The 71,878-nt window shown below is 41.3% G+C and overlaps 2 protein-coding genes across 4 annotated transcripts; both read left to right on the forward strand.

Moving 5' to 3' along the window:
• The first annotated feature begins 17,108 nt into the window (after positions 1–17,108).
• OBI1 (ORC ubiquitin ligase 1) lies at positions 17,109–55,643 on the forward strand. 3 transcript variants are annotated; one of them, XM_057707942.1, is made up of 7 exons: positions 17,109–17,234; positions 27,741–27,876; positions 30,045–30,136; positions 32,642–32,890; positions 35,002–35,076; positions 36,189–36,277; positions 52,897–55,643. In XM_057707942.1, the coding sequence occupies exons 1-7, from the start codon at positions 17,163–17,165 to the stop codon at positions 54,410–54,412; spliced, it is 2,229 nt and encodes a 742-aa protein (XP_057563925.1). In that variant the 5' UTR covers positions 17,109–17,162; the 3' UTR covers positions 54,413–55,643. The 3 variants fall into 3 exon arrangements, with proteins under 3 accessions (XP_057563925.1, XP_057563926.1, XP_057563927.1); XM_057707944.1 differs by lacking the exon at positions 17,109–17,234 and adding an exon at positions 29,306–29,373 and having other exon boundaries at positions 27,745–27,876; XM_057707943.1 differs by lacking the exon at positions 35,002–35,076.
• A 9,540-nt stretch (positions 55,644–65,183) lies between these two features.
• Positions 65,184–67,343, forward strand: POU4F1 (POU class 4 homeobox 1). The gene is made up of 2 exons (XM_057707720.1): positions 65,184–65,549; positions 66,207–67,343. Exons 1-2 carry the CDS (start codon positions 65,427–65,429, stop codon positions 67,341–67,343), a joined length of 1,260 nt encoding a protein of 419 aa, XP_057563703.1. The 5' UTR covers positions 65,184–65,426.
• The last annotated feature ends 4,535 nt before the right edge of the window (positions 67,344–71,878 follow it).

Here is a 71,878-nt window from a genome sequence, read left to right on the forward strand (position 1 = left end):
TTCCATTTATCTTTGCTTATAGTGTCTTGAGTATAGCAAGAGGTTAATAAACAATTCTTTCCAAGACAAGCTCAATCTTGTCCTCCAGACAGAGATAGCTGGGCCAGAGTTTGCGAAAAGAGAGGAATTTGAGTGTTTCTCCCCATATTTGCTAGTTATGTGTCCTAGGGTAAGCCGCTTAGCCTCAGTTTCCACAAAGGTAAAACTGAAATAATAGCATCTTTCCAATCTGCTCACTGGGCCATTATGATGAGCTAATCAGATGATGCATTTGAAAACTGCAAAATCTTACACAAGGCTTACAGTCCCCATAGTCAGCATCTGGCATATGCTTTCGGAATGCATACATTTTTATACACTGCAGCAAAAAGTTTTAGACACATAGAACCATTAAAAATTAGAGTAATTCAGTGACATCTCATCTAGTACCTGTAAGGCTCAAGAAGCTTAGGACTTTGCCCCTAAATAGTGTCAGAGGCACAACTGAATCTTGTGCTGTTTCCATGAAGCCATGTATAGCAGGCACTCAGAAATACTTGCTGAACCAAGCAGATTCTATGACATTTTTATTTAAAGTTCAAAAGTCACCATTGATTGAGGTTCCCTGTGGAACTTACATGGCTGAGGAAACAACATTGAAGCAGTGGTTAGAGCACATGCGCTATGTCCCACCCCACAGTTACTGTCCTACTTTAAGCAAGGTCTCCAAACCTCTCTGAGCCTCCCCCAGAGTGTAAAGCTAGCAGGGTGAGGACTTTTTGTCTATTTTATTCATTGCTGTGGACCTAAACCTAGATGAGCACCTGGCACAGAGTATGAGTTCAGTGTGGGTCTGTTAAACGAATGAAGGCACCTCAGTTTTCTCAGAAGTGAAATGGTAACAATCTCATAGGGTTGTCCTGAGAATTAAAACGAACAGAAGCAATTAGACCTCTGGACAGTGACTGGAACCCAGTAAGTGGAATCCAGTAAGCTGGCCATTATTACCATCCTGAAAACAACTCTCTCATCATCCCTACTGTTTGAGGTTGGGGTCAAGGAGAGGGCTCCAAAAGGATGGGTGCCCTAACCTGAACACCTGATCTCAGTTACTATGGATTGCAAATCTAGAACAAATTAGGCAGCGCATTCTGGTGAGTGTTGATTGTCCAGAGATGCCTCTGTCAAACCAAGCATCCTCACTGGAGATCAGAACTTGAGCAACTACAGACAGAGCTATAGAACCACACACTTGAGAACTAAGCCCTAAACTAGAGAACAAAAAGGGCTCGTTGATGCCAAACAATAACATGTCAAAATTTTCATAAACAAAAAAAACCATTTTTCCAACCAAATGCCTCAAAAAATTAATGTAGAAGCAATCATATAAATAAGGCAGTAGTAGGGCATGTAGGTTATATTCTTTTTTACATTCAAGGGATGTTTTATTAAATGCCACATTTGCAGCCCTCATTGAAGACCAGTTATGAAATTAAATGTGCATCTGAACACACTTTTTCACAAATATTCACACATAAGCAAATTAAAAAAGTTAATTAACTATTTAGGTCAAATGAGAGCAACAATGTATAACCAATATTTAAATAAAATAATAAAATTTAATTAACAAGAATATTGACCTTGACATAATTTAATATATCCTTGAGGATCCCAGAGGCATCTCAGGATTCTTCAGAGTCACAGAATCATCATTAAGAATTTCAATTATAACTGTGTAGTATTGATGCTGATTATCAATCTGAGCTTTCTGCTTGTTTGAATTCAGTATGAGTGACGTTAGCTATGTAGGTGTATGAAAGGAAGTGTGTATGGGGGGGTGTATATACACACAGCATACACACGATGTGAATACAGAATGTGTGCATTTCTCTCCTGCCTTGATTTCCTCTTCTAGAACATTGCCTCCATGTTCCCCTAAAAAGCACAGAATATTCTAATAAAACATTTTCACCAGTTTAAAAAAGGGCTTCAGGCAGTAATTTAAAAGTTTTCCACTTAGCACTTGCTTTGACTCCTAAAGACTTGTGCTTTTGTACTTTTAAAAGTTTATTTTAAAAGTTTTTTTTTAAACAATGATGTTTCATCCCTTGCAGATCTTCCCAATAATGATTAAAATGGCAAAATAATGACAGATCTATTCAAACATCAATGAATTTAAATTTTATATTTAACTGTATCCTGTTATCATTCAACAAGACTGAATCTTCTGGTGATTACCTATCCACCGACTGCACTGGTCACTCGTATCTATATAAACGTTCTAAAACTGACTTTTCCTAGTTCATTAATCTTTACATACAGGTTTTAAATCAAGAGACAAGAGTCCTTCATGGAGAGGTTTGTATATTGAAGTGTACCAAGACATATTCTGCTTTTCCAAAATAAACACCTGCAACAACAACAATTTTTTAAAAACCTGATTTTAATTACATCAGCTTTTCCCACAACTAATTTATGACAAATATAAACATAATAGTTTGGAAAGTGTTCATTCTTCCAGTCAGAGAGTATCCATGTTAAGACCACAGTGCTGAATTTTGAGCAAAATTATAAAATTCAGTAATTGGCTCATGTGCCACTCCTTACCTTGTTTTCCAAGGTAGAAATCCTGATACAACCCTGGTTACTGAAGACAAGTTCCTGGGTCCAATTGTTGCAATGCAAATAGAAGCGATTGTTCTTTTTCCTCTTGAGAGCAAGGAAAACAAAGGGAACTTCAAACAGGCTAGAGGAGAAAGATAACCTGCCCTGAAAGAGTTAAACAATCTTGGTTGTTCTTTAGCTGTTACTACTAACAAACACGTGTAGCTAGACTTGTCCTTCACAAAGCTGATTACTCTCTGACTCCATACAAATTACACCTTGCACCTGGCATTCATCCACCCCCCCCACCCCCCGCCCCAAGACACACACACACACACACACACACACACACACACACACACCCCTTTTTAGCACTCTTCATTTCAGAAAGAAGGTCAGGGCCCGATAACTTCAGGGACACTAGACCCTGTTGCTGCGCTGCCTGATGCCAGCTCTGGCCATGAATTTGCAGAAGAAGGAATGCAAGATCCTCACCACCTGGACTTTTATCATTTACCCGAACTGCAACCCCACATATAAAATCTTCCCCGGCTGCAGAGGAGCGGGGGACACAGTTCTTGAAGTGCTAGCCTGCTGTGTCTTCCTTTCTGCTTGGCAGAAAAATAAAGCCATCTCTCTCTTCCTCCAAAATCTCTGTCTCCGTATTTCCATTTGGCCTCGGTGCACAGAGCAGCCGTTATTACGGCAACACAATGCACGGTGACACCAAACTATCAGAGTTTGGAGCAGAGAAAGGTGTATCGTAGGGCCAAGCAAGGAGAACGAGAATGGGGGCTTATGTTCAGAAAACCCTGAAACTCCTGGAAGGGTTTCAGCAAAGTATCTTTAAAGGTCAGTTGAGAGGTGCGTCAGCAAGGTAGGTGATCCGCTTCTGCACAATTTTCTGATTGGTTGATGGTGAAGTAACAAGGCAGTCAACAGTGTATCAATCTTTAGGTGCCAGAAGGTCAGCAGTGGGGGGGTGGGGAGCTTCACGTAGTTAATTTCTTCCATTTGGTGGTGATTTTTAGCATCTGAAAAACTCAGGAGATAGGCATGAGATACTATTATCTGGGTACTTCAGAGTGGAGCTACAGCAGAGGATATGGGGGAGGAGTCTGCCCCAGGCAAGGCCCCTTAGGGTCCGGGTACACCCTGATGCCCCTTTCCCCACCCAATGGCCAAACTTTTGCACACATCTAGAAGGCTCTCTCTCACCCAGCCAGTTCCTCTGCACTCAGGGTTCCCACTGTCCCGAGGGGCCTTGCTGTCCCCTCTGACTGCTTGATATTCTAACTGTTCTTCCTGGGGATGGAAAAACTTCCCCGATCTCTATGATCAGTGAAGACTTTCTCCCCAAGGTCCCCACAGCACTGTGCAGACCTCACACCGGGCCCAGAATAAGGGCTCCACGAGTGGCCGTTATTATGGCTATATTATCCAACTCTATTCAATCAAGTTTTAAATGTGTCTATAACCCCAGAGCGATTCAGGCTCCTTGAGGGCAGACACCACGTCTCACTCAATTTAATATCTTCCAGGTATAATACACGTTTTCTGGGACACAATGCATCCTTGACAAGTGATTGTTAAGTGAACAGCCACCGAAGCACAAGACAGAAAATCTATTTACAGCATTTAATAGCTATGTAGTTTTGCTACCTCTCTGAACCTCAATTTTCTAACTGTAAAACAGGAAGAATGGCAGGCTGTCTATCAGGGTTGTTGTACAGAACACACAGAATGCGTTCCAGAAATGTCTGCTGGGCTGAGCCACTATTCTCACTGGGTTACCTTTTGCAGCTCTGCCAGAGTTATGTACGTGTCTGAGAAGGAAACTTTGGTGAAAGTCAGACCCTTTCCTTTTGCTTCTCCGCATTTTTTGCAAAGCTAGAGCAATGCAATTGAGGCTATTATTTATTTAGAGATTATTTCTTGAAGACATATAGTGTTTAATGATACTTTGGTGGGGGAGTAAGAAGAGGAGGGAATGGCAATGAACAGGGAGGGAAAGTGTCCATCAAAGCCCCTTTGAGCTGCTAAACTGCCTTCTTGCTTAGGGTGGGGGGGGGGGCAGCGGGGGGGGGGGATGAGAAGATTTATTTATCAGAGGACTTCAGTTTTGACTTTCAATGTTATCTCAAAAAGAATCTAAAGATTTCATCGTAGGCACACTGATGATATTTGAAGGAGACATCCATCATTCAGTCTAAGCTTGTATATCAAGATAATAGTTTTCAAAATTTTTAGTATAAACCATGGTTATAAATCTATTCTGTATCACAACCCAGCACAAATACCATTACCATATACAAAGCATTGAGTATTTGTGTTCTGTTCTCTTCTATTAGAAGTTTCTTAACGTGTTGGCTGCAACCAGGACAGATGGAGGTGAAAGTAACGGGATGGGAAAAGTGGAAAAAATCAGTATAAATTACAGAGGGCTTGCAGTGTAGAAGTAGGGCAAATGCAAATCCCAGGCAAAATTTTTCAGCCAATTCATCCTGGTTTGTGGGGGGAGAAAGGGTAAAGGAGACCTTGGTTTCCCTGCTTTTCACTCACTAAATGATTTCATGACCCACTTAAGAGGGTTGTGACCCATGGATTGAAAACAAAAACAAACAAAACTTTTACAAGCTAACACTGCCTTTAGTGCCAAGAATTAAGATTCTAGGATAAATCCTACAATTATTTTGGGCAATATGAAAGTAATTATATTTCATGGTATCTTGCCCTGAAGTATTTTGTGTATTTTGAACTAAAGGAATTAATTGGTTAAATATCAATATTCAAAATATACCACAGTATTTGTCATAACTATTTTGACTTTTTTTTCATTTTTTAATGTACTGAGTAAACTTAAAAGTAAATAAAAGACAAAAAGTTGAGCGCTCCAGCCTCTTGACCTCCTAAAGGTATTTCTTATACCTGTAGGTAATAAGGTATTTCCCTCCATGATTTTAAATAAAGTAGGTCACCCTCTGAAAGTTAGATGTGCACATCTGATGTGTCTGCTTGCAGTAGGTAGGCGGCCTGTAAAGCCCACGGGAGCAGAGGCGGACTGCAGCTAATCAGCAGTAATGGCAACATCAACAGAGCAAATAAGTCACCAAAGGAGGACAGTGGGGAGACACCAAGGCACAGAGACCCGTCGGCAGTATCTGTGTGTCCAGCTCTCTCTAGTAAGGAAAGGCTCTGACTCCAAAGATCAGAGAGAAGTTTTCTGGGTGATTACCTCCCCAAGATTCCATAGGTGGGAGCAATGCCCCTCCACCAGACTCTCCACCTTCCTTTGTTCCGAAGCAACGATCCCTAAATGAAAGATACAAGTCATCGGAAGGGGATGTGCCTCTTTGTCATTTCATGACTTTGCATTCTTCCTTATGTATTAGTGTCCGTGAATTTGATTAAGGTGAGTCTGATAAGTACTGACTGAACAGATGTAGCCCAGTTTCTGGAATTTCAAGGCTGAGACCAGAACCCTGAAGCAAGTTCAGTTTAGCAAAATCACGCCCCCGTGAAGCCTCGTGACAGACTGTTTACCGTGTTCTCCATGCATTCCACAAATCTCTCTGGTGTCCCACTGGCCCCTTGGGATTCCTTCGCCATTTAAATCCTCCCTAGAACCGTATAGAGGAATTTCTATATTTGATAGTTATTTTTATGGTATAATTGTATTAAATAAGTAGATCCAATATTTCAGACTTTTTTAGAGAACTGAAAGAGTCTTCAGAGATTATTTATCCCAATCGTTTTCAGATGCAGATGAGAAAACCAAGGCCCACAGGGGTGTTTGTCTTCCTCTGCATCACGCAAGCAGGGGAGGGCAGTGCCAGGGGGAGCATCCACACCCTTGATGCCAGGCATCTCTGAATTACTGTGAATCAAATGTGTAGGCAGTAATCTTCTGCTAAGACGTGTTTAAGTAGGTCCCAAGGTGGGGGCCAGAAAGAGAATATATCACGAGAGGTAGGATATTTCAATGAAAACAAGAAAAACGTAGGAGATAAAAGCCCCACATCTAACACAACCATATAGAACCTGGGACAGTGGGAGAGGAATAAACTTCAGGTTGGAAAACACCTGTCAGTTCTCTCTTAATCTCCCCCTTCTCTTTCTTTCCCCTCCTCTCCTGTCCCTCCCTCCTTCCTTCCTTTTGCTGTTACTTAAATCCAGTGGTTTCATCATAGAATAATTAGAAGTTTGTTCATGAAACCAGAAATAGATACACAGATAATGAAACAGATGTGTCCATTTATGCATACAAGCATGTGTGCGCGGGCACGCACACACCCCTCTCTTATTTTCTTTAAAGATAGACAGATTGGGTTCTGTGGGAAGAAGACACTAAGACACAGGTGAACGTGCTGGAGTTTTGTCAGGAAGCGCCCCTATCATCAACACCCCTGGAAGGAGGGGAAGGGGATAGGACGGGGCAAAGGAAGAAGTGAAGCTGGGATGCAGGCCCATGAACACCTCAGCACGTTCCACAGGAAGCTCCACAACACAACTGGCTTGACATGGTCAGGCTTTTATATCCCTACCTGCACTAGTTACCAGATGTGGGTGAGCCCAGGAAGGATACGACCTAGCTGAGGAAACCCTGAAGGGGCTGAGAGCCGAAGGATGTCTGCGGACACGACTCCCAAACAGCTGGGGCCACAAGCTCCCCCTGAGAGGGAGGACTGCGTGGTTTACCTCTGTGTCCAGCACGCATGTATTCCCAAGAAAGGGCCGCCTGCACTGTATGTACAGATACAGACACCACATGGAGTCTCACGTAGTGAGCACTTAGAAGGCTGGGCTGTTGTATTGGCGAGGATGGGCTAGGATCTGCACCTGTTAAAAAAAAAGTCTCCGTGGCTTTTAACAACAAAAAGTCATTTCTAGCTCATGTTTCAACTCTGTTGCATGTGGTCTAAGGCTGTGCTTTATGTTGTCTTCACGGCGGGACCCAGGCTGAGAGAGCAGCTGCCACCGAAAGACCCCCAGTCCCCACGGCAGAGGAGAGAGGCATGAGGTAGCGTGTATGAGCCCTTTTAGCTTCAGATTGCAAGTGAGCTATGCTGCTTCTGTTCATGTTTCCTTGACCAGCGAAAGCACCTGATCACACCCACCTTCAATGGGATTCTAAAATATAACCCTCCTCCAGGAAGGGGAGAGCAAGCCGATGTTGGGGAATGGTAATACGATTTACCACAGTTCCATTAATCTCAAGGAACACTCTAGCGAGACTGAGAACAATTCCACAAATCACCATTTAAGTTCAAGAAGTACAGAAACGGTGTGTGTTATCATTAAAAGTCTGTAACTGCAGAAAGGAAGGTAAGAGATTTGTGTGAGGCTCCTGAGGATGGCAGCCCTGAGAGCTGGATCTGGACACAGCAGGCTCTCGATACATTTCTATGAAATTGAATTGCATTTAGGTTTTCATGTGGGTTTCTTCTGAATTTAGTTCATCATAAAGATAACCTAGGTAGCATATCCATGAAAATTCATGGCATAATGATGCATGCTTTGAAGAATTTTTTAATGTTTAAATTTTTATGGTTATAAAAGTAATATTTTTTACAATTAAAAAAAGAAATAAATAAGAAAACAGTCTAAATAAGAATAAGTAAGAAAAACATATAAATAAGTATGAGTAAGAAAATAACTGCCTTAGTCAGTTAAGGTTGCCGTAACAAAATATTATACACAGGGTTGTTTAAACAACAGAAATTTATTTTCTCAGAGTTCTGAGACTGGAAGTTCCAGTTCAGGGTGCCACCCTAGTTGGGTTCTAGTGAGAGGTCTTTTCATGGCTCCACCTGGGGGCTGTGAGTGGTAAGAGAGAGTGGGGGAGTAGATTTCCCTGTTCTTACAAGGCAACCATCCTATTGGATTAGGGCCCCACCTTTATGACCTCATTTAATCTTTATTACCTCCTAAAAACCCTGTCTCCAGATACAGTCATATTAAGGATTAGGGTTTCAACATATACAATTCTGTCTGGAGTAAATATTATAAATAAAAATTATCTCCCAAGATTATTATATTAGGAGAAACTGGGTTAATGCTCTGGTAATACATCTTAGAGTCACTTATGATAATAAAGGTTTAGGTCTCTTTCGGGCTATTTGCCTGAAATTTGACTCTATCAAGAGTCAGACGGGACTATTTTCCTTGCTTCACTCTGGAACTGAAACTAATGGAGCAGAAACCATTTCAAATGTTCCTGGTTACTGTGGTAGAAAGAAAGAGAGCTCTCAACCACCTCAAATAGGCAATGAAAGGCTCCAGTCAAGAAGTAACTGAACTAATTGTACTTGCGTCCTATTTGCCAAACTAGACCCAGGGCCCCACCACAGACAGGCAGGCCAATCAGGGCAGCCCAACCACAACCTCAGGAGGCAGGGAATTGGACATCACTGTAAACAGTATTCATGGCTACCGTTATGGGTTGAATTGTCGTCCCCCCACCCCCCACAAATTCATATGCTGAAGTCCTAACCCTGTAAATTCAGGATGTGACCTTCTTCAGAGACAAGGTCATCATAGGTATAATTCATTGGCGTTAAGATGAGGTCATACTGAAGTAAGAAGGCCCCTGTTCCAGTATGACTGTTGCCCTTATGGGGAAACTTGGACAGACATGCACTCAGGGAGAAAGCCATGGGAAGATGAAGGCAGACATCGAAGGGATATATCGACAAGCCAAGGACCACCAAAGATTGCCAGAAAATCACTGGAAGCAAGGACAGATCATGAACAGATTCTTCCTCACAACCCTCAGGAAAACCCAACCCTGTCAACACCTTGGTCTCCAACTTCTGTCCTCCAAACTGTGAGACGATACATTTGTATTGTTAAGCCACCCAGTTTGTGGTACTTTGTTATGGCAGCCTTTGCAAACAAAGACAGCTATTATAGTAATACTTGCTCATTGCACACACACACACACAAATACAGTTACATCATTAATTTATGGTGAATCAGAGTGCCTATTGGCTCATACCCTTGTCCCTCCTGGAGATTCTTTTCTTCGGTCACAAAAACTAAATTCTAATCAAACAGCCGAGCCTTCGTTGTTAAGCCACGCTGAGGACTCTGGATAAGATATCCCAGAGAATTGTGATTTCATCGCTAATTACCACAACTGCAGAACCGTTTTGTGTATGTGACAGTTCTAAAGATATCATATTTCATACCTTCTTTGAATGGCAATCAAACTCAGCTACTTGGAAGGAGTCCACTGTCCTTGTGGAGGCCACTTCAAGCTTCTGGAAGTAGAAGGACAGCACTTTCTAAGGGAGGGTAATGAAGACAGTGGAAGCAGTTGGTGGAGTAAGGGTGAAAAAAAGACACGTTTATGCCATGACCCCCCACCTGTTTCTGAGAAAATATCATCTGTGACCTGTTCTGTGATGTGGCTGTACCTTTTCCTCTAAGTTGAATTTACATGCTGTGTAGCAGAAGAGGCCATTCCCCTAGCTTACTGCACAGGGATCCTGCCCGTGGACTTGCTCTTCTGGACAGATCATACTGTTTCATTTGTATGAGGGTTTGAAAACATCATTCTTGGGTAAAAATACACACACACACACACACACACACACACACACACACACACACGTTCTTTCTAAACCTGAGAACAACAGCTCAAATACATTAATACACATTTTAAAATGGTGATATAGAAATAGAAAGAGAAAGAGAGACTAAAGAGGGGATACAATTCTGCCTAATAGAGCTAAAAAGGGGATAGACTGCTGTTCAGTAAGCCATTGTTTGCTGAGACCCACTGTGTTTTGTGCCACCCGTGGATAACGCAGGATTCCTCAGGCTTGAGGACCTCCAGTTCAGTTAGGGAGAGATTTTTCCAAAAAGGTAGAGCCCAATAGAGGTGTATATGCCTCTGCACATGGCTCAGTTGGGTGCTTCCCTTCTCAACTCCCGCAGGAATTAACTCATTGTATAATTAATGGTTTATTAATATATTTGCCTTCCTGCATTTAGAATATAACTTTCACCAGGACTGGGCTGGTCTTGTCTTTCAACCTTTTTTTTTTTAATAAATTTTTACTTTATTTTATTTTTTAATTACTTTGATTTTTGGCTGCGTTGGGTCTTCATTGCTGCGTGTGTGTTTTCTCTAGTTGTGGCGAGCGGGGGCTACTCTTCATTGCAGGGTGCAGGTTTCTCATTGCAGTGGCTTCTCTTGTTGTGGAGCACAGGCTCTAAGCCTGTGGGCTTCAGTAATTGGGGTGTATGGGCTTAGTTGCTCCGCGGCATGTGGGATCTTCCCAGACCAGGGATGGAACCCGTGTCCCCTGCATTGGCAGGTGGATACTTAACCACTGCACCACCAGGGAAGCCCTCAGCTTTTTACCTCTGGCATTTGTCACTGTGCTTGACCCACTGTAGATATGAAATAAGAGCTCATAGAATAAATGCATGAGGTACAAAACTGGTGGATATAGACCATAAGTGATCAAGAATTTGAAGGGCCAGGGGATTATGAGGAAGCTGAAAAAGACAGAAGCATCACAAAAGAGATGAAACTTGAGAGTTGATCATAATGAATGGAGTGAGGGGGAAAGGAAAGAAAAGTCATAGATCAAAGAGTTGAGGACAGTGATGTAGGGAAACAAAGCCATGTTTTAAATAACACTTGTAATAAATGATTCAACTGCTAAAACAATGACTGGGAGTGTTGAGTGTATAAAGGAGGTGTTGATGTTTTACCTAAAAGAGGTAAAGCCTCTTGGCAAGACTCCAACCAGCTGCTGAGGACTCCATGGCCAAGTGCAGGATGTCTTTGTGAGAGAGGCGCACCGGAGGAGGAATGCAATTAATTATAGGGCTTCAGTAAATAGGATGAACAGGGGCCTGGCTTTGAGTTCCTAAGAGAGGGTCTCACCTTGACAGGACTGCTCACCCCTAAACTAAGGGCAAGAAGAAAAGGATTGGGCTTTGTCGAGCATCTTTCTCTTTCTTTAAGCAGGTGTTTTGTTCTGTTTTTTTTTTTTTAAGTATTATTAAAAGTTTTGGTTTTTTTTTTAAGTATTTATTTATTTTTTGGCCACACCACTTGGCATGCCAGATCTTAATTCCCCTACGAGGGACCAGGGATCAAACCAATACCCCCTGCAGTGGAAGCACAGAGTCTTAACCACTGGACTGCCAGGGAAGTCCCTGTCAGGCATCTTAAAGACAAAGAAGTCAGGATCTCGGAGCTTGGGTCCCTATTCTGCTACTCTGGCAAACTGTAGAACCTCTCTGTCTTTGTGATTCCTGTTATGATATTCCTGGAGGTAATATTTCCTACCTTCATTTTCTAGCATGCAACAAACATTTGTGAAGTACCTCTTAGCCTTAGGTGGAACTAAAATATTCTTTTTAAAATTACCTACTTTAAAACAATCACCCAGTTTGCAACATTTTAAATATTAAAAATTATAACTTCCCCCGGGCTAACCAACAATGAGAACATCAGAAAAGAAATCACCATCAAAATAGACATTTTACGGGGGAATAGAAGACTTGGATTCAATATTTCCATTCATAAAGTGACTCATTAATAGTACAGGGGCTGGCACATCACTGATAATCAATAAAATATTTGTTGAATGAATAAATGCAGGCAGGAACATTGTCTGATTTACAGCTGTCTACCCAGCTCTTAGACCAGTGCCTGGAACATTAAAAAAATTTAAATATTGGTGGAATAATAAATAACTAATTGTATTTATTTGTTTATTCTGCAATCACTCATTGTGATTACATACAAATTTGATGTGCAGATTCAGTATTAAAACCTCATCTGCTACTTAAGAGGCCAGTATCTGGCTCCAAGCCAATACTGTAACTTTTCTACTAGAATGTAAGCTCCATGAAATGAACTTTGTCTGAGTTAGTTTTCCTTAATGTTTCTAATATAAATATGTTAAATGAAAGAATGCTAACTTCCAACAATCTATTCTAAAAAGAAAAACAACAAAGAGACAACAACAAAAAACCACTGTACAAAAAAAAACCCAAGTTCTTCCCTCTGCTGTAGTAACAAGCATCTTTCATGATACCATCTTGAGACATTTTAGCTCAGAATTCCCAGCCTGTGAGAAGATGGTACCATGCCTGACATCCACACAACTGGGCCAGCACCTCTGATTAATTTTTAATCCAACTTCTATGAGTTTTCTCAGTGTTAACCACAGTCCAGGTGGGGATGTATGAATTTAAAACTAAAAAAAAAAAAAAAAAAAAGATTGTCTTTCAGGAATGAAAAATAAACGTAATCTGAAATCAATATTTATGAAGTTGTGATTAATTGACTGATGACCAAATGATTACAAAACGTCTGTCTGAAACATCTACTCAAATTTATTAGCTTTGACCAAAAAAATTAAAAAACAATCTGAACTGGGTCAATGAAAGAATAATGCATTCCTAATCAATTTTTAATAGCACTTAAGATTTTATATTTTTTTAAACTTGCTTTTAAATAATTTATCATAAAAATGAATCCGATTTAAACAAGGGGTAAAAGGTGTTCCATGGCTATTTGATGGTTTTCCTAGCAAAGAAATTCAATTATAACTGACTTTTTATTACTGAACTACTCTATTAATAATAATACATCTTGCACTTACACGAAGGCATTTAGCCAACAATCTCAAAGAGACTAAGTGAGATCTAGGATTTAGCGCCAATTCTACCATTCTCTGGTGGTTTATCTTATTTAGGCCTCAATTTCCTCATTCGTGAAAGGAAAGGCCTATATAAAACCCTCTAAGATCCTTCCTAGTTCTAAAAGTTTATAATTCTAAGGATTTAGGAGTCTTCAGCCCATCCCAGGTGCTGTATCTGATCAAACTCCTCAGGTCACAGGACTCCTCACGGGGCTATGGAAAAGCTGAGAAAGAAATGAAGCAGAAAGTCAACGAGCCATGTAATCTTTGTTTTCCTATTAAAGTAATGGCAGCATTATTTAATGATTTGGGCCAAATAATGTCTGTTTAGAATATGATTTGTCAAGATGCCATACCTTATTAAAATTAAAGCAAATGTGCATTAAAGCATTGCTTTAGTTATCTATTGCTGTGGGACAAATCACCCCAAAGCTTAGTGACTTGAAACAACGATAAATATTATCTCTGATAGTTTTTGTAGGTGAGAATTCAGAAGTGACTAAGCTGGGAAATTCTAGCTTGGGTTCTTTCAGGAGGTTGCAGTCAAGATGTTCACTGGGGCTGTAGTCGCCTGAAGGTGTGAATAGGGCCAGACGATCCACTTCCAAGGTGGCTTATTCACATGACTGGCAAGATTGTGTTGGCTGTTGGCAAAAGGTTTCAGATCCTCCCCAAATATGCATTTCCACAATGCTGTCTGAGTGCATTGTGGAAATGTGTACTGTGTCTGAGGCACTTCTACAGAGCAAGCAATCCAAGAGAGCAAAGCAGAAGCTACAGTGACTTTTATGATCTAGCCTTGGCAGTCATACATGTCACTTCCACCATATTCTATTGGTCGCACAGGGACAGCTTCATGTGCATGCAATCTGCGCAGTTACACAGGGCCCTACATTCAGAAGTGCCCTGCGCTTGGTTTAAATCTCTGATGTTGCCGTGTTGATATTCTGAATCATTTCATCTTTGGACAGTCGTAAGTGAAGTCAGTAGGAACCATGGAGTACGCATGTGAGCAGAGAAGATACATGCAGTATGTGTGTTCACTGCTATTCCTTGCCATCCCTTTGCATAGAGTGTTAGCAACGCACAGAATTCTGGTAGGAAGTCAGTGGGATTCACAGCTAGGAAAACTTCAGTGTGTTTTGGAAGACTTCAGCTTCCAGAGTGTCGGGAGAATGTGCCTGTATTAAGAAGTGAAATAACGAGTTAATTTTGTGCATCACTGAAAAAAAAATATGCTTTGTCAAAAAAGGGAAATGCTCTTCATAGGGCAGAGGAAAGAGAGGGTTCCTGGCCTTAAAGCATTTGCATTACTTCCAGCAGAGCCTGGAAATTGGCCTGGAATCAATCTGGACCTAGAGAAGAGTCCTAGTCAGCCTGTATTGCTAACGATACTACTCAGGAGTGTGTGTGTGTGTGTACATTTATTCACAAAGCATCAGTGAGCAGAGCAGGTATGTTATGGTATGATCCTATGTGTGCTTATGCAGATAGTCATACATGAATGAAAATGTTTGTAAGGATATGATCCAGATTGTTGATACTGATTACCAGACCGGAACGAGAGGTGAGGCGTAAGCCTAGAGGAACTTTTGCTTATTATTTTATATATTTATAAATGGCTTAATTTTCAAGATGACTCATTATTGATATTTTTATAATTAGCAAAATGCAATATAGTCTTCCATTTTGAAGTGAAAAACAAGTAAACACAATGCTTAAAGTGGTCTGGGTCTGTAATAAAGGTAGTTTGTGACTAAAGACAATGTTATGGTTTGTGGACTAGTCACTCAGTATCAGATACTAGATAAATCAAATACAATCCGGGACTTCAAGAAACAGTCTGTGGTGGGGGTAAACAGATAAACATCCAACTATAATAAAATGCGATCAGCTTAGTGCAGAAATAGCTATATGGACAGAGCACCAGAACGGCACTGAGAAGCTGTGACAGTGATAGCAAATGTGGGGAGGGATGTTCGAAACAGTCTAGAGTCAAACATTCTACTGAAAATGTAGGTTATGATTTTTACATATATTTTCGTGACTAAGTATCAACACCAATCATCAAGATGATTAACAAGAAATGAACTTTCCCTAGTAGCTTTGGAAAAGTCTTTTTTTAAAAAAACTGTCTTCAATATGTCTCTTATTGCACTGTCTCTGGGGGTCCGTGTGAGAGGCAGAACATTCTCAGTCCTACATCCCACTCAGAAGGTGAGAATGACAGGCCCTAAAACACCACATTAGGTATAAACAAGGTGAGAACAAGGTGAGAACAGGGAACAACACAGTAAGATAGGGAAAAGGCAAACCCTGAATGACAGTGGGTAATGACTTGGCGCTGCCTCATTCTTACAGCCAGGAATATGAAAGATGCATTAGCAAAATATGTGAAGCGGAGCCCCCACTTCACACGACTCCAAACAGCCAGGAAATAGTCAAACCAGATGACTTTTAGGCCAGTCATTCTGAAAAAAATGGCCATTAAACAGACAATCAATAAGACTATTCTGCCCAGACCTCCTATTCCAAGCACATGATGGTCTCCGATTCCTAGGAAATTAAGTTACTGAGCTGTTCGGAAGAATTCTCACTACCACCTGTGAGCCGATTTTGAGCTGGAATTGGGCTACTTCAAGCGAATTACTAGCTGCTCCAATCTCATTACTGTCCGTTCCTTTTATAGACAGAGATATAAACACACATCACTCAGTACACACACGCACTTTACCAATGAGGAAGCTAAGAAGCAGAGAGGTTAAACAAATAGTCTGAAGCCAGCAGAGCCAGGAATTTGTTCAGGCAGGGATTTCTCCCTGCAGTCCAGGTCCAGAACCCCTTTCTTTTAACCACGAGGCTGCTTCTTGTAATTATACTGCTCTCCCCCGCAAAAAAGATTAGTAAAAGTAGTTGCACGGGTTTTGTTTCTAAATCTGCCTACTCACAGATTGTATTTGTTTGCATAAATTGATCACATTGACTCGTCCTCCCTTAAAGTAAGTTACAGTTAAATTCCAAATCTGTTATACTCAAGATTCACTTAGGAACTTTGTTTTTCTTTTTCATTGGTAGGAAGTGCTAACTTATAACCTCACACCTTCTTCAGAGTTCGACAGCATAGCGGTATATTTCATATCCAAATGAAGGTTTCAAAGGCTTGTGCGAGTGCTGTCGGGGGAGTGTGGATGGTTCACACTACTTGCTGCTTTCTCACATGTGGTTGTAAATCAAGAGCCCACGGTTCCCATCCTTAAGTCTCTTTCAGATAGAAATCACCGAAGGACCAACAGTGAAAGCGTGTCTTCACGAAAAGCTGCAATTAATGAACTCAAAACGTCTCTGAAACAAATAAGACAATCACTTTGTCATTTTTAAATGACATTACCTCATTTAAGAATATAAAGAGAGCTGAGTCCGGCAGAAAGTTGTTTGGAAAAATTGAAATGTAGCGATAACGTCTTTACTCTTGCCGTTTTGACTGCGCCGTGTTTGCTGACTGTGTCGGGCTTAATCTTGAGGCGGAAAATTCTCCCCCACTCCCCACCCTCCGGGAAAGATCCTGGGATTTAAAATCGCCTTTTCGCATCTTCCTCTCCTCTCCCCACCATTACTCTTTCATTTAAACTTTCAAGATCCTCGATGCCAGTAGTAAACTGCCTTCCTTCCCATTCTCAGGAATCCTGCGGCTCGCGAGCCGGGGAAAGTTTTTTTCCAAACTGAAAAGGAAAGGAAGAAGGAAGGGAACAGCTTCCGCGGCCGCGCGTTGGGAAAGCGCATTTTCGTTTCCTCGATCGGCGCGCCGTGGCCCTGCCGGGCCACCGTAGCCGGCCTCACGCGGCCTCAGTCGCGGCCGGGAGCCGCGGTCGGCGGGACTTCCGTGTTGGCGGGATTCTGAACGCTGCCATGGCTCAGACCGTGCAGAACGTTACATTGTCGCTCACTCTGCCCATCACGTGCCACATTTGCCTGGGGAAGGTAATGGGTGATTCGCGGCACAGCTACAAATCGGGGTCGGGTGTGCAGTGTGGCCCGCCAGAGCCGAGGCCGGTCTCTGTGTGTGGCGCGGACGCGGAGCGAGGCGCCGGGCTGGGTGAGGACGCCGACCCCGCGTTCTCCTCCGGCCGGGGAGGCCGTCTCCAGGGGGCACGGAGGGAGCGCGCCGCGAGTCATGGGGTCACCTGTGTGCCTTTCTGAGGAAGGTGACAGCGGCCTGGGATGTGGAGGGAGGGCGGCCTCACCCGCACGACTCCGGCGCCGAAGGAGGCCTGGTCAGAAACGAATCCCAGCAATTTACGCCCCTGTGCAACCCCATCAAAGCATGTTTCTTGGGTGTCTCGATACGGTTCTTTCGCCCTTTGCACAAACGAGGGTGTTTTGTTCTTGGGCCTCCAGTGCTGGTTGGGGAGTCTTTTCATTTCCAAGATCATTTCTTTTCCTTAACCTGGCGTTGAGAGTGGCCTTCGCTCTGGGTTCCAAATTTGAAAAGTAGATAGTAAGTGACTCTGAATGACGTTTAGAATGAGAGACGTGGTCTTTAATTCCAAGAATAGATCAGTCAGGAGGTAGAATACCCTCTCTTTGTGATGCAAGAAGTGTCTAAGGCGTTTGTGAAACCAGGTGGAGAAAGTAGTTCTGAATTAGAAACGGAGTTTTGAAGGTTCTAATGCATTTGTCTCCTCTCTCATTTCCGTTTGTGCTTCCCGTTCGGGTTTTAAAAGAGCATTTTATTTTACTATGTAGGTCCAGAAGGGAGATTTTTGTTCCCAGCGCTGAATTGTTTTTACATTTGTGGGGATGTGTGTGTGTGTGTTTACCCCCCCCCCCCCCCCCCACTGAAACTGTAGCCACAGGCTTAGAATTGAGAAATACAGCTTCATAGAGCAAACATGTGAGTGCCAGCCAATATGATCGTCTGATCATCTGCTTTAAATCTCTGTGAATTTCCCGAGTTCAAGAAGTAGTAGGAAGTCAGGCTTGGAAGAAACTGATAACTCTTGATATCCATCAGAATGAAATGCCAAGGAAATAGCAAATGTGCTGTGAGAGGTTATAGAGATGGTTTGATCAATTCTGACTGGCAAGATCAGGGATGGCCTGTGGAGGGTGGTTATTTGAGCTGACACTTGCTACCTCTGCCTACATACATAGCTGGGAGGAGGAGAAGACGTTTCTATTTGCTACAGTCTGCATTTGGCTCCTGATTTGCAGTCCCCACAAGTTAAATTCTGAGTGAATTTACTCCCAACAGTAGCCTGGTGAAGGGCTGAAATATCCTTGAGAAATAGTTTTCACTTGGTTGTAGTTGCACACATTATATACAGTTTCCATTAGTTAATAGACTGTCTCTTGCAATTGTGTTGAAAACGTGTTCTGCTTGGTTGATTTTCCATACCTATGGTTTCTGTGTTTAACAAAACTGATAGCTAATAGAATATAATGACTTGCAGATTATAGAATGCTTTTGTATGCATTTAATTATTTCATTTACCACTCTCACCAGTGCTGTGAGATAGATAAGGCTGGTTTCCCCATTTTTCAAATAAGAAAACTAAGGCTTAGAGTCTCCAGCATTTGAACTTCTGCTGTTAGCATTTCTGTCTTCAGTAAGTTACTTCCTAAAAACTCACTTGAACTCATGCATAACAGCAGACACTCTTGGTGTCTTTTTTCCACCCTGTACTGGTTAACTGTATTCTAGAATTAAATCTGATAATAAAAGTTTAATGATTTGTAAATAGGTTTTTTTTTTTTTAATGTCTGCTATAGAGGCAGAAAGACATGGTGGTTGAGGACCCTGAATACTGTGTTTAGTCTAAGTTCTAATCCAGGTCTTCCACTTACTAGTTATATGACCTTATACAAGTTACTTAACCTCCCTCAGAGCAGTTTCCTTATCTGTACAATGGGAATGATAATAGTATTAACATTCATCCTTGTGTTTGGGGGAGGATTAAACGAAGTAATTCATATGCAGTGCTTAGCATGAAGTTTGGCACTTAATAAATGTTAACCTTTACTGTGGGCACTGAGGCAGACCCTCAAAATGAGGAAACCAGCTTTTCCAGTAACTGTTCTTCCCAGTTGCTTCATGAGGCCAGTACACTCACTTGATAAAGATTTACATTCCCAACAGAGTGGGACCTGTTTGTTCAGGAAATTTCTACAGTACATCCAGAGGTTTTAGCTGGCTCCACATTCCTGTTGCCTTCTGTCTAGTTAAAGCAAATCTGATTTGCTTGTGCTCCTCCCCCTCCCCCACACAGCCGTATTTGTGGGGTCCTGGAGATGGCATGGCCTGGAGTAGCAGTGCGTTCCTAATGTCACTTCCGTCTCCCTGACACACAGTATCTCCAGCCACCTCAGAGATCTGCTTTAAGGTCCTTCCTGGCTAGCCCTCTTCTGCATAATCATTCTTTTGCTTCCCTCGCCCTTTGTCCTATACAGAATTAGCAGTCTTCATTTTTGATTTTTCAACAGAATTAGGGGCCATTATCCCTGGAAGGCTACTGTTAAAAAAAAAAAAAAAAAAGGTGCATATTACTTAAAGAAGATGGTGTGGGAGAGACCTTAAATCTGAAGAGAAAAGATAGATGCTGATTGGAACATTTTCTTGCCTATTCCTCTTTAATTTTTCCCATGCCTTGAGCTAGTAGGCCAACAAGCCGAAATATAGAAATCATCTAGCCCAGGATATCTGTTAGATGACATTTTGGTACTGCCACCAGAATGCTACAGACCAGTTTACCTCTAGATAATTCCAGGCTTTTATCTCTTCAATTAGGATTCAAGCTGTGAGACGAAATTGTTGTACCTAAAACTTTTATTGACCGAGTCTGCATTTTTGCCATGAATGACAGCCAGATGTGGCCCACAGTTAGTTTTATCAAAAGACAAAGGAGGTTCTCAAGAGAAGTGCCAAGCAACTAGACTTCTAATGCTGTTTAACATTAATATGTCATATCCAGTTATTCCTCACTTGAGTATGAATCCAGTTTGGGGCACCACACTTTAAGATAAATATAAATAGAGTATTTGAACTCACTTGGAAAGGAGTTGAAATTGAGTTTGGAATATAGATGGAATGGAATAGTGTTGGTGTGAATGGACATGATAGTGAATCATTAAATAATTGAAGTATTTTCATTTGGAAGGGAATCAAGCTTAGTGTAGCTCCACAATATTAAGATTTGTACTTAATATAAACGCAAGCTTTCTGGCTGAAGTAATCAGAAATGAAATCAGCTTTCTTAGAATGTGGAGTGTCCGTCTCTTGAAGCGTCCAGTAATAGGATAGATTGTTTCCCACTAGGAACACTATAGAAGAAAACTCTTCTTTTAGGGATGACTTCTTGCTTTTCTTTCCACCCATGTTGTTAATTAAAAATGTTGCAAAGATAGGGCTAGAGACAAAGCCTTAGCGACTTAGCATCCTAACTCTAGGTTGACTAAATTCATTAATCAGTGTTCATCAGGGGCTGTTGATTGGCCAGCAAGCCAGTACATTGAGCCCAGGTTTGAGTCCTGATTGTCTCTCAGTTCCCAGGGGTGAATTTAAGAACTAGCCTTGTACATAATTGTCATAAGCAATGAAAAAAAAGCCATATGGAGTAGAAGTTTTGCATTTTCTCTCTTTTCTAGATTAAAATAAGTTTGGAGAATGCAGTCACTTTCAAAAAGGTATGACAATATTGTGTTCTTACATAGAGTATAATAAAAATTAACTCAAAAAAGTGTTGATATAACCTAATAATTTTCAAGGTTGGCATATAGTAGCCGACATATTTACTTCACAAATAAGATTCCAGTTTATCCAGGTGTTCTAGGTAGGGATAAAAGTGGGAGAAGAGAGATCTATTATCTCTCTTTTTACCTAGACAGAAGTGGGGACCCAGACCAATAGGCATCAAGTATAATAACTTAGTTCTCAGGATCATACAGTTCTAAAGTTCTAGGTCCAAAGATTTCTTGAAACATAGCAAGGGCAATCCAGGAATTTTATTTTTATAAGTTTCCAAATTTCTAAGGTTGAGTAGGCGGGCCCCGACTACAGTCATTTCTACCTTAGCTTTGTTTTTCAGTCTTTCTAGGTCTCCACTAGTGAAACCTATAAAGTTTTGACATAGGTGCAAGAAGGAATATTCTTTGGAGAAGAAGGATTAGCTCTAGTCTCTAGTAAAGGTGACAAAAGAGCAGAGAAGTTGATTTGATGTGAAATTGCCAGATCAGTTGGTAAAGTTTATCTACTGCCTTTTCTCTCCTGTCACCTCCGTCAGTACAGTACCCCTGCAGTCCCTACTGATCTCAGTGTCTTGATCTTTTCAGGCATGTGTCCTCTATTTCTTACTCCCAGATTGTTGTTTACTAAACCTGCTCTATGGAAGAAAGAACTATTTCTTAGTTGAAAGAGCACTCAGCTTGCACATGTAATGGTGGTTGAATGCTGGCTCTACCACTTGGAATCTGTATCATTATTTCCTTAAGTCTCAGTTTCCACAGCTGAAAATGAATTTGATACTGTCAACCCGATTAGGTTGTTAGGGAAATTCATGTGAGTATCCCAGACCAGTGGTTCTCAATGGAGTGGGAGTACATTTTGTTCCAGGAGGCCTTTAGCAATGTCCAGAGACATTTCTGATTGTCTTCAGGAGGGTGCTACTTATATCTAGTGGATAGAGGCCAGGGATGCTGTTAGCTAAATATGCTACAATATACAGGACAGCCTCGCACAACAAAAAGTTTTTTGTTCCAAAATGCCAGTAGTGCCAAAGTTGACAAACCTGGCCCTAGACCAATGTATAACTCCTATTAGGTAAGTCTAGGATGGGTATAATGGACAATACCTTTAGGCATGACTCTTCCCAGGTACATTTACTTTTTAAGAGAGGGATTTTGGTGGTAAAGTTTCTTAAAACTGACGCATCTTTAGATAAAAGAAAAGAAACTACATAGTGGAATTATATATTATAGGGTTAATATATAATTAATAATCCTAGGTTTTTGTACCTAGGATTGCTTCCTCAGGCCCATTCCAGTGAGAAGAGCCCACTTTTCATGCCTTGCTTTGTCTTCTCTTCCTCCTCCTCACCAGCTTCCCGGGGCCTCACCCTAGGATACCACTTGGATCTGCCTACTCCAGATGAGGTTGCAGTTGTGCATGCCACTTACCTTTGCAATTGTCTTCTTCCATTTTTATTTCATAAGAGTACTCACTGCGTTACTGCTGCAGATCTCATTTGAGAGTAAATTGGATATAAAGTTTGATAACATAGGCAAATTATGACTATTTTTGTATCTTGAGATCTTATTAAATAAAATTATTTGTGTGTGTGTTTTGGTGTTGTATGTAGCAGGATCTGGATAGAGGAGATGGGTGGACAGGAATTGAGGGAGGGCTAGATTCTTTGTATTTTCCTTCTGTAGGTTATGGTCAAATAAATAACAAATAATTTGTTTTAGTAGTTTTTTCTCCTTTACAGGTTTCTGTTCTAAGTAAACTTAAACCATTGTCTAGAAATGATCATCTGATAAGTACATGGTCCAAAGAAATGAATTAGTCAACTGTTTGAAAATCCAACACAGTGACAGTGATAATACCAGGTATTGAACAGTGAAAATAATTCTCCTTTGGGTGACATTGCCAGTGGCTCTTAGCAGACAGAGCTAAGTAGTCTGCCTGCGGTTGTTCTTCTGTATCATTTTGGCAGATTAAATGGAAAGGTTAAACTTCCGCTTTTTCATAATTTGGCAGTGGCCATTGACCTTTTGCTTCTTGAGACGCTTTTAGGAGCATTATCTCAGCCTTTCATTTTAATACATCAAAATTCACTTCTATTAATCTTAGCGTGTACAGTGTATAAGCTGTTGTAGGTGGACATAAAGGTGAGCAGGACAGTGCCCCTGCCCCCAGGGAGCCTGAAATCTAATAGGGAAGGCAAGATGTAAACAATTTTCCAAGTTCAGTGACTATTAAGTCAATTCATAAGAAGTGCCCTTATAAGAGTCAGACACTAAGATCCAGTTAATTCTAAAAAGGATTAGTGAAGACCTTACAGAAGAGGTAACCTTTTATTTTCATCTTAAAAGATGGGAAGGATTTTATTTTGATTGGAGAAGTTGGAGGCCAGCAGAGCATATTAAGCTAAAAAACGAGAGCCCAGTAAACAAGGAGCCTCTGTTTTTCATATTCTTTTTGATGAACATCAAGCATATCTGTGTGGTTGAAATATAGGTTTTGTCAAGTATTGAAATAGCAGATCAAAGGAAACGGCTATTTAAGAACCAGATTACATTGTTCTTTGGATGCTGTACTTAAAGCTATGAGCAGGGGAAAAAAAATTGCTGTTTTGCTAGAGAGCAGTGAAAGCTGCTGCTCCATATTTTAGATGGGTAGCTCTGGCATCAGTGTGAAAGGTGGATGGGAGGGAACATGTGGAAGCAAGGAAGCTTGGGAAGAGGTCATTGCAATAGATTGGGGTAAGAGAACGAGGACCTGGATTCATTGAGGTAAAGATGGAAAAGAGGGGATAGATGATAAGTAAAAGCACATTTAGAGGTACGTTTGCCACATTTCGACTCTTTTGGGATATACTTTTTTTCCTACATTATAACAGCTCTGAAATCTGGTTGTAATTTACAAGTGGTGACGTCTTACAGTTGTAATTGGAAGCATTTTTCATTCTTTTTTCTTAGTGGTACATAAAATATGGGTATATCTTAAAATCTATGGCTTCTTAGACTGATATATGATACCAGAATTTGATGACAGATTGGATGGTGAGGATAAGTAAAAAGGGTGAGTCAGAGACAGCTCTGAGTATTCCAGCCTGAGTGGTGAGATAGTGGTGCCATTAACTTAGACAAGAGGGAGTGCACGAAGGGGAGTCCGTGTATTGAGGACAGATTTGGCTTTGGACATATTGTGATTGGGGCAGCTTTAAGATCCCTACATGGAGTTGGCTCATGGGCACGTTTCCCCTCCCCTTCCCTCTTTTTTTTTTTTTTTTTGGCTGTGTTGGTTCTTCATTGCTGTGCTCTGGCTTTCTCTAGTTGCGGCCAACAGGGCTTCTCATTGCAGTGGCTTCCCATGTTGTGGAGCACTGGCTCTACGCATGTGGGCTTCAATAGTTGTGGTGCGTGGATTCAGTAGTTGTGGCTCACGGACTCTAGAGTGCATGCTCAGTAGTGGCACACAGGCTTAGTTGCTCCAAGGCATGTGGGATATTCCGGGACCAGGGATCAAACCTGTGTCCCCTGCATTGGCAGGCAGATTCTTAACCACTGCACCACCAGGGAAGCCCCTGTATTTGTTCTTATACCCTCGGTCTTCACTTTTGTTAAAATGGGAGACAGATCCTCACTCTATGTAAGCCAGAATTTCCCCCCTTGTGCTTTGAATCTCATTCCCTCTTGCTGTCTGTGGTTCTGATCCCTCCCCCTCTTCCACCATCATTCATGTTTCCTTTTTACTGCATCATTCCCGTTATCATTCCTTACCATGGCCATGTTTTTATGCTCTCTCCTTTACAGCAAAACATGAAAGAACTGCCTATATTCTCTGTCTTTATTTCTTCACTTTTCCTTGTCTTGAAGCCCCAAATCAAGTTTCCATTCCCACTGTTTACTGAAACAGTGCTTGTCAGTAACAGATCACAGTGACTTCCATGCAGTTAAATCCCATAGTCACTTCTCTGTCCACATCAAATTCATTCTCTTCTCAATATTTGACGTACGTGGCCACCATTTCCCTCTTGAAAAACTTTCTTGTGGCTTGTGTGACACCATACTCTCCTGTCCTCCAGCACAGGCCCCTCCTTTCTCATTGCCCTTTGCTGGCTGCTCCTCCACCCTCTCTGCTTGCTGGAATGCCCTGTCTCTAGCTATTCTGCCCATGCAGAGGATCTCCTCCAGTCCTGTGGATTTAAATGCCATCTTTTATGCCATCCTCAGACCTTGCCTTGTCTATTTAAAAGTCAGCTTGGTACCACAAACTTAACAGGGCCAAAACAGAATTCTTGATTTCTACTACGTGTGAGACCTTCTCCTTTCTCACCTCAGTTAATGATAGCACCAACCACTGAGTTGATCAAAACCAGTTTTTGAATGGGGAGATATTTAACCTCTGTTATGGGAGCAGTTACATAGAAAATACCAGTTGCCTTTAAGTGTGCGTCTAATGAGGGAAGCCTATAAGGAGTGGGACAGTATCTTGAATCCCCTTGATATGCACAGTTTTATGTTTTGAGCATTGGCTTTCATTCATTTTCAGATGAGTTAGTGGCTTAAAAATAGAAACCAAATCACTGTTCTAAAAGTCCAAGAAGATAACTCTATTAGCCAACCTTCGTAATTTGGGGGTATACATACTGCTCGGAGGCTCATCGGAATATAGTACACGTGATTGTGTCTGTATGTGCTTATGTTTGGGGGAAGCTGCAGGATAGATATAGCAGTATCTTCCTGGTACTTAGCTTGAGAAGTTTCTGTTCTTAAAACATTTCATGACTTAGGGATAAGATTAAAACATCCTTGAATATATTATGGTCTGGACTTTGGAAACAGATGAATTTTTAGGAAAAAACAGAACCTGCAGAGAGAGTTCAGGCTTGTCTGTCTCTTGAGACTCTGAGCCGGAGTACCTCCCAGATAAGCATTCACGCCCTGCTGTTGGTAGGAACACTTTGGAAGAAGTGCTGTGCTTCATGGTCTTATTACATTTGAAAATCTGTTTCTCTGTATGTATTTTAATTTTAATCAGTCCTGTCAAATCCGTTGAACTCAATGAATTAGAATTGGTACTTCTCCAAGAGGAAGTCTAAATCTGTGCTGAATTATCTTGTCTGTTTAGTTTTCTTCTGTTGGTGTTCATAATCAAGGGAGCATCTAAATGTTTGGGAAGCCAGACTAAGAGCAGAGAGCTCTTTTCAGGGAGACTTAAACTGATTACCTGCCTGGCATGGATTGTAATATACCTGTGATTTCTTTGAGGATAGGGACCCCTTTCAAATCAATGAATACTCTTAGTATCCTTCTGAGGCAGACCTAGAGCAGCACAAGTGTTGTCTCTGTGGAAGGTGGCTTGTGGTGGCTCTGCCTCTCATTCTCCCTCTACTCGCTCTGCTTTCCCTTGATCTTCTAGTACCTAGCACAGAAGGACTCTACAATGCTATTGTTATTAGAACAAGAAAATATTGAAAATGGCTATAAAGTATTTTGAGTCCCACAGTAAAAATACCATGTAAATAAAGTGAAAGCCTAAGCATTTCTGTGTCTTTTTTTGTTTTGTTTTGTTTTATATTGTTACATTTGTGCTATTTGAAAACTATTAAGTCATTATTCCCTCTGACAAGTTCCCCAATAAATTGAATTTAAATACTGTCTTAATAGCAATTACCTCATTCAACAAACCTTTACTGAGTACCTGCTGTGTACTAGGCTGTCTTCTAGGTACCAGGGATTCAGAAATGAATGAGACAAAGAAAGTTCTTGCTCTTATGGAGTTTCCATTCTAATAGGGGAGATAAATATAAATTTACAATAAATATGTAAACAAATAAGTAGAAAACTAAAACAGCTTCTCTCTTCTATTTTCCCTCTGATAAAACAGCTACACACAGAACACTTAACATCGTTAACCTTGAGCAAGCCACCTAATCTCTTCACACCTTGGTTTCCTTATTTGTAAAGTATATTTACTGTTTGCCTCACAGGGCTTATTGAGAGAGAGAGAGAGAGAGGGAGGAGGAGGGGGAGGGAGGGAGAGGGAGAGGGAGAGAGTGCATGGAAAGCCCATTGTAAAATATAAGACAAAATAGATGTAAAGTATTATTGTTATTTGTACTTAATTACACTCAGTCAGAGATTTCTATGTTTGGTGTATTTTGGTATTTCTGTCAGGATTGTTTGCTGTTTAGATTATAGACCACTTGAATGTATATCATGGCTTTTAGGGTTGTTTTAGCTTTCATGCCTCTGGTTTTGGGGACGTTCTAGTAAGATGTCAATGCTAAATTGTTGATTGCTATTGCTCTGTAATATAGTGGGATGAATTGAGGGAAGGGTTTCAAGTATTGAATATCATATGGGTGATTGGACTAAATAATATTTAAAGAACCTTCTAATTCTGACATTTTATAATCCTAAAATAGAATAGTTGAAGGAAAACTGCCTCAGCCTTACTAGAACAAAATGCATTTTCTTTTTGGCAATAAGTGTGGTTTGGAACAAAATAAAACCATTTCAGAATGTGTCAAAATTTTCAGTCTCTATGACCAGATATCTAAGCTAGTATCTGTATTACACATGTGTAAGAAACAATATGGTAGCAGAAGCAGTGTTTCTATGAATCCTAGATATTATACTTCATCTTAAAGTGCCTACTGCTGTACTCTATAGAGAAGCCATTTGTTTGGTCTCAGATAAAACTTTTGAGATTCTTATTATGACTCTTGCCCTGTACTAAATCTAATGTTTCTTTTTTCAAAGGTACGCCAGCCTGTCATATGCATCAACAACCATGTATTTTGTTCAATTTGTATCGATTTGTGGTTGAAGAATAATAGCCAATGTCCAGCCTGCAGAGTCCCCATCACTCCTGAAAATCCTTGCAAAGAGATTATTGGTAAGGGTCTATTTTATAAACACATGGAAATAGATTTGAAACAGTCTTTAAATAGTGTCTATGTGGAGGAAGACTGAAATAGACAATTTTCAGTGATGTTATTTTGCCAATATCCTACTGGATGGATTGGTCATTTGGCGTAATCTCTAAGTGGAGCAGCTGAGGAGCACAAAGCAGCACTATGAGGAATCTCAGAGCCTCCTGGAACTTTCATTCTGGTAGAGGCTGTGTATATGGACCAAAATATTAATTGTTTAAAGCAGCAGATGCTCACAGCCAAAAACAAACAAACAAACAGGTCCACAGAGTTCAAACAAGGAAGTTCAACCAGGAACATTGAGAAGGGATCCATGAAGCAGGTGGCCTTTAAGATGGAGATTTAAGGATGGATAAATTTTTAACTTGGTAAAGATTAGGGAGGGCATTTCACGCACAGGGAATAGCATGCACTACAGTTTAGAAGTAGGAAAGCAAATTATGTTTTTGGAAATGACCAGTAGTCTAGTTTGGGTCTGATTGTTACAATGAGACTGAAAAGGTAAATTGAGACTTTAGTGAAGAGCATCTTGAGTGACAAACTAAATCAGGGAATTGCTGTGTGGGTGAGAAGGGTGAGGTGGGCATGATGGTTTTGAGCAAGGGAATGGCATAATCCAAAATGTGGATAAGGAATATTACTCAGGTGATGATATGTAGGTTGGGCTCTAGGGGAGAAACAGGTTGTAAGTAAGTCAGGTTGGATGTTCTTGCTCAGGTGAAGGAGAATGTGAGTCTGGATTAAGTATAAAAAAGAACATTCAGTAGTGTAGGTAAGAGGGGGGATAAAACTTGAACTAGAAGATTCTTGAAAAATAAAACATTTAAAGAGCTTTTTTTGTGTTATTTCTCTTAGATTATTAAAATTAAAAGTGATTTTTGTTTTCGCTTTAGGAAAAAATTGTAAGTAAATTCATAATAGCATGAATCATAGAAGAAAAACCTTTCAGAAAACTTAAGAAGTCATTGTAATAGTCCCAAATTAGGGAAAATGGACTCAAATAAAATTTTTATAATGGAAAGGAGGGATATATATGCTAGAACAGAAGCACAATCAGTGGAACATTGAAACTAAGCAGTCTGAAAGGGCAGTCAGAGGTGGCTCCAAGGTTTCTTTCTTGAGTACCTGGGTGAAGTCTGATAGAGGAATATTTCTCTGCTGTGCTGCAAACTGGAGTGTTAACCTGTCAGCCTCAACTTTTTTACCTGCACTGACTTTTATAAGGAGTCAGGTGTTTCCTTGCGATATATGTGCTTTGTTGATTAAAATAATTTGAATGTTTTTTTCACCCAGCCTCTTTTCACATCCTTTCTCCTTCCTTCATTCATTCATATCTAAATGATATTTCATAAATTCTCTCAAGTAAAATGGTTCATCCATCCTTGCGTTTAGATAGAACATCCTGAAAAAGAACACCCGTAAATGCCTTTGCTATCATGATGCTAAGAAGTACAGAGAAGGTAACCACAGCATAAGTGAAGAGCTCTCAGAAAAAATGTATTTTGAGTGTGTTTGTGTGAGTTATTATGGACATACAATTAATGCTGTGATTTATAATCCATCATAAATGGGTTGTTAGAATCAGTGATAAGACACATTAATCTTTTTAGTTGTATTACTAGTAACTACATATGTTTGAATGATACAGTGGTTATAATAATATGTCAGTGGATATAAGTATCATATATATGATGTATACAGATAACATGTTAGATAATTATAGCATGTACAGGTAATATTGATAATATATTATTTATACAACTTATTGGTTAAATATAAATATAATCATTGATTTTATCATTAACAGTTGTCTGGTATTCAAAGTTTGCAGTTGTCCAAATGTGGTCATTAATAAAATATAGCCTTTGCCTTCATTGAGTTTAATATAATAAGATACATAGGTAGGTAAACACAACCTGATATTTTACTGAAGGTATTTCTTCTGATGTTATTTATCTTTTCTCAGAATTAAAGTACAGAAAAGGCTTAGATGGCAGCCCCAAGTGGATATAAGGAAAAGGGTAGAAATTAAGCTAGAGAACTATGTAGAACAATAAGAAAAGGTTTCATTTTAATTTTCATTCTACCCAAATCAGAATGAAAAGTTAGATCCTTTTTTTTTTCCCTATAGGAGGAACAAGTGAAAGTGAACCTATGTTAAGCCATACAGTTAGGAAGCACCTTCGGAAAACTAGACTTGAATTACTCCACAAAGAATATGAGGTAAATAATAATTAAAATGTTAAATGATGACAGTATTGAATTCGAGGTAAAATGGAGCTGTCAGTCCCTGGACTTCTTACAGTAAGCATCCAATGAAGTCTTATTTTAAATGCCAGTTTAAAAATATCTTATTTGATAATTTCTTTTTCTTTTTCCCTTTCCTATTTCAAGTAGAGGAAAGGAACAGATGGAAACATTTCCTTTTTTTTCTTTCTTTTAATTTTAAATTTGTCCTCAACAGAAACATCATTTTGTAAGTAGCTCCCTTAAGAAGTTGGGAGATAAGGGAAACTCTCTTGTAAAAGTCAGAGTTCCAACTCCCAGAGGCATTATGAGTGCTCTGGCAAACAGGGATATCACCTTCATTCTATTTTTGTTTCTACCTATAAATTCGTTGGTAATTATAAGTCTGATCAGTTCTGGTAAAGAAAATATACTTATGTCAGCTACCAGCAAAGAGATTTTGCTGTGAGATATGCTATTTCCTAATTCTTTTTTTTTTTGCATGTAAAGCAGTGGATTTTTTTTTTTAATAAAAATTGTGTATATTTAAGGTGTACAACAGGTTTGATATACACAGACATGGTGAAGTGACTACTTCCATCAAGCTAATTAACATAGCTGTCTCCTCACATAGTTACCGTGGTGGGGGGGGGGGGGGGGCGGGGCGGGGGGGCGGTAAGAGCACCTGAAATCTACTCTTACCAAGTTTCCAGTATACAGTACAGTATTATTAACTATAGTCATCATGCTATGCAGTAGCTCTCTAGACTGTCTCTGGCCTACGTAACTGCACCTTTATACCCCTTGAACCAGCTCCCTATTTCTCCCACCTCCCCATTTTCCCCTCCTTCCACACTTGGTAGCCAGTGTTTAACTCTGCTTCTATGTATTTGACTCTTTTAGATTCCACATATATGTGAGATCATGCAGTAGTTTTCTTCCTATGAAGGTAATTTGACATGGTGATAGAATTTTTTCTAAATTAGCTTCATGCTAATGGAATACATATACTTCTGAATAAACATTAAGCCCAGTTGTCATTTTATATTGACTAAATGGGGGATATTATGGCTCTCTTCCTTTGACACAAAATATCTTTAAGTTATACTATGTAAATGGAAACTACTTCAGCTGCTTCAAAACTTTTTTGAAATAAAGTGGGACATAAATGACTGAATAAATGTTCATTCATATATGTGTTTTCCTGTTTATATTTGTTTATTCATTAATAATTTAGACAAGTAAAGCTATTTTCTCATTTTATAATGCCATTTAACTTGAGATGTATTGTAATTTAAATTAGTAAATAGTACTATATTAACTCTAAAATGTATTCTTATTTACTAAATGAATATTTATCACAGATACTAATCAAATCCTTTAGAAGATCGCTGGCATATTGAAGTTTATTTTCTAACAACAGAATTTCTAACAACCTTAGTTTAAGATGAAATATGCATTATAGATGGGGGCTTCCTAGGTGGCGCAGTGGTTAAGAATCCGCCTGCCAATGCAGGGGACACGGGTTCAATTCCTGCTCCAGGAAGATCCCACATGACGTGGAGCAGCTAAGCCTATGTGCCACAACTGTTGAGCCTGCGCTCTAGAGCCCATGAGCCACAACTGTTGAGCCCATGTGCTGCAACTGCTGAAGCCCACATGCCTAGAGCCTGTGCTCTGCAGCAGGAGGAGCAACTGCAATGAAGAGCCTGCGCACCACAACGAAGAGTAGCCCCCGCTCACCACAACTAGAGAAAGCCCGCGTGCAGCAACAAAGACCCAACACAGCCAATAAATAAATAAATAGATTTTTTTTTTAAAAAAGAAGAAATATCCGTTATAGATGAATAAATTGTATCACAGAAAAGAGTTCTAGCCCCAAATGTTTAGTTACTGGATATAAGGTAGCAAGCAGTACCACATGAGGAAGACTAATACGTGGAATAGTCACAGCAGTAATTAAAGAGCCAGAATATAAAAGAGTTAAAAGTTAACTACAGGTATGATTCTGAAATGGAAAGTGAAAGGACGTGGTATATGGATTTACTCTTACTTCAATTATAGAAGCAAAAATATGGACATCAAACAAAACTATAAATCTCCTTGATCAACACAGTATTTTTAAATTTCCCTCAGTAAAGCAATTAAACATGCCTCAGAATTTTCTTCTGAGGAATCTACTTCCTTATTGAACTCATGTGACTTTTCCTGTTTTCTGGATATCTAAAATAGAATCAAAGATTCGATATTTTAATGTTTTTAAAATCTCAAACAATCGTTGAATTAAAAGCAATGGAAATAACAATTTTTATCAGAGTCAAAATACATTTTGAGAATTTCAACTGTATGTAACTTTCTGTCTGCAAAGCTATTCTGATGCATAAAGAATCTATGTATATACAGAATTTTGGGTATAAAATTTAAAAGCACATTGGCCTCACTCTAACATATGTATGTGTTTAGTGTCTGTGTCTACCTGATGGCTATGCAATGCTTTTTCAGGATGAAATAGATTGTCTGCAGAAAGAGGTAGAAGAGCTTAAGAGTAAAAATCTCAGCCTGGAGTCACAGATCAAGACTATTCTGGATCCTTTAACCTTGATGCAGGGCAACCAAAATGAAGACAAACATCTAGTTGCAGATAATCCAAGTAAAATTGACCCAGAAACTGTAGCAGAATGGAAGAAAAAACTTAGAACAGCTAATGAAATCTATGAAAAAGTGAAAGATGATGTGGATAAGTTAAAGGAGGTAAGTTGTGGTTGTTTTTAAAATTCTATAGTATTTTAAAGGTATAAGTAGGCATATTATTTTTAGTCATCATTAGATGATTTGGGGTGAAAGGACAGAAATCCCTGGATGAGCATGTATAAACAATAGGAAAACTTTTTCTCCTTAAATGTTATTAGCTGCCAAGAAATATCAAGTGATTCCATTTGTGACTATAATTGGAGACTCTGTAGTGCCTCTGTATGAGTTTGCATCTTCTTGTGGAAGAGTGACATCAATTTAAAGGATGTATTTCTATTCCCCTTTTTGTGGTTTGCCTTAAATTTTTTTTTTTTTTAAGCTAATGTCAGTGACTGCCCTGTGTGCATAAAGACAAACACCTATCCATTTCTCTACGTATAAAATGAAAGGTTTGGACCATATCTTTTCTAGCACTACCATTCTCTGGCTTTTTAATATTGTAAATAGTTAAAGCCTTAATGACTAATTCAGAGAGAGCTGTGAGCAGCCGCTTTAGACTATTCCATGCAAAAGAATATTGTGGCTTATGAGGCAGGCTCATTTTTTTCAGTTATTCTTCCATCCATACCACAAGATAGAGAAAGCATAGGTGAAAAGGGCAAACCTCTAGGATTTCCCAGTCTAGGAAGGGAAATGAGATCCATGCTACCAACACTGGAAGTAATAGTCAAGTGCTCTAGAGCTTTGCTGGCCAAAGGAACTAGCCTTTAGCTTGGCTTCAGGTTTATCCACAGTGGAGTCTCATGCTGAATAGAGATGGATTTTGTGGTATCCAGGTCCACAACCACCCATTCAACCTGTCTGTCTTCTCTTAAAATACTGTTACTGTGCTGAATTACTAAATCCTGCTTCCTGAAATCATTAATGCTCCATATGATATTTTAAAGATGTGCTACCACATACTGACCCTCTGATCCTCAGTGAGGTTAAGTAGCAGAGAAGTATCTGCAACTTAGTGTAAATACTAAATCAAATTGCATACCCACGTATAAAATATATGCCATTTGAGCTCAGAAAAGGCCAAGATGAGAGAAAGAAGGGAACTTAGTGCTTTCAGAGAAAAAAGAAACTGCAGACATAATTGCACTGCGTTTGTTACAAGTTTAGAGAAAGTGTGTAGTTTCTTTGGTTATCAGTGGCCAACATTAGCATGTTAAGTTTGTCTAAGAAGAGAAGAGGATATGGAAAGGAAAGACAGCTGGGAAGTCACAGTATTTATCAATCAGCCATATCCCCTTTAACTTTCCTTCTTCCTGAACCATCAGTAAGTTCTATATGGTCTCTTTTATAGTTACTGAATTTCATTTAAATTTTTGCCAATAAATGTTTCTTAGAGCACGAAGCTATGTATGAAAACTTTGGGCTTATAAAAGTGGTATAAGGAAAGAAAAAGAGTGGTATAAGAGATGTATGTAAAAGAAAAGTACATAAAATACAGTTTTTCTTTCTTCTTTTAAAGGTCACGTGTTAAATTCAATACCCAAAGCTACCCTGAGACCTCACAGTTATCTGGGATATTTAATAAGCCCATTTTGGATGCCTAGTGAAGGTATTAGGTAGGACTAGATAATAAGCTGAGACATAAATTAAAAAACATAGACTGCAGAGGCAAAACCTGAATGTAAAGTACAAAATAATAACATACTGTAAATCAAATATAGGGGTGCTAAAGATTCAGAATAAAGGACTACCTAGAATGAGTGAAATCAATTTTTTTTTTCTGTTTCTAGGAGTAGGTGAGTTTTGAACAATTATGAAGCCAGTGTTGAGCATGCCAAATGTAATAGTTAGCTTAAGTCTTCATTATTCTTTTAGGTGCAACAAATAAGCAGAACACGTCCTTTTGTAACTTTACCCACCTGGTTCTCATGAACTTGAAAATATTTCTGATAGTTGAGGAACTAGTCAGCCCATAAGGAGAATCTTAGCCACAGGACTGGTGAGACACCTTGACAGAGGAGATGGGGAAAAGAAATCAAATGAGGTTCTAATTTAAGCTTGTCATTCATCATCAAAAAGCATTCACTAAGTGCCTCCTCCTAAGGTGCCATGCTTGAGGGCTTAATTCATTGTTTGTATGAGGAAGTAAATTACTTTTCCTATGTCTTCAGAGGGGCAGTAATGGTGTTTATCAGTCACTTAAAGAATTAACCCTCCACAACCCTGATTGGTTTGCATCCATGAAGGTAAGCATGTGCTCAGAGCCCAAAAGGAACCTAGAGGAGTCTAAGTGAGAGAGTTAGGCTTGGTGCCCAGAAGAGTGTCCTCTGTCCTGCTTCTTTTGTCATCCTCTCAGGGCCTTTGTGTGTGGAAGGGCAAGTAATGTAGTCAAATGTTCTAGAAATTGTTGGTCAAATTTTTAAAATCTGTTTTCAGCTTTTCTTGTTTTAAACCTTTTTGTTGACAATTGTTCTTGTGACCCTCTTAACTTTGAATGTTAATGTTTTAGTTAGACAATGAATTTCTCTTGTCAGGTTTTAGTGAGATTGCTTCCTAGTCTAGGGAGTCTTATTTTTTGTTGGAATTCAAAAGCACAGTGACTAGGGGATTTAAATGAAGTAGCTTTTAGGAAGACTCTACAATAGACATACTACTTTTGGGGCCGTCCAGAATCAATATTGAGCTTCTAGATTTTCTAGCAATTAATGTTTTGTCAGGCAGTTTTTATGTATCATAGAACTCAAAAAGGAAAATCATACTTGGGATTTTTTTTTTTTAATCAAAAGAGAATCTGCAGAATTTATTAGAAAATATTGATTCAATTTTGAGAGTCGCAGAAGTTGTAGGCCAGAGCATTTGGGAAAGCCATTTTGAAGCAAGCAAGCAAGTGGTTTAATCATATTAGATATGTTATCTCTAAAACTATTTTTAAATAGCAACCAAAAATCAATTTCATCGCTCAAGGTTCTTAGCATTAGTTTTGTGAAGAATTGCATGTGGTATAATTTTACCATGCTTAGAGTATTCAGTTATGTGAAAAGGGAAAAAAAAAAACAAAAACGTTCGCCATTAGTTTAGTCCCTTAATGACTCTAAGCTGACTAACATAGCTGTGTTTATTTCCCTGGATAGGAGATTTGCAAAGTGCTTGGGGAATATGGATTTAAAATGCTTGGTTGTGTTCACAGTTTCACAAGTCATTCCCAATGGTGATTTTAAGTTTCTGAAGACATGTACTAGTATTCAGTTTTCTGATATTGTTGGTCTAAAAAATACAGATGGCTCATGTCATGGCTCATTTTTACAAGGTACTTTTGTTCTAACTTGTGCTTAATTATTTTCAACACTTTTTTTTTAAGGTAAATAAAAAATTGAAATTGGAAAACGGTGGCCTGGTGAGGGAGAATTTACGACTGAAAGCTGAAGTTGATAACAGATCACCCCAGAAGTATGTATTTTGCTCATAGAGCAATGTTTTGGGTTATGTCAATGTTTTAGAATAAGCTGCTGTTATAGTTTGTGTTTTTCATTTGACTTTTTTCATTGAAGCATGTAAGTTTAAGTAGAATGTCTTACCTCTAAACGTCAGTGTATACTTATGTTATTGGTAAAATCTTAGTCTTAGTTAAGGCTGCTATTAAAGAACGGATTTCCATCTTCTCCTTTTTCCTTATCTGATTAGCAAGAGGATTGTTTTATGTGACCTAAGACAGGTGAATCTTCACTTGGTTTTACATATAACTGTTTAATGGTCCTAACAAAGAGTAGGGAGAGTAACATAATGCCCTTTAGACATTTTCTGAAATAACAGAGTTAAAATTCATATAGTGCTTTCTCTTTGAGAGATACAACAACCTGTGATGTAGAACTATCATTATTCTCCGTTTACAGATGATGAAATGGAGGCATAGAGATCCAATTAATTTTTCTAAATCTGCACCGCTAGTAAGTGGTGGAAATAGGATTTGAATCAAGGTAATCCAGCCCGGGAGTCTGTGCTCTGTTACATTACACTGAAAACTGTTACACTGTTGCACCACCCATTACACTAAAAAGCCTATCTGAAATAGAAGTTAAGGCATCATCTGTTGAATTTTGGACTGATTAGAAGCATACAGTTAAATGAATTTATTCTTTTATGATGGGATAGTTTTCACTCCATTCCAAAAGTGATTGCAACTGTTGACCCACATAATAGTTTAAAATGATAAGAAACAGTGAGAGTTAAGACTTGAAGATTGAGAAAGGATGGGAGACAGCACTTGAGGTTGTTATTCTTCCAGGAAAAAAAAATAAGTGAAAAGAGAATATGGCCCCCTTCCTTCTGAGGAGTGGCATATCAGAACTCCTCACTTTCTTCCCGTCCAACCATTAGACTTCATTTTTTCCTCATGGAAAAAGACAAGACAGGCATAAACAGACAATGGAAACATCCTACCAGAGGTAGTTCTCTGCTTGTCATTTGAAAAGGAGAAAATATTGCCTTCAGTAAAACCAAGTGTGGTATCAGGAAATGGCAGAAGTAAACCATAATTACTGAAAGCAGAGATAACTAACCAATAGAGAAAGAAGCATAGCTTTTACTTTTAAATAGTTCCTTCCCCTGTGCTCTCCAACCTCATTTTTCTTTCACTTCAGATAATGTCCTACTTTGATGAATTAGTGAAATAAGCTTAGGAAGTGTTGCTGTTATTATATGGTGGTTTGATTCTCTGCTCTTCTCATTTATTGGCAGCTCGCCTTGCCAGTCATAGTAATGCTTGTCCATTAGCCATTTCCCACAGCAGGCTGAATGGAACTAAAGCCATTTTGTTTGTAGCTTTTATTTCTTGAAAAGTTGCCCACCAGATTTGAGATTTAATACTGGCCACCAGGATGTGTGTTTTTAAATATCTATGACTCCTATCTAATAAACAACTGAAGAATCTCACCCGAAGAAACCTCACCTCGTCTATTCTAACAAGCAGCCACACTTCTGAATCCCATTTAACTTTGGGATTTGCTGTCTTTAACTTCCATTCCTTCCCTTCAGGGGAAGGGAACAGTTTCACTTAAAAAACGATTTGAACTGACCCCTATTCCAGATCAATTTGCAATGCATTGAGGTATTAAAAGCATGGCTTTTGATTTATAGCCTTGTTTACTCTGCATCACCAAACCCTAGTGGGATTCAGAAAGAAGCTGACCACAGCTGAAAATACCCAGATCTGATTCACCTGAGGAGAGCTCCTGTTTGTATTGAAAAGAATATGAAATTTCAAGAGTTTCAAAGTAAATGCAAGCAAATAAAACCATCCATTCCATTTCATTCCCTTGATTAGGAAGTGCCTTGACCAATTATTTTTCCCTTGTCTACTTGGTTAGGTGTCATGGTATACTTTTTATACGCATGGCCTTAGTTTCTGATTTATCTTTCAGGTTGTGCAGACATATTCTAGAAGTCATGCAGAAGAGAGGTCATTAAAATTTCGATACTAGAGAGGAAAAAATTTAGGAAAGTGTATTTGTTAGCTTGGGCTGCCATACAAAATGCTATTGACAGGGTGGCTTAAACATTGGATATTTATTTTCTTACAGTTCTGGAGGCTAGAAATCCCAGATCAAGGTTCAGCAGTTTCAGTTTCCAGCAAGGGCTCTCTTCGACTTGCAGACAGCTGCCTTCTCACTGTGTCTTCATATGTCAGAGGGAGAGCACGTGCACTCTGATCTCTCTTCTTTTTATGAGGACACCAATCCAGTTGGATTAGGGCCTCATCTTTATGGTTTCATTTACCCTTCATTACCTCTTAAAGACCATGTCTCTAAATATAGTCACATTTGGGGGTTAGGGCTTCAACAAATGAATTTGGTGGGGGGCTTGGGAACACAATTCAGTCCATAGCAAAAGGTGTTTCTTTTTAGGACGCTGAAGCAAATATCATGTTATTGCCCCAAAACTAGATGAACGTCTGTTGTGCACAAAGGGGTTGTGGACATTTACATTGGTCTCAAGTAGATATAAGAGTAATGTATTTTATAATTTTTAAAAACAGTATTATAATCTTTAAAATGAAATCTGGATTATCATTTATCTCACCTGTTGTTTTTCTAGCCTGTCTTTTACCCTCCATTATATCCAATCCTAGAGTGTACCTGGATATTTTTCCTTTCTCAACTTTAACTTAAAAGCCCTATTGAGCAGTGTGCAGATATCCTACTAAGCATACTCTTCTAGGTTTCAATAATATCCATTCTATTCCTTGTCAGAATTCATTGTTCCGATATCTAAACTGGTGGTCCAGAAAAATGCTGTCTTTTTCTCTGACTTGATCTAGCCACTTCCTGAATTTCTCTCTCTCTTCTAATTTGTTTCACCTGGAGAAAACCATCTGTTTGCCCTTTCAGTTTTCTCTAACATGGACTCCTAAGAGAATCAGATTTGATATTCAGGACTCAAGAGGTGGTGATAATGTCCTTTAGTTTACAAGACTGTTATGTGAAGAAAATTCACTCTCCCAGCCACCCCAGAAATACTAGAAGTTTATTTACTTGACAGTATCCTAGGTGCTTTGAACTATACAAAATAAATATTCTTTCTGACCCCTAAAGTAGGTTAGGTTCCCTTGCTGTAATTTCTCTTACTACCTTGTACTTTCCCTTTTTAAGCACATATCACAATTACTAATAATTAATGTTTTGTGAAATTGTTTCACGTTCTTCTGTTTGAGTGAGGACTATAGTTTTATTCACTATTGTAACCCTGCATTTTTTAGCATTCTGGCTAATATTCTGCTCCTAGTATGTATCTGTTGAGTAGATGAATAAAAACATAGTTCCCAAGACTATGAGGAAACAGACAAATCAAGAATATGGTACAGTCAATAGGAAAAATGACCAGATTTCTTCATTAAATCACTGGCAAAATGGGAAGGGAAGCCTAATTTACAATAAAAGAGGACTAAGATGTAATAATAAATGCAGTATATGGATTTTGTTTGGATATTGATTAATAGCAAATGTCAAAAGACATTTTTGAGGCAATTGGGTATATTTGAATATGAACTTAATATTAGATGATACCAAGGAATTACTGTTAATTTTGTTTAGGTCTTGTGGTTATTTAACAAAATGTCCATATTTTCTTTTAGAAATGCCCACTAAAATATGAACTATAGAATATTTTAACAAAAGAAAAAAGGGATATATATGTGTGTATATATATATATATGAAATGAAAATGAAGCAAAATCTTGATAATAGTTGAATGTGAGTGATGGGTATGTGAACAGTGTATTACTGTTCTCTGTACTTCTATGAATGCGTGAACATTTTTATATTGAAAGATTAAAACCAACAAAACATAGTCCTTGCCTTCAGGAAGTTCATAATCTAATGAAGGCAAGAGAAAAAATACATAAAATAATTAAATACTGAATAGTTACTAAGCCAAATAACAGAGACAGCAGTATGAGTTCAGTGAATGGCCAGTTGGTTACAGTGATGAGTCTTTATCTAAGAGGCAGGATGGAGATTTCAGTGAAGAGGAAGGCATTCTGAGCAAGAGGAAACAGCTTGAGTGGTTAGGAGTATTAAGAGGTCCCTTCAGCTCTAGTTCCTTGTCTCCAGAGCAGCCACAAATCATGCTCAAGAAACACCGCGGTTTTCTTCTCAAATTCAGCAGAGCTGAGGTCCTGTGTATAATTTGCACATCTCTCCGTTGTGACCATCATCATCCTAGATAAATTGCCAGTTAGCACAATTCCACTATATCCAGTAGTCCACTACATTCCGTTCTCAGTCTCCTATTTAATGGGGAATGCCAGGAGTGTCACACCTCCACAAGGATAAGAAACAAGAATAAGAATCTGAAGGGAGGACTTTAGAATTGCATTTCTCATATTCCTAAACTGTGCCAGGAAGTGTGATATATTTGTCCTCGATAGAGATAGGAGTTCCTTAGTGATCTTTTAGCTTGAAGGGGTATGAAGAATTGACTTGTAAAGCATTGAGAGTCCCATGCCCTCTCTCTAAGATCTCTCTGTTCAGTTGTGCCATTTTTTTTTTTTTGCTCTAGTCACACTAGGCAGAGTTTGTGCCATGTTGCTGCCTATTATGAGGCTTTAGCAGAGCAGCTGTCCATGCCGTTAGCTTCTAACTTACCTTAAGGCATAGGGTATAAAGCTCCATATACAAAATTCTATAGGTCATTTAAATCAAACTTGGTTATAATTGGATTCATGGCTATCCTTTCTGTAAATATATATTTGGGAATGTCATTGTGTCTTTAGTGAGATCTGTGGGTTTGATAGTGTCTCCCAAGCATTATTTTTACTGCGTAGCAATCCCAAGGCTTATCATTATGGACCAGTCTTCACCCATGCGTCAGCTCCTGCTGGGGGAGGATAAGGCTCCAGTTACTCTCTAGATGGTGAGCAGTATTTCTATTACTAGTACATGAAAGAAGTGCTCTGAGGAGGAAAGAATAGACTTCATAAATCATAACCTGCACGTTCTTCCCTTCTTGCTGTATTTGTGTTTCTTGAGCCATCTCACTAACTCCCATGGCTTTAATAATCATCTACTTGTATGTCAGAGATTGCAAAATTAAAATCTAAATCTTTGGCCTTGCCTTTTCTCCTAAACTGTAGATTCATGTTTCCATCTGTCTACTTTATACTTTTACTCAAAATTCTGTACCTTAAATTCACCACAGAACACAGTAGTTAAATAAATGCTTAGTTCTAGAGACAAACTACCTGGGTTCAAGCTTCCCTGCTTCCACTCTGTCTCTCCTTCCGCTACCCAGTTCATTTTCGTCATACGCAAAATTGTTTTTTATCAAGTATAAATCACACTATTAAACCTCCTGTCTGAAACTGTCCAGTGTTTTCCTGAAATAAAATCCAGACTCTTCACCAACCAGTCTGTGCTTGCCTCCTACACTTCATCACATTCTCACTCTGACAGCTCATCCTGCTCTAGCCACACTGGCCTTCTTCTGTTTCTGAGACATGCTGGGTTTTTTCCCTCTCTGCTTGGAATGTCCTGCTTCCACATCTTTATGTGGCTGTCTCCATCTGTCATCAGATTCAGAGAGGCTTTTCCTGATCATTCAGTCTAAAGCAGCCCTCTGAGGTTGTCCCTGTGACCTTACTCTTGTGGAGTTTAGAAAGGAGAAGGCAGAACAAGAGGTCAAGCAACTAAACAAACATGGTAATTTCAGACAGTGATAAGGGCTAAGAAGACAGTAATACTGTAACATTGGTTATGTATTAACTGTGGGCTCTGTTATAAGTATATCTCAAGTTTTAACTCATTTAAACCTCACCACAACCTATAAGATAGGGACTACTGCTGGCCCTATTTCACAAAAGATAAAAACTGAGATATAAACAGTTTAAATAACTTCCCGCAAATCACAGCGCTAGTAAGTAGACAAAGCCAGAGTTCAGTTCTAGAGAGTCTGGCTCCGCAGCCTGTGCTCATAATCACATACTATATTGCTTTGCCATGTTGTGATTTTATCACTACAGTTAAGAAAGAGTAAGGAAGTAGAGAGTGCAGAAGCAGAGGGCTGCTTGCTTCCTTGCTTTCCCTCCTTCCCTCCCTCTCTCCCTTCCTTCCCTTTCTTTAATGTTTAACAGTGGCTCTATGAGATGAATGCTTGAAAGTATTCAACATTAAATTCAATGCACTTCACATTAATGTTTGCAAATACCTTGTTAGACATTCTTAAATATTTCAAATCAACTAACTTGAAGTGCAAAAGGCTTGTTCTCAAATAAGTCTTCTGAGGTGACATGAAAACTGAAAGAAACCTATGACTCAAGTCCAGCCTTGCTGCAAGCCTATCTCCTTCACTTGCAGAAAACCCCAGCACCTGAAAGGCACCTGATAAATACTTGTTAAATAATTAAATAAATAGATAAATAATATTTGATAAATTACTTGACCTGTTGGTGCCATTGCTTTCTTTATGTAAAATGTGGATAATGTATTATTTTGAGGATTAAAGGAAATAATTGTATGTCCTTGGCACAACATATAGCACAAAGAACTGGTAGAGGTTTGTGTCTAAATAACTATATCCATTATCCATCCCACACAGAAGATTGTTTATCCTCTTGCTTTGTTCCCATCCTCCTTAATGGCTTTACTACTTGTCTGGTTGCCCAAGATAAAAACCTCAGTCTTCCTATGTTTCTCCACCCCTTGTCCTCATCCCACACCTAATTGTTCAGTATATTCTATCCTACCTATTAAATACCTCTGTAATGCACCTTATTTTCGTTACCACTAGTTTAGATCCACATGATTTCATGCTTAGCCGATTTTAACAACCTTCCGACTGATTGCTCTTTTTTTCCTATCTCAACCCTGGAGCATCTGCTTTATTGTTGGCTGAATTCTAGAATATAAATTTGATCATCTCACTCCCTTACTTAATAAATAGCCTTTGGTGATTTCCCATTGCTCACAAATTGAAGCCCAGATTTCTTAGTATAGTATCTGAGCCTCTTTACTAATATGACTTCAGCTTAGCCTTCTTAGCTCCTCTCCAACCTTCCTCTTCTTGTACTCTGCTGTGGCCATGCTGAATTTCTCCCTGGGCCCAGATTTGCCATGTTATGATATGTGCCTTTGCTCATGTCTTTTGCTTTGCCTTCCCTGGTCCTTTCCATTAGCCTTTCTGCCTGGCTCATCCCTACCCATCCTTTGAGATCTAGCCCAGTTATCAGTTTATCTATGAGACTCTCCAAGATTTCCCATTGTTCTTTTATCATGTTGTTTTAAGGATTACATTGTATACTGACCACTTCTATGTCTGACATTCTCAGTTAATCTACCAGCTCTTTGGAACTAAGAATTTTTCTTTTTTGGCTGTGCCACGTGGTTTGTAGGATCTTAGTTCCCTGACCAGGGATCAAACCCATGCCCATTGCAGTGGAAGTGCACAGTTCTAACCACTGGACTGCCAGAGAATGTCCAAGATGCATTTTTTTTTTTTAATGAACTCAGTGCATAGCTATGTAAAGTGTGTGTGTGTGCGCGCGCGCATATAGTTTTCCTCTGGGATGTGGCAGAAGAAAGGAGTCCTTATATTCTAATACTTTATACTGCTGCTTGGAGGCAACTGACCAGGGAATGAAGATTTTGAGCTTTCTTAAAGCTTAAGGTATATAGGGTTTAAGAGGGTAGAAAGTCAGAGATTATTGGCATTCTCCAAATGAGGAGAGCAGAGGGATTTTCTGAAGTTTTCCACAATTGTACTAGAGATTGAGAGTTAGAAAGAGGAAAAGAGGAGGCAGTGTCAGGGCTTACCTGGCTCCAGGACAGTGTTTCTGGTCTGAGTCTCCTTACTTCGACCAGGTTTTCCTGCCCTTACTTGTCTCCCTGCTGACTGTGAGCCTTGCCCCTTCCTGGTTGACAGGTGTGCTCTTAAACTGTGTCTCAAGATGCGCCAGTACTATGCCTGGCTTTCAGCTTCCTCAGCAGCACCTCTGCTCTTGCTGGCCTTGGCTGTTCTCTCTTCTTGACCTTGTCTGGCCTTTTTTGTTTCTCACGATTCTGCTCTGACAAACGCCATGATTCCTGGTATTTGACCCCAGCCTGATCCATTGACTGATTCTGCTATGCCCTTTGGTTTTCCCGGAAGGGGAACTTGTAGACTGTCAGGGGAGCCTGATGATACCCTGGGGCCAGACTGTGACAGCCAGGTGTGCTCAGGCCCCTCAGCCGCCTGAGGGGCCCTTCTCTGGATATTCAGCTAATTGGGGGTGGACAGTTACTGCAGTTTTCTGTCAACATGTCTTTATTGTATTGATAAGATAGTTTAGGAGCCTGCAGTGCATGCTAATGACTAAGCAGTAAGGTTGTCAGAAAGATTATGAACTGCTTAAGAACAAGGATAATGTCTTCTACTCCTTTTGTTTTCCTTCCTCATCACCCCTCAGCATACATTAGTCATCAGTAACTGTCATCTGAGTAATAATTACAGAGTGGCTGGATCACAGTTTTTTGTTTCATTTTGTTTCATATTGTTCCTCATGCTGAGAGAGATGGATTTAACTATAGTGAAAAATGTATAGACAGTATTAGTTCAGAGATTTTTGTGTGCTTTTTTCACCCAACAATAGTTGTATTATTTTATACTATTGAGATTTTATTGTTATTGTTAAGGTTAGTATATTTTGGGAAAAATCCTTTATTCCCCTGAGAACTGTAAAAAGATATGATATAGCACGTCTCAAGGTTCCTTTCGTGAAAGATTAGGGTCGCCATTTATGTCATGTCAACCTCAAGGCTGATCTTTTAGGGCAGAAAATTAGGGCATTTCTGCGTGGAATTGAGATGAGATATATTTATCAAATAGAATGGAATTTATTCCACAGTAAAAAGAGTAGTCCATTGTTACAGGCAGTGAATATAGATGTGGTTAGCCCTTTTTAGAGACTTACCACAAAAAAGAACCTGTTCCTCTTCAATTTACATATGCTGCCCAACACTTGGTTGTTTTCTATGAAGAATTTCTAGGTATCGCAGCAAGAATTTTCACCACAATTTTTAAATACAACTGCATGGTTAGTTTCATATAAACACACACACAAAAACTTTATTTAAAATTGTGTTAATAATATGAGCTATTATTATTTTCAAACTCTGTTCTCCATTTGCAAGCTTGCAAATCAGACTCTACCTTAATTTTTAAACAGTACTTTTGGGAGGTGGAGAAGAAGGAATGGCTGCAAGGCCCTTAATTGTTTGTCTAGTTCCACTGTCCACGTGACCTTTGTCTTTAGGGGGAAATTGTGGCTTTTTTTTTTTTAATTCTTCCAAATATTGGAGCACTTTCTGTTTTGCGATGAAACTAAGATGCAATATAATGTAGCTTGTGTTTTTTATTCCTTTTAGACCCCTAGATGAGTAAGTTCCTATGTAATGTTTAAGTCCTAAAATTTTGCATTTAAAATTTTGCTCATTTAACATTGGTAGCTTTGTATCCTTGTAGTTGAAGATGCCTGCTGATTATGCATGAGACAGACAAGAAGATCATGTGTGCTTTTTTACACATAGTGCAATTAAAGATGGAGCTTACAGTTTATGGTTCTGGTTCAGATTTAGTATTCATATCTCTGGTTAAAATAGTCATCCTTTTTGGGTTGGCATTTCCCAGGTTGATCTGTCTGTGCTGTAGTTTCCGGCAAGGCCATTTTGATAAATGATCTTTGGAAGTTTGAAAATTCTCTTGAACTTATGTCTAGAACATAATAGATGTTTGATAAATATTTATTGGCTTTGTGCATACATATTTGAATGTATTCCTACATCTTACTTCCTCTCCATGGTTCTAATAGCAATGTATTTATTAATAAATATTACAACAATGCTAGTCCCTTGACTGTGTGTAGAGACTTGGCACCCAGTAGACATGCTTGCATTTTGTACTACGTCATAGTATAAGTCGTAGTATAAATAGGTGCTGATATTACTTAAGAAGGGACCTCATGTTCAAGAAGCTCATATGGCTTCATACATGGTGTTTGGATGCCGACAGACTTGCTTCCTGCCGCTTCTTTTCTGTATAACCTGGAACAAGAGACAACCTTTTTAAACGCCTCATTTTTCATCTTTAAAATAAGAATAATAGATCTATCTTCATAAAGTTGACATGACGATTAAATTAAGTTAATATATATATCAAGCATATGGCAATGTACTTGACGCAAGTAAACTTTCAGTAAATTGTGGCTGCCGCTGTTACTGTCACCGTCATTGTCGTTAGTAGTCACACTGTGGAAGATTTATCTGTTACATTTACTTTTGGTAATTTCCATCCCCAGAGTTCACGTTCTTTCATTTATTTGTTTGTTTGTTTGTTTATATTTTGGGCCAGGGAATAGCAACATTGTCTTGAGTCTTCAGGAGGGAAGACTTTTTTCCTGTTCTCTCTTGGTATGCCTCATGTTGTTTAATATATTTTGGTTGACTCAACTAGTGTGACAAGGATTGGCCATAGACAGTACTTTTATAATTAACAAATTCTCTAGGAATGTAACATTTTCATAACTGTTTCATTTTAAACAGAGAAAACTCTCTTGAAGAAACACTGGCAAGTCACCGGGCTCAGCAGTGGGTGAAAATGTATAGGGCACTTTCCAAAGCTTCTCTGGTAGTTTCAAGACAGAACGCTCTCGCCCATCCCCCCATCACATACACTGGGATGAGAATGGATATAGGTAACACACAGACAGCTCACTGGGAGCAGGTGAGAGAAAGGCCCCCACCACCGAATACAGTTTTGAGCTGCTGCCAGTGCTGGTCCTCCCTGTATTCTTTCTCTGGAATACGCCTCCTCCACATCCTGTACACACATGCATACCGCAGAGCACAGCACTGGACCTCTCCCTTGCCTTCCCATTCCTACCCAAACTTAGATCCTTAAGAGCTCATATTATAAACTACTCACTTAAGTTATGTGTAATCAAAAAGAGGCATTTGCATACTTAAGGAATCTTTAATCCACACATTATGCTGAAAGAGAAAATACTTAGAAAAGGGAAAGGAATGATAGAAAAATTTTTCCCCTAAGACTATACCTCTCCTCCCTGTTTAAAGTAAAGAAGATACTTTCCTTGTATCTCTGCAAGTCAGGGAATGGGAAGATAGGCAACTGCCGCTCTATAGCCAGGCACCTTTACAATAAAATTTTCTCTATAACTGGGTCATTTTTTCTTAGGTAAATGTAACAGTTCTTTAAGAAACAGTTGTTGAGACTCACTAAAGTTTACTTGGTTTTCCCAGATACCAAGCATCACTTTAGTACAGGTAATCCTCACTTTTCATGGTTGTATAGAACCATAAAAATGACCATTCAACCTAAAATTATGCAAAGCAATCTTAATAATCAGTGAGAAAAGTCAAATTGTTCTATAAACTTTAATAATTTTTATCAAAACATTAAATCTCTTACTGTCAGTTATAAATGTATATGAAGATGAAAAAATAGTAAAACTGATATTTATGTAGTACATTAATATTTATATAGTATAATTTAAAACAAACATTGAGAATTGAAATGTTTTATTTTTTTATAAAAAACTTATGGAGAATATTTTGAATAGCGCTTGCCTTATTATCGTATAGCTTGTGATATGAGGGCAGCAACTTTTCTAACGCTTCAGCAAATTGTCATGTTCCTAAGTTTGCATCAGCTTTACATTTTATCCTTTTGTGCTTTCAGTGTTGTGACATAGCTCCATGTAGCTTTAATGTGAAGTTTTTTGCCAGCCTGTCACTTCCTCTGGAAATCTTTATCCTTTTCATCAGAACCACTTCTTTCATTTACGTCAGCAAGTTCGCCTTTCCCAAGTTCCTCTGGATTACCTAGGGTCTCTCAAATAGTGACAGTTTCAGCATTCCCATGGTCAGCAATTCTTCCCTACATTTACATGTGATTCTAACTTTACTACTAGCATTAATCACTTTTCCACGTCTATGCCACACCTCATCTTTGTTGGCTAGTTCTGTCTTTTGATCATCCATTTTTGTAAAATGTCATGTGGCAGCACAACTACGTTTTATTTTCTGTGTGTGAAGTGGATAATAGGTACACAGGCACTTTCAGACTTTGAGAAAAGTGACCTGATTGGTTACTGTTCATGATGCACGGTCTGTTATTTATGTAGTGTTCTGTGAACTGAAAAGCTGTCAGTGAAGTTTTACTTTGTGCAGCTACTCACAGTTAATATAATGTGGTAAATTTGAACCATGTTGTTCAGTGACTGGTGGTATTTAACTAAACTGTGGTAACTGAAATTTGTACATATTGGAACCATCAAGGACCTCAATATGTAAAACCTATCAGATAGGCTTGATCACAAAAGCTGGTCCAGATCCAAAGATTGCTTTCGTTTTGTTTCACTCTTACCTCAGGTAGTAAGTAAGAAAAGATATAAAATCAAAGGTACATGGAAGGTAGAGGGGCTAACTTCACCAAAGCCCCTCTTATTCCTCAAGAAGATGTTTCTGAAGTTTGGTGGTCTCAGTAACCCACTGGGCTTGCTGCCTTAATCCCTTGTTTTGGGGCTGCCACTAAGAGCTAGTGAGGCAAGTTTCACATCTAGTTAATGGCCACATAGCACTAGAGGTTAATTCTTTTGACACTTGGTTCTTGCATTTATTCTTTTACCACATTTGCTTTCTTCTGACCCCCTTCAAACATATCCTGTTCCTCCTGTGTGATGAGCTATGAGAAAATGTGGTCTTGGGAACTTTTCATTATTAGAGATGTCCTTACTCTAGTTATGATACCTCAGAGGTCAAACCAATAGGATTTTTTGTTTCTCTTACTTCTAGTAAGGACAGGAACAATCTTGTACCTATGTAGCTTTTTGGACAGGGGAGCTCTCAGCCAGAATGTGTACGTCAGTTAACGTTGCAAGATGAAAAATCCTTTAAGCTTCTCCTTGGATTTTAGCAAAACACACTTCTCATATCAGATGCAGCTCCCAAACTGCTTTATGTTTTCTCTGACATAATGAAGCCTTTGGCCATCACTGCTGCTTTGAAAATCAAAGCCTTTTGGTCTCTAATGGAATGTTTATAAAAATACTGCATTTTGAAATTTGCTCTGGAAAAGGAAGTATGGTAAATGATGTTAGAAATCCCTCTGGCTTGCCTTGGCATTGATTCATTTCATCTTATGTACTCTGGAAATATCTGGAATTAGTGTGAATAAGAGAGCATTAGAACCCAAAGTTAAGTAAGCTCTATCCTCATTGTTTTCTTCCATGGAAGTATAGCATCAGGTATGCATCTCTAATTGTTACTTCTGTATGATCAAGTAAATTGTCTTTTGCCAAATTTAATATCAGTATCTAGGGTAAGCTAAAAATATGTCAAAAATCTCATCTGTTTGCATTCATTTGCTAAGGTGAAAGTGGAAAGTTATTTTGGATGGAGTAGAGTGTAAAACAGCAAGCTTATATAGTAAATAGAACTATGCTGTGTATGTCATTCTCTGTTGCTTTCCTTGGTGTCCGTGAAAAAAAAGAAAATAAACAGTCAAACGTATGAAATGTGTAGTTTAGTGATATAGTGACTCATAATACATGTAAAAGAGGCCCAAGGACCTTTGGGTTATCCTGTGGTGTTGGCTCTGACTTGATGTAAGGCATTGATGTATCTTAAAGTAAGAAAATAACATTTATTCAAGAAATATTTAATGAGAAACTACTGTGTGCTGAGAATTGTTCTAGGGAGCTAGCTATAACTCCTGCTTTCCTGGAGCTTATACTCTGATGGAGAAGAGAGAGACAGAAAACAGATGAACTACATGGATTGATTAATCAGTTGATCAGTTCGTTGGGTTTCACTGTTATTTCTTTTAGTTTGCCTACCAGCACAGTCCCTTATTAGCACGGTAAAAAGGTCTGACTATTCGAAGTTTTATAGACTTGCAAAGTATTGAAACAGAACTTTGGGGAATTGAGGGCAATGACCTTTTAGAAAACAGCCAGCTCCATCAGTGACTCCTCCTTGCTTGTCCCTCTTGTATGTGCTTCGTTGCTGGCCTCTGTTGTTAGTTCTCATGGCACTTCAGCTTTCTCTCCGAAGTAGTATAAAAAATATACTTGGGCTATTATTTTGACTTCAGCTCAGAACATTTGTTCACTAACTTAAAAAAAAAAAAATAATAAAAAAATTACAGGCAAATATAGCATCATAAAATGACATTATGTCTGAATTCCAGGCTAAAATCTAGAATGAGAAGCTGCTGATACTTTGGGAAACATTCCTTATTTATCACTACTTCTTATGTAGGCCTCTGAGTTCCCAAGGACATCCTTTAGTAACAGTTAACTACTGTCTAGTAACATTATTTGATTTCAAATCATGTGATTCTTTTTTCATCTGAGTATAGTTTTATTGTAAAAATTGCACTTAATAAAAAACAAATTTTATCTTGGTAAGCAAATTTAAGGCTGTCACTTTTGCTGTTTGCGTTAAGTAAACATGCTACACAGTTTTTCCATTTAAAAATATGTCAGTTATTTGATTATGCCAGAGTAGTTACAGTCAAGAACTCAATTTTTTTTTCAATTAATTTATTTTTTTTACCTTTTGGCCACACTGCGTGGCATGTGGGATCTTAGTTTTCTCACCAGGGATTGAACCCACACCCCCTGCGTTGGAAGTGCTGAGTCTTAACCATTGGACTGTCAGGGAAGTCCCAAGAACTCATAAATATTTCTGCTGAATGAACTTAAAGATCTTTGTCCACCTTTTAAAATTTTCTTCCGGAAGCTACTGCTCTGTCAAATACTACATTTACAAACCAAAACATTTTTCTTTGGCGAAAAAGAAGAAACTCCCCAACATTCATTTAACCAAATACTCATAGTAGTAAACTTTGTTTTTAAAACAAGGAGGCTTGTTATTGTAGTTGCTTTTGTTTTTGTTATACCTATGATGTTTGCTTTGATTTTTAGAGGTTGAAGGGAGTATGCTCTTTCTTGGAGCTCCGTTAATTGCAGTGAGTAGATCAATATTCAGCAACATGTCTTTTAAGGCCCTTTCTAACGCTGAGATTTTATGAATCTATATTTACCTTTGCCCCTGCTTTTTTCCCTTAGTGACAAGGGCAGGAATCATGTCAGGGGAGAGTTGGAGAGTGAATTGGGCTACAGTTTATGAAGAGGTGATGGGCATTGAGTGGGAGTCATAGAACATATAGTTGTCGACTCGAAGAGTTAGTTACTACTGGCTCCTTCTCCTTTTTAATTTTTTTCTTAATACTTAGTACATTTTCTTAATTGTAATTATTTTTTGTAATTAGGGAAAAAAGAAAGAAAAAGATAAACCCATGGATTAAAACAATTTTTGGAAGTCACCTTCTTAAGTACCTTGCTCCAGATAGACAATCCCTGAATTCTTCAAGATGGGCCTATATTTAAGTCATCAAAAAGATGTTTAAGAAAAAGCGTTTTAAAAGAACTTTTGTGGAGAGAAGTTATTTTTCGTGGGGTTAGAATGTAATAATACTTACGTTTATTGACCCATAAGAAGCAGTTTCTTGAAAGATAGACTTTTCCTTGATGGTCAGATCAGATAGAATTTAAGGTAAATATTTCATGTCCCTTGGAGCTGGGACAGTCTTATTGATCATTTTATTGTCAGCTCCAAATACACCACCAGCCATTCTAGGTACTCAAAAATTGTTTTCTGAGCTGAACCCCGGTATCCATTCTTAAGGGAATAGTGAAAACAAGATAATCCCAGGTGAGAGGAGTGAATTTTTGTTGTGTTCCTTTTCATATACTCATCAAAATGTTCATTTTCAGAAAATGTGAAAATGTTTTTATGTGTGATATATTGGAACCACAAGCACTGACTTTGTATCTCATAGTTGGAAGAAATGAAATTGATGTCCCACACATTTGTAAAATGCCAAGAATAAGTAGCACTGAAATGAGTTAAAGCCCAGTATTCAGAAAGGCCAAGTAAAAACTTCAGATCAAGGGTAGCTATAATTGAAAGGGTCCAAATAGGTATTTAAAACCATTCCTGCTGGAACCGCTAAGATTTCTGAATTTCAAATTGGCATTTTATGCTTGACAAGGTGACATTGTATAAGAAATGTATTGTAAAACACTGCTGTACGATAGGAAAATGATTGAATGTAAATATTTCAAGATGTGGACCACTGTTCAAATGTTATCATAAATCTTTGCCATTGTTTTAGGGTATAACTCTTCATGAATATATGAGCTGAATTGATAGCGCCAGCTCTCGGGAGGGAAGTCATCAGCAAGTTTCCGCCTCACTGCTACCACTTGTGTGATTTGACCACAAAAGTATCCTATTAGGTCTTTGCCTTTATTATCATATGCTTATTATTACATAAATGGGGAAACCTTCTTTTGAAGATACTACATCTGTCATTGCTCTTGTCGTGTTTATTGAGTGGTCTGAAGTGTCACTGTTACGTGAAATTAGAATGGGTGGAGACAATTTGCATTCTTAAACTTTGAAAAGGAAAGAAAAAAGCTTGAACTATAAGGTTAACTTTCCTTCCATTCCTTGCAGGTTTGGAAGGTTTACAGTAGCTGCTCTTCAGTCCAAAGTAGAACAGTATGAACGTGAAACCAATCGCCTCAAGAAAGCCCTGGAACGAAGTGATAAATATATAGAGGAACTAGAATCTCAAATTACACAGCTAAAAAATTCAAGTGACAAGAAGGAAGCTATGAATTCCATTTGCCAGAGAGCACTCTCTACAGATGGCAAGGGGAGCAATGACTCCGAGGAGGATATGGCATCCAAGAATCAAGGTGATGGTGCCAGAAAGCAGCTTGGCTCATCCACCTCTAGTTCTTACCTGGCAAAACCTTCTAGCAGTTCTGTCAGGCAGGAGAGCACCAGCAAAACAGAACCAAATTGTGCTAAGAACAAAGACTTATATCAGAAACGGGTAGAGATAATGTTAGATGTGACAGATACAAGTATGGATACTTATTTGGAAAGAGAATGGGGTAATAAGCCTAGTGATTGTGTACCCTACAAAGATGAAGAACTCTATGATCTTCCAGCTCCCTGTACTCCTTTGTCCCTTAGTTGCCTTCAGCTCAGTACGCCAGAAAATAGAGAGAGCTGTGTGGTCAAAGCAGGAGGTTCCAAAAAGCACTCAAACCATCTCAGAAAATTGGTGTTTGATGATTTCTGTGATTCTCCAAATGTTTGTAATAAAGATTCTTCAGAAGATGATAGAAGTGAAAGTGAAAAGAAATCAGAGTGTTTTACTTCCCCAAAGACAGGGTTTTGGGATTGTTGTTCCACAAGCTATGCCCCCAGCTTGGATTTTGAAAGCTCAGAAGAGAACACCATAGCAAACTGTGTTGGAGAAATTTCCTCAAAATTGAGTGAGAAATCAGGCTCATGTTTATCCAAGAGGTTGAATTCTCTCCGCTCTTTTGAAATGAATCGGACAAGAACATCCAGTGAAGCATCAATGGACGCAGCTTACCTTGACAAAATCTCAGAATTGGATTCAATGATGTCAGAGTCAGACAACAGCAAGAGCCCTTGTAATAACGGCTTTAAGTCACTGGATTTGGATGGATTATCAAAGTCATCTCAGTGCAGTGAATTCCTTGAGGAACCAGAGAAGTTGGAAGAAAGAACTAAACCAAACCTTTCTAAAGGTTCTCTAACTACTGATCAGTTAGAAAATGGAAATGAATGGAAACCCAATTCATTTTTCCTCCTCTCTCCATCTGACCAAGAAATGAATGAAGATTTTTCGCTCCATCCCAGTTCTAACCCAGGAACCAATGAAGTCAAACCCCCAAGCTGTTTGTTTCAGACTGAGTTTTCCCAGGGTGTTTTGTTAAGCAGTTCACACCGGCTATTTGAAGATCAAAGGTTTGGGTCATCTTTGTTTAAGATGTCCTCAGAGATGCATGGTCTTCATAACCACCTTCAGTCTCCTTGGTCTACTTCGTTTGTGCCTGAAAAGAGGAATAAAAATGTGAATCAATCAACAAAAAGAAAAATCCAGAGCAGCCTTTCCAATGCCAGCCCATCAAAAGCAACTAAAAGTTGACTCATTAGAAATGTGTCATTTATGTTTTTGTCCTGAAAGGAATATAAGATTTTAAAGTTACTTTTCCCCCCTCATAAAAGCTCTATACAATTTTGAAATTGATAATCTTTAGTCAGGTGTCAAGTCAGAATGGTGAATTAGCCTGTACCCAGGACGCTTTTATTCGTTTTGAAGAGTTTGGTCTTTTTCATTTTCATTTGGGGATCTTTTTGACCAGAAAAGGTAGGGAGAGGGTTTCTTTTTAATGAATATTATGTGTATCTGGTTTGGGTATATTTTGGTTTTTTGAATCTTGATTTAACTATTCAGATACAATGGCCTATTAATAAGCCTCGGTTATCTTCAGAACTTGGATTTCTCAAGTAAAACTAGTGGTGTTGTCCACATTACTGCTCATAAGATACTTGAGTTTCTTTGAAGCTTTTTCTAGGGTGGAAATTATTTTGCCCCTGCCCCTTTTTATTTATGTTTAGTGGTAGCCTTTTGTGCAGGGCCACGTTGGAGAAACAGCACTCGAACCTTTGTCCAGTACTCGTTTACTTTTTTTTTTTTAAGGTTTTACGTATATGTTTGCATTTTTAACATTGTGTTTTGTCCAGTTTTTGTGAAAATGTGTTGCTGGTATGAAAGAATACATTTTCTATATGAAAATATTTGTTTTATGTCAGGTAGTTTTTATTTGCTCAGCATTTTGTGTGTGTTGAAAATCAGAAATTGAGCCTACTTTAGCAAGAAGGCACGGAACAATTGGGTTTGGAGGATGGTGGCTTCATTGTTTCAGATGTACAGGTGCAGAAGCACTCATTGCCAAGTTCTTGATCCACTTATGTCCCAGGGGAGCTTTTTTTGGAGTGGTTAAGTTCTTGTTTGCATGTTACTGTTCTTCATGGAAACTCTGTATGCATGGTAGCATTCTTGCTTGCACTGTTTTCCTTAAGAAAAAGAAGTTTCAGTTGGCTAAAAGATTATCTTTTATGTAGGACAAAAAAATTTTTTCCATAAAGAGTGTTAAGGGGGTGAGAATAGGTGAGCTAAGCACAATTTTTAATTTAGACTCTGAAAAGGTATATTATTCTAAACATGTTTGGTATGCCCATATAGGCCTTTAAAAATGGTTTGTATGTTAATGACTTGTTTATCTAATGTGCACTGAACATTTTACATTAATACTGTACTGTTTTACATTAATACTGCATGCTTTTCTATGTGAATTGAATAAAAGTTGTCATAAGCACTGTAATTTTGATGTTGCCTCATGTTGAATTAGCCTATGAAGACCAGTAAAACTTACCATTTTTTTTATTGATCTTTTAATATAGGGGTTGGCAAACTATGGCCTGTGGTCCAAATTCTGGCCTGTACCTGTTTTTGTGAAAGGCCTGTGAACCGAAAATGGTTTATACATTTTTAATGGTTTTTAAAAACCCAAAGAATATTTCATAATACAGGAAAATGATATGAAATTCAAATTTCAGTACTTTTAAATAAAGTCTTATCAGAACACAGCTACACTTAACTTGTTTACATTTTATCTAGGACTGCTTTTGAATGGTTGCAATAGAGACCATATGGCCCACAAAGCCTAAAATATTTACTCTTTGGCCTTTTACAGAAAAATTTGCTGACCTCTGTTATATAATAGACTCAGGATTCAATGAAACCATAAAAGTATAAAAAATCATTTTTATGATTTAGAGAATCGTGACCTCTACTTTTAGAAGTAGTAAGAGCCTCCTCCCCGCAAAAGGCTTAGTATAAAGCATAATTTTTGTTCTATCATATTTTTTACAAGTATTTATGCGTTATTATATCTTTGATAATGTTTAAGCTAATGGATACTTTCAGAGATAATTGCAGTTTAAATATCTTTGACAATGTGGATATGCATTTGAAATTCTATTAAACGTAGAAACCTAACATTTTTCTGAGTAGAGTAAATTTGGAGGTAAACCTCACTCTAATTCTGTCTGTAACTTTTTTTTTTTTTTTTTTTTACCATGAATGTGTTAGTTTTTAATACAAACTGACACTGTGCCATGGAAATGAAGTATGTGTAACCTGATTTACTAATGTCTAACCCCGGGTGAGGATGTCTCTCTTGGGCCGGAGTATTTCCCAGGTGCTTCAGAAACACTGCTCCAGCCTCTCCAAAACAATATTGAATATGTTATATTAAATTTTTAAAAAACTGTGACATTCCTCAGTTGAAAGAAATAATCTGTGCAGCATTTGATTTTAATGACACATTCTCATTTGTACTCCTAATCTCTCCCTCTCTTCCTCTCTCTCTTTCTTTCTTTCTATTTATTGGCTGTGTTGGGTTTTCTTTGCTGCTCACAGGCTTTCTGTAGTTGTGAAGAGGGAGAGCAGGGACTACTTTTGTTGCTGTATGCGGGCTTCTCACTGCAGTGGCTTCTCTTGGTGCAGAGCACGGGCTCTAGGCGAGCGGGCTTCAGTAGCGGAGTGTGGGCTCATCATTAGTTGTGGCTCGCAGGCTCTAGAGCGCAGGTTCAGTAGTTGTCGTGCTCAGGCTTAGTTGCTCGTGGCATGTGGGATCTTCTGGGACCAGGAATTGAACCTGTGCCCCATGCATTGGTAGGCAGATTCTTCACCACTGTGCTACCAGGGAAACCTTGTACTCCTAATCTCTTTACCATAATCTGAAATGTCATGACAGATATGGAGGTCTCATTTTAAAATATATCTATTATATACACACACCCTAAAACAAAACAAATACCTTTTATTGAAACCAAGTACTTTGCTAATCGCTATCTCATGTCTTCTTTTCTAACTCTGTGAGCCAAGAATTTTCCCCAGTTTACAAATAAGTGGGTTGAGAATTAGTGGTCACACAGCTAGAATGGGATTAGAACCCTATCTTAGAGCTGGGTGGGCCTCTGACTCCAGAGATTGTACTCTTCCTCCCTCATGTATGAGATGCATGGGAGTTCACATTTGTAGGCCAAAGGATGAATGGGTTTGAAATTTCCAAGCATTCTTTTTAAAGTAGTATTTTGGAAATATTAGCATGTTTTTTTTTCAAGTAGTATTTAATTCCTGCCTGTGTCCTGGATCTAAGTCTACTACTTAGTGGAAGCTCAGTGATGGGAGTTGTGTGTGTGTGCCACTTTTAAGTTTATAAAGATTCACATTAACTATGACATTTAGATGAGTTTCAAAATAGCACCAAGGCTAGATTAGAAAAAGACGCGCTAGTGGTAAAGGGAAAAAACACATCAGTTCATGTCTATAAGAACAGTATCTTTTGACTGCTCGTTTTTTTTAAATGCTGTGGCTAAGAGAATGTGACGTGATACTAGATATTTTTTTTGACATGACCGTTAGTGTTTATCTTTTAATTTTTAAAATCTTCATCCCATCCAAAAGGACAAGTCTTTTTCCTGTTTTAATGGATCAACTGAGACTTAAACTGAAAATGATAGACTTTAAGATATATATAGTTCCTTAATTTCAAATCTAGTTTTCTTATAAGTTCTTTCATATTTACACTCATTTGAAACCTCTAAAGGTACCACTGAACAAGGGAAGAACTTTGGTCTTGATTCTTAAGATGTTTCAGGAACTTGTTTCTATATACTTGAATGGTTTTCAATTATTCAAAGTGTAATACATGCACTAGACTTTCCCTCCCCTCACTTTTGTACCTGTGAATGATATTTGTAGAGAACAGTTTAATTTCATGGAGTGGGGCCTATTAGATTAGAAGGGTTTCCCAAGGCCTCATAAGAAGGTCTTTGATTCCTATTCGTGGCAGTCCTACAACAGTCTTTGCCTATCATAATGTAACCCGATCCCTTTAATAATACTTGGCAGAGAGAAAACCTTTTAAGCAATGATCTCAGAGTGCATAGTGAACATTTATTGCCTAATTCTCGGAACCCCACTCTGATGGAGGAAGCATCTATTAAGTTGCAGATTTCTTTTAAGAACCCATCTGAAGCTTAGGCTTGGGTGATCTTCAGTTTGATATGACAGAGGCAGTCTAGAATACCTTCCATTCAAGCTCCACTTCTTGAAACAAGGTAGATTCCTAGGCCTGCTGTGTCTTACCAGGGAGCAGACCCCCTCCAATAAATGTTAGTTGGGTTAACCAAGTGTAGAATTGTGTACTTTGTGTGACACATAATTTGGGGATGTAAAGATCCAGTACCCTAGGGCAAAGATTTGGCTTGGGCATTTACTGAGACTTTCTGTGAGGAAGGAGGTCCTAGTTCTGGACCATCTTAATTCTTATAACATTGGTGAGTACAGAAGTGTCTGTATTGGGGATGGCGTGGAGCAGAGAGGAAACCAGGCTGCCTCACCGAAGAGCTATTTGTATCGGGTCTTTAAGGATGAATAAGAGTTTGATGCAGAAGAGGACGTCTCCTCTGCGCGTGTGTCCGCTATACTGTAAGTGGGCACCTATTCATCAGATGTGCTGAAGGAACCAATCCCTAACATCAGGGCACCTGATTGAAAAAGGTTTCTGGATTGCTCCAGCCTGAGCTGGCAAGTTTGGCTTTGGTCCGTCTCCTCTCTCTGAGCTTCCCCTGAGACTCTAGACTCGCCCTCGCCGCCAGGACCAGCGGCCTGCTGGCGAGACTGTGACTCCCTGGGCTCTGGAAGGCTCAGGAGGTGGCAGGGCTGGTCCATCATCTATCCATTAAGCGAGGCTTGGCGCTCCGAGGGCTGGAAGGCGCGACCTCCCTTCCCTCACTGGGTCATCTTTGTGCTGGGGGTGGGGAGGTGAGGTCTGGCCCGCCTGCCTCGGCAACGATCCCGCTTTACTTCCTCTGATACCGGCGAACCCCTCCTTCCCGGATTCTCGAAGCCAGTGCCGCTCCCCATTCTCCCGGGAGGACAGACCTGCCGGTGCCCCTCTGGCTGGAGTTTCCCCGCGCTCTTGAGGGCGGTCTCAGCTGCTCCCGCCAGGACCCCACCCAAAGAAAGGACCCACGCCAAGGTTTCCTTTCATTTTATTACTACTTGCAAAACCTGGCGATTAAGACGCGAAACCAACAAAGAGTTTTCTTTCCACCTTAACCTTGCACACAATCCTTTAACAAATTAATTAATCCTAATGAATTAACACTTCATTTATTTAAACGCGCTACAGTCCATGAATTAAATTTTCATGCAGTGATTAAAGGCTGTTAAAATATGCATGATTTCGTTAAAATTTTATAATAAATCAGGGCAATGTGTTACATGACAAGGCAACTATTTCCCAGTCCCTCGCAAGGGGCTTTGATTTGTGCAGGCGGCGGGGAGGAGGGGCGGCTGGCGCCGGCGCCGGCGAGCTTTGGAGCCGGGCGACAGGACCCAGCTCCGCACTCCGGTGTGTGGACTCGCGGCTTCGCGCTTTCCTCGGCGGCGTCTGGACTCTCCTGGGGATCCCGCTCCTGCAGGCAGAGCCGAGCCTGCGGAGGGCGACGGGCGCTCGCCTCTCGGTCCCCGGAGCTGCACTCGCGGGGGGCTGGGGGTCCTCTGATGTCTGTCTGCGCCAGCGGAGCTGCCTCCCACCAACGCGCGCGTGCGTCCGAGGGGGAGCGGCGTGCCGGCGGCTCTGCCGGGAGAGGAAGGCGACACAACTTCCATCTCGTCGTGTGGAGTCAGGGGCGGGCGTGTCTGTTGGTTTGTTCGTTGCTGTTCTTAACCAGGAGACCTCGAAGCCCCTTCTCTGACCAGCGCCTTCTCCCTTTTTGGAAGGGGCCTGGGCGGAGCAGGGACAGCCCTGCTTCCCTTGGGACCTAAAACCACAGGGGCCCGTGGGCAAGCTTAGCGGTCCATTGTCACTTAGCGAAACTGGTTCTGGCACCTAGCGGGCGGGGGAGGCCGTGGCCCTGTTAGGACAGAGAAGTAGTTATGCATCATCCCTAGGGCTTTCACAAGGTAGGTGGGTTTAAGTCCACCGAGCGATTAGGGTGGAGTTATATATATACGTAGATCTCTACAGATGTAACGCCAAGAGTGATAACGACCTGCGCTGAACTTTACTGCCTCATCATTCGGATCGCAAGTGTATCAGGGGCATCTCGGAGCGGGGTGCTCGACATCCAGGAAAATGTTCCCAACGGAAGTTGCATTTGAAGTAAACGTCCAGAAGAATGAAAACAGTGGGTTTTCCAGTGGCTTACTCGAGAACCGCCTCCGCGGGTCTCAGTTGGGAGCCGTTCAGGAGCTGATCACCACGCGCCTCAATAACTCACCCACCCTGGCCTCTGGGACCGAGGGAGACAAGCGGCCGAGGATGCGGGCAGGGCGGGGTAGAAAGGAAGGACAGTGGTCTGTGGGAAATCTCCCAGCTCTCGCCAACCAGACTGTGGCTGTGAAGTCGCGCCTTGGGCTGAGCTGAACCTCGGCGGTGGCACAGGGCAGGGCGACCGCCCAGGATGGCCTTGCGGGCTGAGCGGGCTGGGCTGGCGAGGAACCCAGTCCCCACCCCGCGGGAGGGACGGGGCCGGGACGCGAGAAGGTTAGCACTTAGAGAGACCCAGGATCAAAGCAGCCCAGGCTTGGCGCTGGCAAGGCCGCCAGGAGGGGAAGCGAAAGCACGGCACTAGTCCCTCCTCTGTCCCACCCTTCCGACACAGGGTGTCTGAGCGGGAGGGTGCCGGACCGCCCAAGTGCAGCCCCTCTTCCGAGAACCGACCCCCCCTCCCCCCCATTCTAGGCCTGCTACTCCCCTGCTGGCCAGTTCGTTCCCGCTGCTTCAAACAACCCAAGCGGCCTCTGAAGCCGGCGGACTCTGGGCTCTGGCGACTTCCCTGCGCAGGGTGCTGGCTGAGCGATGAATGGGCCGAGTTTCTGGGTAGCAGCCGGGAAGAAACGTGGCGCCCCGGATCTGCGAGGAGCAGAGCTCCCTCTTGGGCCGCCGGTGCTTGCAGGTTGTTCCAGATCCCCGGGTTTGGGCAAGAACGTGAGGCCCGATCCCCTCCTCTTGTACATACACAATCTCCGCTCACTTCAGTGGACATTCCTCAGGACAACCCCCACCCCCTCCCCGTCCCTGAATGAGGATAAATAAGTCGGGTTCAATCCCAGAGGTGGGAGGTGGAGATGGGGAGGCGTTCAGGTAGGGACTGCTGAGTCCAGAGCTAACTTTCCCCGCGCAGCTGCGGAAGGAGAAAGGCTGCCCAGCCGGCGGCCGCTGTGGAGGGGGTGGGATGGTCAAAGGCGAGGATCGTTCACCCCCAACCGGTCCCGCAGTCGCGCTACACCTCTCCAGCCGATCTACACTCCAACCTACCAACGTCTGCTCCCTGAGCTTGGGAAAGAGGCACTGCCAAAGGAAATGTGAAGTGGGGCCTGCCAAAGAAGGAGAAAATTAATTAATGAGGGAAAGAAATGTGTCTCTGATCCAGACGATAGACTCCTTTTCCCTGGGGGCGGAAATTCCTTGGAAATCAATAGCTGTGCATTCATTATCTCCCTCTTGATAAAATGCAAAGCTATGAGATCGGATGAGGAGGGAATCTGTGTTGGTCATTAAACAGGAAGGGGGGGGGGAAGCCAACCTGCCCAGGAATCTATGCCAAGGCTCAGACCCCATGTGGGCATCACTAGCGCAGGCAGGGGCCATCTAGTTACTGAACTTGCCAAATCCGGAAAGCAAAGCAAGTGACACTGATGGACTGAGCCCCAGTCCACCACCCTTTCCTTTCACTGCCCTGGGAAAAGTTGGGAAAGACCTGATAAGGTCCAAGGAACTGCCTGCAGATCCACCACCGTGTCCCACTCTCTAGCCTGGGGCTGAGACCCAGCAGGGATGTGACAGGATAATTCCCCAAGTATCATCCCCCACCCCACCCCGTATTTCTAGACAATTCCCTCTCATCGCATCTGTCACACCTATACCACAAAAACACCCCTTCACCTGTAGCTACCCCACTCTCAGAAACTGCCACTGCCCGGAGGGCAGATACCTGTATTTTATACCTCATTTTATCTCCGGTGTCTTGCCCTGGCCCAGACTCGTGCTCAGCAAGCATTTGAGGAAGGAAGGTAGGGTAGAAAGTGAATGAGGGAAGGATGAAATAAATGACTTTGGAAAAATTGCTGGCTGGAATCAAGCTATATAGCTCTGTGTGGGGAACACATGCCCTTCTGTTCCAATCTGCATTTCTTGTTAAGGGAGAGAGGAGACACCTTCAGTGTTCTTCTTGCTTCTCTCCCCGCCATCCGACTCCCACCCCCCACTGGCCCTGTCTTGCTGAACTCTCTTTGTTTTGCTCCCGGCCCTCGCCCTCGCCATCTGCCTTCTCTTCCTTGCTACACATGTGTATTGTTCTATGGGGTATTTTCACTCTGTGACAAGCACCCTTCCTAAGTGCCAGGATGGACACAGATGTGCCCTAAATGGGCTTCCAATCCATTAGTGGGGTGAGGGGGGGCAGTGAGTTGGGAATTGTAACCAGGGCCCTATTTCTAGCCCTGGGGACAAGTGAGATATTCTGTTGAAAGGTCTGACCCCATCCTAAGCTGGCAGGGACTCTGGTTGTCCAAAAAGAAGGGAACTAGGAGAAAGGAGTCTGGACAAGATGGTGAACTCTTGACCTCAGGCCAGGGATCTCCCCACTGGGTTAATTGGTGCCCTCTCAGCGTTGGAGGGGAAACCGAGATGCTTCCGGTACCCAGGGGCTTGCCTCTTTCTCCGGGTCCATGTGGCCCCAAACCTGTGCTATTTGCGTTTATTTCCCCTGCACTCTTCGGGGTCCCTAAAAGTCAGCGTTTCCCTGGGGGCAGGGGGAGAGGATCTAGGCGCTGGTCCTCCGAGGGGCCCTTCCTCCCTCCCCCCACCCCCCCACGCAGGAGAGCTCAGGGAACCGCCGAGGTGGGTGTCAGGAAGGATTAAGTTAAGCCTGGACACCCGTTGCGACGACTACCATAGGACTCACTCGCTCCCTCCAGCGATGTCCTGCTCGTCGTCCATTCCCCGTCGAGATAAAGTTGCATTTAGCACTCCCAGGGGACCGCGTAATGGATGGAAACGAGGCTTCCTTCTCACACTAGCAAGTGAACATCTTTCTTACTCCCCTCTCGGACTGCAAGGGGGTGGGGGGAGGGGGAAAGGTAGAGAGAAAAGAAAAAAAAAAAAAAAAGCCATGGTGACGCCTGTGGGCTTTTCTTGGAATTTGAGCAGTGAGTGGGTCCGCTAAATATGCAAGCGTTTATCCAAAGAAAAGATCCACGGGAACGCAAATTTAGGTTTACAGAAATGAGGTCTAATCTTTGGTGGAAATATAGACCTCCTTGGTGTGGGAGAGACCAGAAAGATTATTTATCCGATCTCTGCCTCCCATAAGCAGCCCCTTGCCGCTCTCCAGCTCTCTCCCCACAGATGTGATAACATCTGGGCTGTTATTATCACCCCGGGCAAGCGCTGAATCCCTGGGGACTCAGGCACCTGAACTGTGGTTCCCTCGGGAGGCCCTTGATCTGCCTGCCACATGAGGGCCATATAGCAAGTTGGCTAATTGATTTATTCTTCTTACGTTTTGATTTCACAACAAAATAAAAGCTCGGCCAGAGCTTGGGCCCCGTTCTTTTAAATTGGTTTGAATTAATATTTTAATCACGCTTTCGTATAAATTGGCTTGATTTTGTCTCCTAGTGAAGAAAAAATATATGTGTGTATATATCTATATCTGTATCGAGAGGCAAACAAGCCAAAAGGATGGAAGAGAAATAAAGTTTTCAACATCTTATTCCCTTTTCTCTGAAGCTATTTCCTTTTCCTGGAGTTTCCAACGTAGAGAGAGAGAGAGAGAAAGAGAGAGAGAGAAAGAGAGAGAGAGAGAGAGTGTACGCTGAAGAGAGGTAAGGATCCCAGCTACACCCTGTTAACTATTTTTCCTTTTGATTACAAGAAGCCTCAGATCACCCGAAGCTCGTTTGAGACGTGGGTTTGTACACGGTTAAAGGAGACAAACAATAAGAGAAATGCACCATTTCATTTCAACAGCCGTTCCCTGGTAGAAAGCACATGCTCCTTGTGGCTCCTAAGTGGCTGTCACTGTCGGTGCCTGACAGTTATATTCACAACAACAACAACAACAAAGTATGCGGAGGAAATTAAATTATATGGAAACCAATAGCATCTGACTGCTTCAAACAAACGTCTGTCACCGCGATTATTCTCCAGGAACCTATTTATAAACCATGAAAGAAACAGGTTCTTGCAGCAAAAGACAGCACCTTCTGCATTTCTGTGTTATTTATACTGTATACAGAGGAATGCGCGGGCATAATTTAACATACAAATGCCCAGCTGTATACATTCTATAACAGCTTGGTACACGTCCCGGAGAGGAGGTGTGCCTAAGTAATGCGCATATATTCAGGCCTTGCAACCGGGGTGAAGGTGTGGAGGAGGGAGGGAAACCACCCAGGGGCTAGCGAGAATCTTGCCTTTCTCCCCCTAAGAGGTGCCTACTCTCAGACAATAGCTGGTCCTTTTGATCTCGCCAGACCCGCGATGGGAAAGGTGAGGCGTGCAGTGCGCATGTCCGGGTAGCTACAGGTGCATCACCTGCGCTGTCCTTGCTGGTGGTCACTATAAGAGCGGCTCCCACGCGCCGGTCGCGGCAGGACGAGCGCGCGCGCGCGCGCAGACGCACGGCGCCGCCGAGAGGGAGAGCGCGCCTCAGACAGACGGAGACAGCTGATGCCTGTCAGCGCGGCGGGCCCGCGAGCTCTCGCGAGAGTTCCCCGGACCGGCCGCGAGAATTGGGGCTCAGGTGTAAGAGGAGTGCATCCCGTCGGCGCACCGGGCTAGAGCTCTCGGAGAAGTGGGATCGCGAGGCCGGTGCGCGGCGGTCTGCGCGGTCAGAGGAGCCCCAGGCGGCAGCAGCGGCAGCAGAAGCAGCAGCGGCCCCCGGCGCAGCCGCCGCCTCCGCGCCGCCAGCCGCCGCGGCTGCAGCCTCCGAAGGGAGGCCGGGGGAGCCGGCTTGCGCACTTTCCCGCGGACTTTCGGAGTGTTTGTGGATTTACATGCCAAGCCATCAAGATGATGTCCATGAACAGCAAGCAGCCTCACTTTGCCATGCATCCCACCCTCCCTGAGCACAAGTACCCGTCGCTGCACTCCAGCTCCGAGGCCATCCGGCGGGCCTGCCTGCCCACGCCGCCGGTAAGCGCCCCAAGCCCGCGGACCCGGCCCGCGCGCCCGCCCCCTCCCCGTCTCCGAGACGCTGCATGTCGGGTGCTGATGTGTGCACAGGTCCCGGTGCGGGGATTTGCGGGCAGGGATTTTTAGAAGAATCCCGCTGCAAGGCAGGCTTTGTACAGTGGTGCTTAATGTCGTGTTCCCGTCGCCTCTGCCTCGGTGTCGGGCGCCGGCGATCGGAGTGGGGAGCGCTGGGGCCATGACTCTCGACTTCCCTCCACTTTCTCTGTTAATTTCATGCCTTGGAAAGGCGGTCTCTGTGCGTGTTCGGGTGCGTGACACGGGTCCCCAGCTGCGAGTTACATCTTCATTTCTTCTTCTTTTCCCCTCCTTTTTCGTCTCCCACGCCCGTCCTCGGAATGTGTTCCTATATCCCCCTCTCCCCTGCATCTGCCCCTCTCCTCACACTCCCGTCCCTTCTCATCTGACCCCCTGTCTCGTCCCCAATGTGTCCCTATTCTGTCTTTCCTGGTCTCCACTGTCCCCACCCCGTTGTTATTATTTTGGTTGCTTTGTTTTTGCCTTTTGCTTGTTGTGCTCTCCGGCTTGTGTGTGGTTTTGTTTTGTGTTTTTGCTTTTTTGGTTTTGTGGTTTTTTTGGTTTGGTTTGTGTCGCCTGCAGCTGCAGAGCAACCTCTTCGCCAGCCTAGACGAAACGCTGCTGGCGCGGGCCGAGGCGCTGGCGGCCGTGGACATCGCCGTGTCCCAGGGCAAGAGCCACCCGTTCAAGCCGGACGCCACGTACCACACGATGAACAGCGTGCCATGCACGTCCACGTCCACCGTGCCGCTGGCGCACCACCACCACCACCACCACCACCACCAGGCGCTCGAGCCCGGTGACCTGCTGGACCACATCTCGTCGCCCTCGCTCGCGCTCATGGCCGGCGCGGGCGGCGCGGGCGCGGCGGGCGGCGGCGGCGGCGCCCACGACGGCCCGGGGGGCGGCGGCGGCCCGGGGGGCGGCGGCGGCCCCGGCGGTGGCGGCCCGGGGGGCGGCGGCGGGGGCGGCGGCCCGGGGGGCGGCGGCGGGGGCCCGGGCGGCGGGCTGCTGGGCGGCTCGGCGCATCCGCACCCGCACATGCACGGCCTGGGCCACCTGTCGCACCCGGCGGCGGCGGCCGCCATGAACATGCCGTCGGGGCTGCCGCACCCCGGGCTGGTGGCGGCGGCGGCGCACCACGGCGCGGCGGCGGCGGCGGCGGCGGCCGGGCAGGTGGCGGCGGCGTCGGCGGCGGCGGCGGTGGTGGGCGCGGCGGGCCTGGCGTCCATCTGCGACTCGGACACGGACCCGCGCGAGCTCGAGGCGTTCGCCGAGCGCTTCAAGCAGCGGCGCATCAAGCTGGGCGTGACGCAGGCCGACGTGGGCTCGGCGCTGGCCAACCTCAAGATCCCGGGCGTGGGCTCGCTCAGCCAGAGCACCATCTGCAGGTTCGAGTCGCTCACGCTGTCGCACAACAACATGATCGCGCTCAAGCCCATCCTGCAGGCGTGGCTGGAAGAGGCCGAGGGCGCGCAGCGCGAGAAAATGAACAAGCCCGAGCTCTTCAACGGCGGCGAGAAGAAGCGCAAGCGGACTTCCATCGCTGCGCCGGAGAAGCGCTCCCTGGAGGCCTACTTCGCGGTACAGCCCCGGCCCTCGTCCGAGAAGATCGCCGCCATCGCCGAGAAACTGGACCTCAAAAAGAACGTGGTGCGGGTGTGGTTTTGCAACCAGAGACAGAAGCAGAAGCGGATGAAATTCTCCGCCACTTACTGAGGGGGATGGGAGGTACCGGGCGGGGCAGAGCCGGGCTCGGAAGGGGCATTTCGGGGTGGGGGGGGCTTTTCCCGGGCCTGCTTCCCCCCGGATTTAGAGTGTCCGTTATCCTGCTTGCATTGGGGGAGTCCCTCCTCGGGCGCTCTCCTCCACCTCCTCTCTGCTCTCCCTGCCCTTGCCCTCCCCAGCCTGGAGGACTGGGGTGCGGGTGTGGACACAGGAGAGAAGGGCGGGGGAGAAGGGGGAGCACTTGGGAGAGTGGGGAGTGGGGGGAAGGAAAGCAGAGACTGGAGGAGGGGTTTTGAGGAGCAGGATGGTTCTGGGGGTAAGGGTGGGAGGAGACTCGGGAACGGTAGGGAAATGGGCTGTTTTTGACCAGAGACACTTATCAAAAACTCCTGAGGACCAAGGAACTATGTACAAAAAAACTTACCAACCACCAAAAACTAGACAAATAAAGACAAACTAAAACAAAACAGAACAAAAGCAAAGAGAAAAAAAAATGCTTTAGAAATTTAACTTCGGAGAGCCGTATTCTGCAGCTTCATCCCCTGTAAGGAAGAGAAAAAAGAGCACTACATTTATTACCACGGCCCCAACCCTACACACATGAACTGAGTCAAAGACCGAAAACCAGATGAACCGGAAGGTGAAATTCTGGGTAGCAAAGCTAGTTGTTCTGTCTGTGTGTTTAATTTAATTTTCCCTCTAAGTCTCACCCACACCCCATCCAAGTCCTGTTTGATTTATTTTCTGTCTTTTCCAATGAGACTCCTATGGCTGCTCTCCATTGCCAGAAAGTGAGTGGGGCACAGCTGAAGGGGGTGGGGGGTGGCTGCTTATTTAGGTAAAGTCCAAGTTTTCCAGTGACCTGGCCTATACTCCTGTGGCCTGATAGGTCAGGTGGGGGTCCTTGGGGAGACAGAGGCATAGTCTTTGAGCTGAATAAAAAGCAGAATATAGAGGCTCCGAAATAAATACTTTAGTCTAAGAAAATAGAACAATTTTAACCCGTTTTTTCTCTTTCCATTTTTGCTCTTATATCTAAGATCTAGAAAACAGACCATTTCAAAATAAGCTTTTCCTCCCACTCATAGAAGTTGCTTGCCCTTTCATTTATTTTTCTGAGTGGCTTATTTTGAACTATTTACTGCCTTTTTTTCCCTTTTTCCTATTGATTCAAATAGATTGATGGGGTGGCAGACAGTAGGAGAGATACTCTGTCCCGTTTTCTCCGCAGAACAGGACCTATCTTGCTTTTCTAGGTCCCCTTTCCTTCTCTCTTGGAGAACATGAAATCATTGAAATATTGAGATGTTCCTGCTTTCACTTGGAGCAGGACTTGGCTGTGAGAAAATCAACTAAATCCTAGATGAGAGGAAGACAGGTTTAAAGCCCTCCATTTATTTCAAAAGGGTCTGCATGTTGGGAGGGGGGGAAGCAGAACAACTGTTTTATTATTATTATTATTATTATCCAAAAGTAATTTATTGCTGGGGATAAATGTTGGGTAGCAAGAACTTTAATTTGCACTATGAGTCTCCCAAATAGAAAATCATGTATAGTATTTCATAGTAATAATCAAGGTACTTGATGAACTACTGATGGATTAAAAACGAGAGAGAGAGAGAGAGAAAACAATTGAAGGTGGTTAGGTAAAATGCCTGCTTGGTGCACAAGACACTCTTGATCCCGAGTGGAGATGGTTTATTACCATCCTTTAATAAGAACTAAAACATTGAAAACAGAACCGATGAGAAAAGAAAAAAAAACCTGCCATTTAACAAGACTGGAATCATGCATGATCTGAAAGGTGCAGAAAGAAACATAACTAGGTCTCACTCTGGTTAGGCATTATTTATTTAATTACGTTGTATATCATTGTTTGCAGCGCAAACATTCTATGCATTTGAAACTGAGCACTAAACTGGGCTAGCTTTCTGATAGACCGTTTCGTGGATAGTGTGGTTTCACAGTCTACTGCCTGTTTTCACCGAAAACACAACATTCTTGTCGTATTCTTGTATTTAGAGGAAAAGGAAGATTACTGTAAATATTTTCTTTAGTGCACACACTCACACAGTGGTTACAAACTGCCAGTGTTAATCCTGAAATGCCTCACGGATTGATCTACCTGTCCATGTATGTCTGCTGAGCTCTTAACTTGGTTATGTCTTTGCTCTATTATCTTTCCCTCCTCCCCACTTCTATCAGAACCACTTCTGTGCACCAAAATACAACAGGGGGATATGTCCCAGTACACTTACAAATAAAACATAACTGAAAGAAGAGCAGTTTTATGATTTGGGTGCATTTTTGTGTTTATACTTGGCCAAGTCCCGGTAGAGCCAGTCAATAAATGAGACTCAATTCAACCAAAAATACAGGGAAGGGGAGGATGTTGAAAGGGGGGTGAAAAGAGGGGAAAGGATGATGTATTTTTCTGCTGAATCAGAATTCACTTTCAGATAACTCATGTGAAAGCGGTGCTCTGAATAAAATGAATTCTATATTAGTTGCCTGTGTTTATCAAAGTGTTTGTTTGCTTTTTGTTTTGTTTGTTTGTTTTTAATTGCAGAAACCCTTCAAGCACAGTCCTCGCTTCAGAGTTGGTGGAAGGTAATAAATAACCAGGCACTCTCAATATATTCAAATCAAGGTTCGGGGCAGAGGCATTTGGAAGTTTATATGTGTTCTAGCCTAAAAACATATCTAAGAAAATGTAACTAAATGACTTTCCTTTGGAGGTTAACAAAAATAAAAACCATCCACGGATCTGTCCAGCCATGGTGTCAAATGCCTCTGTTCATTTGGAACTTTAGTATGCCACCTACTGCTCCAGAGGGACCAGAGATTCTCTATTGGTGACCTGGGACTAGATCTGATGCCAAATGTATCAAGTTTCTTAATAGCTGGGATTATATCTTCTGAAGTCATCCTACTTTAGCCAAATCTTTTTAATTTCACCGGCAAATCTGTGAAACAAAATGCTTGATGTTCAAAAAAGAAGAGTACATTTAAAAAGCTGTGATTTTAAACAATTGTTACTGTTTAAAAAAAAAACACTAGAGGTATTTTTAAAAATAGATTTCTTCCATCAAAATTGATTTGTTTCTGTTGTTATTAACTTGAAATGTCATCAAAGTTTTAAATAAAATACATTTGTTTAAAAAAAACCACGTCATTTTATAGAAAAGTATGACCGGATTTCATTGTTGGAGAACCAGGAATAAACAAACAGATTTACAAAGGCTGTTTTTTAAAAAATCTGCCCCAAACGGAAATGTTGCAGGCAAGTATATTTGTATTATATAATGATTACCAATGTGTGTAATAAGAATCTAAGCATTTGTTTTAAGTGAAATCCTTACCAAATAAAGAGAAGACCATATTATGTTAATAAAACAGATCATGAAAATACATGCTTTGCAGAGTTTCCTATTTTACGTAGTAGGAAACTGCAAAACAAAACAGGAAATGCCTTGCTATCTAGTGAATCTGTGTACTGCCCAAAGAAATAATAAGACTATTCTAAGATACCTTTAACTGTCAGTCCATGAAGAAACAAACAAGCAAGCAAGCAAACGTCCTCCCGGAGAGAGTGCTAAGGCTTGCTACTCAGTAGCAGTTAACCTTTCAAAGTTTTCTGGTTCTGAAGAGCAGAACTTCAGGCGAATTCTGGCACTAGTCAGTGGATGGAAATAGCGTGGCTCCGGTTTTCATAAATAATCTCAAAATGCTGCGGTTTTTATAAGTAACCTCAAAATAAGTCGGAAAGAATGGGAAAATTGTGCTCTGTTTGCATTTCAGCTTCTCAGGAAATCCAGGCGGCGTTGGAGTAGAAAAGGTAAAAGAAAAGTAAGCATAAAATGCATCTACCACGTTTAAGCCATCCATTCGTTTTAAATGTTCTCTTTCCCCCAGTCCTAGCTCCGGGTCCCGCTCCTTCTGTAGGTCTAGCAAATGATGTCCTATTCAACTAACTTCTGAATAGATTTTTGTTTAATGTGTGTTCTGAAATCGCTCTCAACTTCGATTACACTCTCATAAATAAACCGTAGGCAACCACTGCCGTGATTGTATCGATTTTTAATTTCTTGTGATACTAAGATGACTTCAGTCCCATTCCTACACTTGGCCGCGCCGAAAGAGGACAGGGCGCCCTGGGCCCAGGACTCACCTAACCAGCTCCCGCCCTCAGCCCTCTGTCGCGTCTCCCCCGTCGCTCCCGCCAACCTTGCATGAAGCATCCCTACCCCATCTTTCACTTGGATGAGCTTTCCTAGTCTAATCCGTGAAGCTGGGATTGTGACTTCTGACCAGGTTAAAAGTAGCGTTCCCCACCCCGTTCGAAAGGCCTTAGTGGTGATAAAGGTGATGACCACGGTTATTCGCTGGTGTGGTTCTGCTGATGGGTGTTATTGCCGCTGCAGTCTTAGCCCCAGTCTCGCGAACGGTTTCAAAAGAGAACGCACGCTTAATTGATTTTTTAAAAATAGCAACCGAATTCTAAATCTCACGGGGGGCCTCCTTCC

This window comes from Hippopotamus amphibius, chromosome 14, assembly GCF_030028045.1.
Source record: "Hippopotamus amphibius kiboko isolate mHipAmp2 chromosome 14, mHipAmp2.hap2, whole genome shotgun sequence".
Classification (NCBI taxonomy): Eukaryota; Metazoa; Chordata; class Mammalia; order Artiodactyla; family Hippopotamidae; genus Hippopotamus; species Hippopotamus amphibius.

Coding starts and splice junctions, on each gene's coding strand:
- OBI1 (XM_057707942.1), top strand. CDS start 17,163: ATGGCTCAGACCGTGCAGAACGTTACATTGTCGCTCACTCTGCCCATC. Junction 17,235..27,740: donor GCCACATTTGCCTGGGGAAG/GTAATGGGTGAT, acceptor CTTTTTTCAAAG/GTACGCCAGCCTGTCATATG. Junction 30,137..32,641: donor TACTCCACAAAGAATATGAG/GTAAATAATAAT, acceptor ATGCTTTTTCAG/GATGAAATAGATTGTCTGCA.
- POU4F1 (XM_057707720.1), top strand. CDS start 65,427: ATGATGTCCATGAACAGCAAGCAGCCTCACTTTGCCATGCATCCCACC. Junction 65,550..66,206: donor CCTGCCTGCCCACGCCGCCG/GTAAGCGCCCCA, acceptor TGTCGCCTGCAG/CTGCAGAGCAACCTCTTCGC.